Below are 72,089 nucleotides of genomic sequence, written 5' to 3' on the forward strand. Positions count from 1 at the left end.
AATTATTTTTCATCCACACAGTTACACTAATATATGCAGTTGTGGTACATGTATGCTCCCTACAGTGTTTATGCTATTATTAACTGTCACCCAAATGATAAATGAAAAATTGTTAGTAAATGTCTTTAAGGTATTTCTGAATAGCTTAAAGCAGGATTTGCTAGAGAAACCCACAACATAAGATTAATAACTCTGGGTTTAGCATCCCTTGGAGCTGTGTATTTATGTGGACATCTCAATTTTTTCCCAGAGAAAAAAGTTCATAATTTTTTTATCAAATTTTCAATGAACCACTGGATTCATTGTAAGAATATTTTTTATTCTTTGTAAATTTCTGATACTTTTATCTTGCTGAGGAAAAAATATCACATCTCAAATTTTAAAAATCAGTGACAGAATTTTGACCACTAAAGACTTTGAAATTTTTAAAAATAACTGACTGATTTTACCAATATTTAAACCAAGCATCTTTTCCTCTCTTCTCTTTTTTTCTTATTATTTGCCACAGCTTCTCTTCACAACCACATTTGGAGATAATGCTGTTCATGTCATTTTCTTATGATTTGTTTCAAAGATTGTGTAAGTGTTCAGAGTAGACAGTTGCCTGTATGATATGACTTTAGAGTCATCCTGAATTTAGTCATGATGGTAAGTTGATGCAGTAACAATAAATTTCATGTATGAAATGTTTAACATTTCAAACACAAAGTTAATTCTGACTTCTTGAATTTCATGGACCGTCCACCTTCTTATATGCCTTGTGATCTCTGGTGACAGGAAAAAAGACATCAAATGGATCAAACACTGTGCTTTAGTTCTATCCTGATGCTTAGCATGTGCCTCTTCCTATCTGTAACAAATGTTGGGGACTTTCAGAGAAGCCAATGTAATACTTCAAAATAATTGCTGCTTTGAGAATTCTAGTTTAGAAGACCTCTCCCACCTGGAAACTTTACCGCCTGACTCTTCCTTTCTGTTTCCCTAAGTAGTTTTGTAAATCATCATCATCATCATCATCATCATCATCATCATCATCATCATCATCACCATCATCATCATCATCTTGTTGATCATCAAATTTCTCAAGCGGTCTCAGTAACGTCTCCCTTTGTCCTAGCCCTGAGATTTTAGAAGCCTCTCTTTACATGTCCTTTCCAATGGTGCCACATTGAAGGCTCTTTCAGGGTCAGAGGAGTGAGACCCATCATGGTTACTGGTTTTGGCATATGAATACGACATGGGGAGTTTGCAAGGCTCTCCCATGTGGGCAAGAAACTCTCACTAGCTTGCCAGGTTCTCCCAGAGAGAGAAGTAGGCATAAGATGTCTTTCAGAAGCTTGGTTTTATAGTCTCTGGATGTTGGCTGTTGGTGGGATTACACGATACTAGGGGAAGTCCCTCGGTGTGACCTCCTAGCTGCTGAAAGATGGGGAATCTGGGCGGAAGAGGACCAGTCCCGATCTGAGCAGGCTTGGAGATTTCAGCCCTGGGTCCCACACACCTGGGTTCCTCTGTGGGTACCTTCAGGCTCCAGAAGTCTTTGGCCACATAAGCTCTACTCGGGGTGGAGAAGGAAACTGAAGCCCACCCCCTCTGAGGGGTCCCAGGGAAGACAGTCAGGTGTGGGGCAAGAGACTGCCTGCCAAAATAATAATCATAAAATAATAATAATTGGCACTTCTGTCACAATCGTCTACCCAACCATTTTCAGGTTATGAATTTGTGAATAGTTAGGCATCATTGAAGACCTAAGAAAATTAGGGTCAGAGAAACTATAATAGTAATTGCTAACTTGGTTGTCCTCTTTAAACACGTTTGGCACTGGAACTTGGCCAATACACTAACATTCCAAGAACTAGAATGAAAGAGACTCTCTTCTTTTAAAGAAAAAATAGAGTAACTCTCACCTACTTAACCTACACAACTCAGCACGTGATCATTTTTATCTTGTTACTCCCTCACCTGGTTGATATCTCATTTGTTAATTGATGCTTCATGCCTCATCATTCCCCGCCTCCATATCTCACTCTTAAGACTGGATCACTCCTCAAAACACATTTTGAATTTCACCTGTGCTCCTTCACTCTTCTCCACTCTCTTCTCTCCACCCTATTCCCCTACCACCCTTCATAAAAATTTTGACTTATTGCTAACCTTGCTGTTCTTCCAACAAATATTAATAGATATCAGAATAAGTTATATGTGCTTGATACTGGGAAATTTGCATGTATTTGTTCCTTTAATCCTCATGAAATAGTATAATAAATTTGAAATCAATTGAGTTCCAGAGAGATTACATAATTTTCTCAATTTTATCCAGAGAATTAATGGAAGATATGGAAATAGAAACTAAGCAATATGACTCTAAAACTTTTACCCACAACCTAAGCAGCTTTTGTTTTGTCTTTTCCTGTATTCCAAGATGACTTACTCAGGAACTCTGTAATATATGATACTGAAATATGAGTCAATGATATACCTGTCCCTGGTTCTAAGGATCTTATTGGCTTAAGAGGGACAAAGGTCAATGGTGGATAAGAAAATGTTCAATATTAAATGATTGCTGCATGCAACGGCACAGAAACATGAGCGCATGTGGCAGGTTAGAGGAGCCTTGAATGTAGGGTATGAGGGAAGGCATGGCAAGATCTATTATCAGAGAGATACAGGGAGTGTTAGGACAAGGTCCTGGATCTCTGACCGCAGACAAGGACCACACAGGAATGCAATTAGCAAGCGGGTAGTTTATTAAGCTGGCTAGCCAGGGTCGTGCACACGCACACAGCGACACACAGGTCCCATGTTGGAGGCAAGGCCCCAACCCAGGGTGCAGGGCTTTACTTATATAGGCCCATGTCGGCCATTATTGCAAAAGCGAGAAAGCCCGGGCATTCCCTAGCCAATAAGTTCATAATTCTACATGCCTCTCCCTCCAATCCCATTAGGCCCATCTGCTTGTCCAGCCTATAGATTTACAGGTCACAATTGCATAAGTGCCTGCACGGGTCCAAGGGCAGAGCCCAGGTGGGAGGTTATCTGTTTAGATTATACCCTTATATGGTCGTAGCTCAGGAGCCCACACATTCCTCTTGGAGCAAGCAGAGAGCAGAGGCCTGAGTGGAAAATATACGGTTTTCATTGTCTTTGGCCCGCCCAGGGCAGTCCTGCGCTAACAGGAGGAGACACAACTTTAAGAGCAGTCCATATGGATGAACCTTTGTGTGTGAGTTATGAAATGGAAAGGACTGTTCTCTTTGGGATTGTCATGCAAATCTCAAATTCTCCCAGAGTAACTCCTATGGGAAAATTGTGTTCACTGTTCCCACTTAGATGAACCAGTACCCTCTATGTTAGTCTTCAGATAGTTTGCTTAGGGAACTCTCTTTCATAATACGTCTCAAACTTCTGGAGAACTCATTAAATTCTCCCACTAAATTGTTGTGATTGAAGGACACAGTCATAATGCCTACCCTTGGATTCCAAACAGGAAAGTCAAAAGAATCATGAAAGCACTTAGCTCTTTATTTTCACTCTCTCTATTCTTGTGAATAACAGGATATTTCCCCAAGTCTCATTTCCTTACTTGAACTATAAAATATTGCTTGATCATAAAAGAGTATCCTTTTTGTTACTAGAATTTGGTATCACAGAAAATATTAATGAATAAAAGTATGAAAGGCTTTCGCTATTCTCTAACCATAAAAAGAAAGTAAGGGAAAATCAAGGTCAAGAAATTAAACATTGCTGAAACACTAATGTCTTTGATTTTAATAAGATTTTAACTTTTCATATGTAAAGAATGAAATATTGTCAAAGTATAAATCAGACAGGTTTTTTAAGAAAACAGAGGTTGTAGGTGCTTCTCTAAAAAGGTTTTCTCCTGGTACATCATTAACTACTTTTTCTCCTACTCCTCATCAATTCCTAAGCTCTCAACCTTATACCAAGTGGGTCTTACGAACACCACCTAGAGGTATTCCAAAGTCTTTCCTGACCGCCTACAGGCAAAATACCTTTTAAGGTGTTTTTTTCTCTTTTCCTCAGTCCAAGAACTCATTAACATCTTAATACTAGTTATTTTTGTATGGACATAGTAAGAGATACATTGAGGCTTGCAGGGCAGCTCTCCTGGGAACATCTTGCAGACTCAGACTACAGAGCTCAAGCCAGATTAATCATTCCTAACCCTAGGAGGGTTGAATCTAGTTATTACTTTTTGGATCATGACAGCATTTGTCCATGACCAAGCTCTTAACTTATGGTTAAGCATTAGGCGCTTTGGCCATACCCATCTCAATGCCAGGGTAGCACATAACTCACCACTTTCCCTGGATCCATCCCGTCCCTCCTCGGAACCTTGTTTTTGGGGGTGCTAGGAAGTAAGGGCAGCTGAGGCTTAGGTTGAGAGAACAGATGCCCAGGAGAAAAATATCACATAGAGTCAAATGACTCCCAGGATAAAAAGCATAGCACTTGCTACAGTCTTCCTGTGCCCATACAAAAGGATATGGCTCTGAATAAACTATGCAAAGGACTCAAGGAGAAGAGACAAACAATAGTTACAAATCAACAGAACACTAAGAAGGAAGTTACAAATAAACACAGAGGAAAGTTCCCAATAAACCTAAACTACCTGAGGCTATGTTATCCTACAACCAAATAATTTCCAGGATAAAAACCAATGTTCCCCCTAGATATCAGTGTCTATTTTATTGGAAAATATCAATGAAATAGCAAATAAACTCAAGGTTGCAATTTGAATTTGATTAACTCATCTTTTGGTCAAAATGAGTGATTACATTTTCAGGTACTATAAATGAATAAAATTTAAAATCATCTGCCTTTCAGGTATAACATTATTTTTTTGTCTAGTATTTTATCAAAGCATAAAAGACCTAAAAATTGTTCTTGCACATCATTTCAGCTTTCCTAACACTTATTCTATAATGCACACTAGGTATTTGAACTTCCCACTCTTCCTGATGCTTTCCTCAATGCCCTGGGTGATAATGTCACAAAGATGAGTCCTCCATCATCCGTAGTCTGTGATGATATTTACTGAACCTCCTGGACTGGTTGACATCTCTGTGGAACAGAAAACTGAAGTGTATTTAGCCTGGTATTTCCTGCTGATTTTCGTGTTGATTTGACATATCCTACCTTTTATTTATTATGCTATTTTCCAGTGCTTCTTTTGAACTGACCATTATGAGGAAAATCTGGTTCCCCTGGTGTTTGGTTTTTTTACTTTTTAATTTTTTCACTCCCATGAACATAACCACAATGTTGGTTCCTTGTATCTCTGGTTTTCACTCTAATATTTCAGACTTACTATTTCTCAATTGTTGAAGATACTCTGATCTTTAAACCTCCCACACCCTCGGGGCTGGAGAGGTAGCATAACTGGTAGGGCATTTGCCTTGCACGTGGCCAACAGGGGTCCGATTCCCAGTATCCCATATGGTCCCCTGAGCACCTCCAAGAGTGATTCCTGAGTGCAGAGCCAGGATTAACCCCTGTGCATTGCCTGGTGTGACCCAAAAAAACAAAATAAAACCCTCCCACACCAAATCTACACCCACCCCATCCATGAAGGGTTGGGGGAAGGTACCAAGAAGGGTCATAGGTAGCAAACTGTCTCAAACTTGGCTTGCCTATCTATTTCTTTGGCTAATAGATGCTCTTAGTGAATCTCAGACTTGCATGGACCAAGAAACATAGAAACAAATCAGTGGCCTTTCACCAGAAAGTGAACAGAAGCCAGGCGAGGCCTAAGCCTTTAGGCACAGTTACCTATTGACCACTGGGCATGATAGGAAGAACCCTATCATCTAAATTATCACAATAGCTCCCTAATAAATCTACCCTTTCACCCTTCACCCTACTGCTAATGAAAGTCAGAATTAATTTAAAACATGAATTTACTCACTGAGTTCTCTCTGCTGACACCTTATTTTCTTGACAGTAAAAGCTGAGGTTTTAATAAACAAGGTTGAGAAGAGTAAGTCCTTCATCCCCCACCTTCCCAGTTGACACTTTCATAATTCTCCATTAAATATATACATCTGTGTGCATATATATGCCACAACAGGCAGTGCTCCAGGATGGGGCCAGTCCCTGCAGAGCTCAGCCCAGCAGCCTCCAGTTCTCTAGCCATACTCCAGGGCCATGCAGTGCCTAGGATTGAACTCGGGACCATTGTCTCACCACTTGAGCTGTCTCCCTGGCTCCTATATTCTCTTTGTTTATGAACTTATTTATTTATTTATTTTAGTTTTGGGTCTGCACCTGGTTGTGCTCAGGGCTTACTCCTGGCTCTGAGCTCAAGTATCACTCAGGTATCACTCCTGATAGTACTTGGGGTTTGGGAGAGGGAGAGAGGGTACCATATTTGCTGTCAGGTGTTGTGTGCAAAGGTTAGAGGACTACCATTTGTATTATGTCTTTGGCCCCACAAACTCCTTTAATGGCATCTTTCTTAGTTGATTCCCATTATCAACTAGCTGGTAGTCAAATAAAATGGCATACTATCCCAAGTGCCATTCTAAAATAAGTCAGAGATGCCATTAGCTGAAGTATATTGATTATCTTTTGTAAACTGCCAAGAATTTTCTTCCTACACAATGTTCCTTCGTCTTTTACCTCTTTCAGGAAGGAAGGCAGGAAGGCAGAAGGAAGGAAGGCAGGAAGCAAGGGAGGGACGAAGGAAGGAATGAAGGAAGGAAGGAAGGAAGGAAGGAAGGAAGGAAGGAAGGAAGGAAGGAAGGAAGGAAGGAAGGAAGGAAGGAAGGAAGGGAGGGAGGGAGGGAGGGAGGGAGGGAGGGAGGGAGGGAGGGAGGGAGGGAGGAAGGAAGGAAGGAAGGAAGGAAGGAAGGAAGGAAGGAAGGAAGGAAGGAAGGAAGGAAGGAAGGAAGGAAGGGAAGAAGGGAGGAAGGGAGGAAGGGAGGGAGGGAGGGAGGAAGGAAGGGAGGAAGGAAGGAAGGAAGGAAGGAAGGAAGGAAGGAAGGAAGGAAGGAAGGAAGGAAGGAAGGAAGGGAGGAAGGAAGGGAGGGAGGGAGGGAGGGAGGGAGGGAGGGAGGGAGGGAGGGAGGAAGGAAGGAAGGAAGGAAGGAAGGAAGGAAGGAAGGAAGGAAGGAAGGGAAGAAGGGAGGAAGGGAGGAAGGGAGGGAGGGAGGGAGGAAGGAAGGGAGGAAGGAAGGAAGGAAGGAAGGAAGGAAGGAAGGAAGGAAGGAAGGAAGGAAGGAAGGGAGGAAGGAAGGGAGGGAGGGAGGGAGGGAGGGAGGGAGGGAGGGAGGGAGGGAGGAAGGAAGGAAGGGAGAGAGGGAGGGAGGAAGGAAGGAAGGAAGGGAGGGAGGGAGGGAGGGAGGGAGGGAGGGAGGAAGGAAGGAAGGAAGGAAGGAAGGAAGGAAGGAAGGAAGGAAGGAAGGAAGGAAGGAAGGAAGGAAGGAAGGAAGGAAGGGAGGGAGGGAGGGAGGGAGGGAGAGGGAGAGAGGGAGGGAGGGAGGAAGGAAGGAAGGAAGGAAGGAAGGAAGGAAGGAAGGAAGGAAGGAAGGAAGGGAAGAAGGGAGGAAGGGAGGAAGGGAGGAAGGGAGGGAGGGAGGGAGGGAGGGAGGGAGGAAGGAAGGAAGGAAGGAAGGAAGGAAGGGAGGGAGGGAGGGACGGAGGGAGGAAGTAAGGAAGGAAGGGAAGGAAGGAAGGAAGGAAGGAAGGAAGGAAGGAAGGAAGGAAGGAAGGAAGGGAGGGAGGGAGGGAGGGAGGGAGGAAGTAAGGAAGGAAGGGAAGGAAGGAAGGAAGGAAGGAAGGAAGGAAGGAAGGAAGGAAGGAAGGAAGGAAGGAAGGAAGGAAGGAAGGGAAGAAGGGAGGAAGGGAGGAAGGGAGGGAGGGAGGGAGGGAGGAAGTAAGGAAGGAAGGAAGGAAGGAAGGAAGGAAGGAAGGAAGGAAGGAAGGAAGGAAGGAAGGAAGGAAGGAAGGAAGGAAGGAAGGAAGGGAAGAAGGGAGGAAGGGAGGAAGGGAGGGAGGGAGGGAGGGAGGAAGGAAGGAAGGAAGGAAGGGAGGGAGGAAGGAAGGAAGGAAGGAAGGGAGGGAGGGAGGGAGGGAGGGAGGAAGGAAGGAAGGAAGGAAGGAAGGAAGGAAGGAAGGAAGGAAGGAAGGAAGGAAGGAAGGAAGGGAAGAAGGGAGGAAGGGAGGAAGGGAGGGAGAGAGGGAGGGAGGAAGGAAGGAAGGAAGGGAGGGAGGGAGGGAGGGGGAGGGAGGGAGGGGGGAAGGAGGGAGGAAGGAAGGAAGAAAGAAGGAAGGAAGGAAGGAAGGAAGGAAGGAAGGAAGGAAGGAAGGAAGGAAGGAAGGAAGGAAGGAAGGAAGGGAAGGAAGGAAGAGAGGGGGGAAGGAGGGAGGAAGGAAGGGAGGGAGGAAGGAAGGAAGGAAGGAAGGAAGGAAGGAAGGAAGGAAGGAAGGAAGGGAGGGAGGGAGGGAGGGAGGGAGGGAGGGAGGGAGGAAAGAAGGAAGGAAGGAAGGAAGGAAGGAAGGAAGGAAGGAAGGAAGGAAGGAAGGAAGGAAGGAAGGAAGGAAGGAAGGAAGGAAGGGAGGGAGGGAGGGAGGGGGAGAGAGGGAGGGAGGGAGGAGGAAGGAAGGAAGGAAGGAAGGAAGGAAGGAAGGAAGGAAGGAAGGAAGGAAGGAAGGAAGGAAGGAAGGAAGGAAGGAAGGAAGGGAGGGAGGGAGGGAGGAGGAAGGAAGGGAGGAGGAAGGCAACACTGCTGTAGATCATATAATAGGCATCTTGAAGGTAAGGATTTCAGTTATTTTAAATGAAATATAAACTAATTTAATTTAAACTATAAGCTAATATTTGAGGAAGTTATTAACATGCATCTTGAAGGTAATGATTTAAGTTATTTTAAATTAATATAAACTAATATAATTTTATATCTAAAAAACCAATACTTGAAGTTATTAGGAAGGCTTTTTAAAGGAGCAAGGAAAGAAAAATCTTTTTGATTCTTGGGCCATATCTGGCAGTATTCAGGGGTTACTCCAGGCTCTATACTCAGGACAGTGGTACTCAGAGCACCATTTTGATGCCAGGGATCAAACTTGGGGTGGTTGGTTGTGTATGGCACGAGGCCTATCCAGTGGACTATCATTCTGGCCCCAAGAACAAGAGAATTTTATCTTTACAGTTCAATGTGATAAAGATCAATAGCATCCATACATATGAACAAGATACAATTGTGACTATTTGACAGCATTAATTGTCACATTATTGCTGAAACCATGGCTCAGTTCAATGAAGTATTTACATGTCTTTACATACCTCACATGCAAAAGACCTGGATTTGAGTCCTAAGACTGCCAAATATAAATAAATAAGTAAATAAAAGAAAATAAATTACTTTTAAAAATAATAAAAATAAATGACAATAAAATAAATTAAATAAGTAGAGTCTCATTGTTTAATATAGAAGAATGAGTATGCATATGTGGGCAGTAATTGAAAATAGTACCTCCGTCAAATGAAACTTTCTGTTTACTTTTATAAATTCTTATCTATTATGCTCTAAGAGCATAAATATATACATATATAATATACATATATATGTATTTTTTTTTGCTCACACCCGGCGATGCACAGTGATTACTCCTGTCTCATGCACTCAGGAATTAACTCCTGGCAGTGCTCAGGGGACCACGTAGGATGCTGGGAATCGAACCAGGGTCGGCCACGTGCAAGGCAAATGCCCTACCCACTGTGCTATCGCTCCAACCCCTAAGAATATATTTTTATTGTAGCCTTCCTATATGTATCTATTTTAATGTAGCACTTTAAAAATAGTGTTTCTCTCCCACCCCTTCCTCAAAATATTATGTTTTAAAAATATCATTGAGGCCAGTAAGACAATTCAGAGATGCTTGTCTTGCAAATGACTAATTGTGGTTTGATCCCTGGCCTGGCATGATCCCCTGAACCCCCACTAAAACAGATCCCTGAACACAGAGCCAGGAATGAATCCTGAGCACCCCCAACCTATAAATTATTCACAAAATACAAAGAATAATCATTTTGTCAACAGAAAGAAAAATTTGGTGATATACCTGTTAGAAGAAAAAAATCAGTTTCTTTCTAGACTGCTGTCTAAGTTGTGACTGCTATCTAGAATAAAGTTATCTGATCTGACCTGAAGATATGATTCGGGATACACAAATGACCTAGCTTGTGACCTCTAAGCATTTCTTTGTCTGAATCCCCCTGAAGTTAATGCTCTTATAATGAAAATGAAAGGCCCTTAATATTTTAGCTCAAAATTTATAACTACTCCCAATCTATGGATCCCATAAGCATTGCTTCAGTGCTTAGCTGGGGATAAAAAATAAATAAAAATAAGGTTTCTCTTTCAGCCCTGTAGCCTTTCTATGGATGGAGGGGCTTGGCACTATGCTTGGTAACTAGATGGCTTTGAAGTAAATTCCCTGACCTGAGGCCATCGTGAGAAAGAAATCTGGAAGTGGCTTTTGAATTCATCTTGGAGAAGGACAGGCACTATTAAATTCCGGAGAAAATAAATAGCACTTGTAGAATGTATGGAAACTCCAGTTTGGATTAGACATGTCAGAAATAACTAAGGTGTTCATTTAAGGGTGACTAAAGGAAAATAAAAGGATGTGAATTGTTTGCCTTAGCTGGAAGCACTTTAAATGGATCAAGGCAACTGCAGTACTTATTTATAAGCTTAGGTAAAGAATAAAATTGAATTTCATTGGGTTCTGTGATAGGTCTTTCCAGAACCTATCACAGAACGGTTGGCCCATATCTCACTGGAGTTTATTCTGAGACCAACTTTTGATCAAATGAGTTTCTAGGTGGTAGAATATTTCAGAGTAGCATCATTCCTACTTTACTCTAAAATAAGTGTTTAGTCTTGTTCACTACAATAATGAATGGATAAATTTTTCACCTACAACTTGGGACCAATAACACACTGCCTAGTTGACTAATAGATGATAGAAGAATAATGAAGATAATTTCATTTATGATTTTTCATGGTTTTTGTACTATAGCTATATCACATGGATTGGAGGTGGGGCTCCCCAAGGATGGTCAGAGGGCCCACAGGCTGCTTCCAGCTATACTCAGTCAACCAGGCTGGAGAGTTTCATGCAGAATCCTGAAGACCCAGCGCTACCTGGTCCAATGCTGCCGGAGGTCGTGCTCAGGGGCCCGCATGGGGCTGCAGATTGGACTCAGAACCTGGAGTATGCAAGTCTAGTGCTCCTGATCCCTGAGCTGACATTTAATCTTCACAGACTTGCCATCAAGAAAACTTGTGAATGGGAACGCTAATGCTTGAGGTCAACATTTTAAAAGAAAAATAGTGTTTCTTTAGAAGACACAAGCCACTAACATATCAATAGGGAAGTTCGCATCAATCCAGCAGAAAAAGACAACCAGATGAGAGAGAGGAAGGAGGGAGGGAAGGAGGGAAATGGACTTGAGTAAATTATATTAATAAGAAATGTAAATTTGGGCTGGAGAGATAACACAATGGTTAAGCTGCTTGTCTTACCTGTCTAGGAACAACCAAAAAATAAAAATTGTTATAAGAATATATAAAATAAATATAAAAATATTTCCCACTCCACCCTACAAAATATACGGTGAGTTCAAACTAAAATTCTGTTAATCCACTGTCAAGAAGACAAAGTTGTAATATAATGATAACACTGAGTTAGCATAAATGTAGTGGCAGAATTTTGAGACATTCAACAATACTATACTAGCAAATATACATAGTGACAGACAGAAATTTGAGATAGAATACAAGTTAAAACAACTTTGTTGGAGCCTTATTTAGAAATGCCTAAAGTTGGAATATGCACACCTTCACTGTCTGGTTAATGCCGTTTCTTCAAATATTTCTATCATTTTAATTGGTATCTGTGAGAAGCGTCACTGACACACGAGTATGCTCTAAAGTCCTATTTGGACTTGAACTGTCTTTCAGTACTTATAAGTTTTGGGTAAATGCTCTCATGATATATTGCATTGATACAAAAATTTAAACTGAGTGAACTCTTTACAAATTGATAGATAATTTGTCTAGTTTTTAAAGAAAAACATGGTTCATTGTTTTGTTAACTTTCCATCACTGCTGCTCTAAGAAGGAACCCAAAGTCAGAAGCTGGAAACAACACTAATTTATTACCTCCCCATTACACAAATTAGAGAATAGCGCAGGTTTTACAGGAAATAAGGCATATTGGGGATCGTTCTCCTCTCCAAAGGCATAGAGAGAGTCTGTTTCTTTGCTCTTTTAAAACTTCTACAAATCACTAGTGTTCTTTGATTTCTGAGTTTGTTTCTTTCTCGTCAAAGTCAACCTCACATCTCTATCTTACTCTCAGTACTTATGGCTCTCTCTATTTTCTTTGAGAAATATTCTCAAATTTTAAATATTGATCAGATTGATACCATCAAAAATAACCTCACCACACACACATTTAGTCCGATCTATAAAGTCCCTTGGTCCACATTAAGCAACATAGTCACAGATTCTAAGGATCTGGGAGGGCAACGGATGGGCATTGTTCCACTGACCCCAATTCACAACCCTGTGAATAGAACACAACGCTGTTTCTTTGAAAGTGAAAGTCAAAATAACCCCAAAAAGGCATGGAGTGTCAGCGTTACATGTAAAATCCTGAATATTGGGGTTGACAGGAGGGAAGAAGGATGACACAGTGGGAGGGAAACTCTGTCTTGTGTTCTCTTTTGTACTTCCTGAATTTTGAATCTTGCAAATTATTATACACAACCTACATGTTTTTTAAAGGTTAAAACTCAAGTTTCTTTGCAAAATATAGACAGATGTAGATTGATTTTTATTCCCTGTGAACCACGGTATTTGATGAATAATAAATAAGGTATTTCGAAATACCTCAGGGGCCTTATGCGGCAGAGTCCAGTGGTGGATGAGCTGAAGGAGGGGAGGAACTGTGGTCCCCAGTACAAAACTGGAAGAGCAGGGCTTCCATCATTGATCTCTTTCTGCTGCTAAGGTCTTCCTGGATTTTCCTGCCCACGATTCCACGGGAAGCTGAAGAGAAACTAGCATGACAATTAGCCACCGAAAAAGAAAAATCACTAGAGGATGAAAATCCTGTGTATTCTATTATTATTCCTTTCAGACTCTGAGTGGATGAAAAGTCTCTGTTATAAAAGGCAAAAGGCAGGCTTAATAAAGCTGGTCCCTCTCTTGTGTTTTTAGTCCTTGAAACTGTGCTCTGGAGGCGTGCATTTTTACATAGAAAGCAAAAATAACCAGTGATTTGAAAACCAGCTTTCTTTGTAGATATTTGCTTCATTAAAATGGAAGATATTTTTAAAGTCAAGAGCATAATCCCTTCGACCCAAGCCTTAAGATAAACACAACTTCAGTCAGAAAGATGATATAGCTGGTAAAGTGCTTACCCTGTACAGAACTGACTGGGGTTTGATCCCCAGCAGCACGTATGGGTCCCCAAGAACCTTCAGTAGTAGAGCACAGAGCAATGAGCTAGCCCTGAGCACACCTGAGTATGGCCCTCCAAAAAACAATAAAAAAATAACAACTTAACTTTTAATAGAGGAATGAATGAATAGCGATGTTTTCATACTCAGGAGTGAAAAAAGCACAATGTGAATAAAAACATTCACAATGCTGTGGGAAAACTATGATCACTGAATGTTCACTTTTTATGAAATAAGTATTGATTAAAAAAAGACAACTAACAGCTAATGGTCTTAAAATTTAGGCTAAGTAGTCAATAATAATAAATGCTATCATGTAATACCTGAATGAGGGGAAAACATAATAAAAATAAGCCACAGAAATAGTAAAATCAAGTGTAAATCAAGTAAATAGAAAAGTACATGCCAATCACAATTTGAAAAAAACGTCATTCTAAAACTCTGATGATGCTGTGTAGGGTTGGATAGTGAGAATTTTCTTGGTTGAGGAGAAGTCTTTTGACCAATCCTATTTGGTTTGGATAGGGAGAAACTGAGAAGTTGGCTGTGCAATTTAACAAAACCAGTAAAGGTGAACACACACGTTAACCATGGCATGGGGCAGCATCGCCGTGAAACTACCCACATGGCTCCAGTTCCATTGCTGTTCAAGCACCATCAATCCATATTCACAGTTGCAGGTTGAGAAAGAGCCTTATTAGCCAGAGTTGGCTGGCCGAAGGAGCACAGAATCAAGATGACCTCAAAGTGAAGGTCTTATCTGCAGGGTCACAAGAAATTTATTTTTTTGTATTGCAGAGAAAGAAATAAGGGAAATTTTTAAAGGAGGATGGCAGACCAGTGGACTCAGAATGAACAGTAAAATCACTCTGAGGCATATTCCATCTGTATTTTGTCTTCCTAAAAGAAAAGTGAGGGTTAAGCTTTGAGAAGGACAAAAATGAGGAAGACCATCCTTGTCTTTAAGTTTATGAAGGGAAGATTAGGGCAAGACACATGTTCTTGTCTAGAGGAGTTTGCTATTTCTAATTCCCGGCACCAAAAATCCCCAAAACTATCATTTGTCCATAAAATGATGTACAAGATTATTCATAGCAGCAATCCTGTGAAAATAATCGAAGTAGTGCAAAAACTATTAGTGTCAAAATAAACGAATGAGCATCCCAGATAAGATCCGGAGCTGTCGCACTCGTGAAACGAACCCTCTGCTCCTAAAGACTATGATCCCAGAGGTCTTCTAACCCATTTTGGCACCCAACGTGGCGTCTTACAGAAATGCATCTAGACTATGAACTGAGCTAAAATATCGGAAATCCAAAACTGCGTGGCCACGATAGCTCATAGAGTCTTCATTCTTAGCAATGAAAAGAAATTATTAAATGATGCCTTTTCAGCAGGCCTGATTGTTGAGGGAAAATTCCAAACAATAATAGTGCGTTCTCTATAGAAATATTGAATGTATTCAAATTATAGAGAGAATAAAGTGAAGATCATTAGTTACTTAGGTGGGGGCTGGGTGGGAGGGGGGTATATTGGGGTACTTGGTGGTGGAACATGTGCACTGGTGAAAGGATGGGGGTTTAAACATATGACTGAGACTTAAACCTAAAAGCTTTGTATTTTTTTCACGGTGATTCGATAAAATAAAAACTCTAAAAAAAAAGAAAAGAAATTAATGATAATTTAGTTCTTTAATGGAGCACTGTTGTTATAGTGATAATGAATGAATCAGAAAAAAGAACATCAATCTGTATTATTAATCTCAGTGATGATTAGATGGAAAGCAACTTGCAGACGCCTACATACAGCCTGGAATCTTTGTCTATTCGGGCTATTAACATAAAACATAATAGACGTCATGATTTAAAGAGCAGACATTTATTTTGTGAGTTTTGGAGACTGAGTTATTCAAGGTCAGTGTACTGGTGGATCCAGTTTCTTCTCAACCTATAGACCATGTCTTCTTCTGTGTCCTTACTCCTTTGGAGCTTGAACTTTGAAGGACACTAATCCCATTGTGAGAAACCCATCCTTGTGACCTCATCTAAATGTAATTACCTCTAATGTCTCAGCCCTACATTAGGGATTTGGGCTTAAACACATGAAATTGGGGCAAAAGGGCACAAATGCAAACGATAGCAGTGCCCAATATTTTAAATTCAAAATCTAAAAAAGGAATCTATAGAAAAATCATTGTAGGAAAAAGATGAACAGACCCATGAAAATGATGAGTGCCATAACACAAATAGTAATTTTCTTTGAAGGTTGAAGTTTTGCCGATGAGAGAGAAAGAGAATAGCAAATTATAGCACAAATTATAGCACTGTAGCACTGTCATTGCACTGTCATCCCCGTTGTTCATTGATTTGCTCGAGTGGGCATCAGTAACGTCTCCATTGTGAGACTTGTTACTGTTTTTGGCATATCGAATACACCTCGGGGAGCTTGCCAGGCTCTGCTGTGTGGCAGGATACTCTTAGTAGCTTGCCAGGCTCTCCGAGAGGGATGGAGTAATCAAATCCGGGTCGGCAATGTGCAAGGCAAACACCCTACCCGCTGTGCTATAGCTCCAGTCCAAAATAATAATAATAATGATAATAATGATAATAATAATAATAATAATATAAAGGTGCTTTGAGACCTATTATAAAAAACACTTAGATAAATACAAAATGATGTGGCTGGATAGCATGCTGTGGAGGGTACTTGCCTTGCATGCAGTTCCAACTCAAGTTTGATCCCCAGAGTCCCATATGGTCCCCCAAGCGCTGGCAGGAGTGATTCCTGAGTGCAGAGCCAGGAATAAGCCCTGCACACTGCTGGTGTGCCCACCACCACACCATCCCCCGGGCCTGTCACTGTCACTGTCATCCCATTGCTCATCGATTTGTTCGAGTGGGCACCAGTAATGTATCTCATTGAGATTTATTGTTATTGTTTTTTGGAATATGAAATATGCACAGGTAGCTTGTCAGGCTCTGCCTTGCGGGCTCCATACTCTCAGTAGCTTGCTGGGCTCTCTGAGAGGGGCAGAGGAATCGAACTCGGGTCGGCCGCGTGAAAGGCGAATGCCCAACCACTGTGCTATCCCCAGGGCCAAAAAAGAAAAAAGAAAAAAATATACAACGGAATACTACTAGGCTGTGGAAAAATTTTTTAAATATTTTAAATGTCTTCTCTAAGTTTTCTTGGGTATTTGTCATGTTTGTATTCTTTTTGATATCTAAAATATTTTCAAAGTTTTTAAGGCAAAAATTTCCTTCAGAGGCATCTAACTTTATCTCATGTACCAATTTTAATAAAAATTTATTTAACCAACTAAAACGGTTTCATAACAATAGAAACTAAAATAGTCGAAGAGATAGCACAATGGGGCAAGTCTCTGGTCTTGCATACGGACAACCTCAATTCAATTCCAGGCAATTCACATGCTCCCCTGAGAATCACCAGGAATGATCCCCTGAGCATCACCTGTTTGGCCCATTCCTTCCCCATCCAGAAACTAAAACAAGTATCAAACTCATCTCTCAAGTGATAGAAAAGTCAAAGCAGTGACAAATTAGACCAAAGTACAAATTTATGTTTCTAACATGTTATTAACAGTGAAACTATATTCAAATAAGTAGGATGAGTTTGCAGTTATTATCAGAAAAGATTGAACTGATTTTTTGTTCTGTCATTTTGAAAAATTGACTTCATATTTTTTTAATTTATTATTTTTAATTAGTGAATCACCGTGAGGGTACAGTTACAGATTTATACACTTTTGTGCTTATGCTTCCCTCATACAAAGTTCGGGAACCATTCCCTTCACCAGTGCCCATTCTCCACCACCAGTAAATCCAGCATCCCTCCCACCCTCCCCAATCCCATCTCCCCCCACCCCACTCTGCCACTGTGGCAGGGCATTCCCTTCTGTTCTCTCTCTCTAATTAGCTGTTGTGGTTTGCAATAAAGGTGTTGAGTGGCCACTGTGCTCAGTCTCTAGCCCTCATTCAGCCCGCAACTCCCTTCCCCCACATGGCCTTCGACTACATTATACTTGGTGATCCCTTCTCTGAGTTGCCTTTTTCCCAGAATGTGAGACCAGCCTCCAAGCCATGGAGTCAACCTCCTGGTACTTATTTCTACAATTCTTGGGTGTTAGTCTCCCATTCTGTTATTCTATATACCATAGATGAGTGCAATCTTTCTATGACTCTCTCTCTTTCTGACTCATTTCAGTCAGCATGAAACTTTTCATGCCCATCCACTTAAATACAAAATTCATGACCTCCTTTTTTTCTAACGGCTGCATAGTATTCCGTTGTATATATGTACCAAAGTTTCCTCAACCACTCATTCATTCTAGGGCATTTGGGGTTTTTCCAGATTCTGGCTATTGTAAACAGTGCAGCGATGAACATACATGTGCAGGTGTCGTTTTGATTATACTTTTTTGCCTTTCTGGGATATATTCCCAGCAGTGGTATTTCTGGGTCAAATGGGAGCTCAATATCTAAGTTTTTGAGAATCGTCCAAATTGTTTTCCAGAAGGGCTAAACAAGTCGGCATTCCAACCAGCAGTGTAGAAGGGTCCCTTTCTCCCCACATCCTCTCCAACAGTGGTTGCTTTTGTTCTTTTGGATGTGTGCCAGTCTCTGTGGTGTGAGGTGGTATCTTGTGGTTGTTTTGATCTGCATCTCTCTGATGATTAGTGATGTAGAACACTTTTTCATGTGCCTTTTGGCCATTCGTATTTCTTCCTTGGTAAATTTTCTGTTCATTTCTTTGCCCCATTTTTTTATGGGGTTGGATGTTTTCTTCTTGTAGAGTTCAAACAGTGCTTTATATACAATTGATATCAACCCCTTATCTGATGGGTATTGTGTAAATATCCTTTCCCATTCTGTGGCTAGTCTTTGTATTCTGGTCACTATCTTTTGCAGTGCAGAAGCTTTTTAATTTAATGTAGTCCCATTTGTTGATCTCTGTTTTTACTAGATTGCTTAGTTCCGTGTCACCTTTGAAGATACCTTTATCTTCAATATCGTGGAGGGTTTTGCCGACCTTGTCTTCAACGTACCTTATGGTTTGTGGTCTAATGTTGAGGTCTTTAATCCATTTTGATTTGACTTTTGTGCATGGTGTCAGGTCAAGGTCTAAGCCCATTTTTTTGCATATGGTTGTCCAGTTGTGCCAACACCATTTGTTAAAGAGACTTTCCTTGCTCCACTTCACATCTCTTGCTCCCTTATCAAAGATTAGATGATCATACATTTGGGGTTGTGTGTAGGGATATTCCACCCTATTCCATTGGTCTATGGCTCTGCCTTTGTTCCAGTACCATGCTGTTTTAATGGTTACTGCTTTGTAGTAAAGTTTGAGGTTGGGGAGGGTGATGCCTCCCATCGTCTTTTTGCCAAGAATTGTTTTAGCTATCCTTGGTCGTTTGTTGTTCCATATTAAATTTAGGATTGCTTGATCCATTTCTTTGAAGAATGTCATGGGTATCCTTATAGGGATCGCGTTGAATCTGTGTAATGGTTTGGGGAGTATTGCCATTTTGACAACATTGATTCTCCCTATCCACGAGCAGGGTATATGTTTCCATTTCCTCATGTCCTCTTTGATTTCATGGAGTAGCGTTCTGTAGTTTTCTTTGTAGAGATCTTTTACTTCTTTAGTTAAGCTGATTCCGAGGTACTTGATTTTCTGGGGCACGATTGTGAATGGGATTGCTTTTTTCATGTCCCTTTCCTCTGCCTCATTGTTTGTATATATGAAGGCCATGGACTTTTGGGTATTGATTTTGTAGCCTGCAACTTTACTGTATAAATCTATTGTTTCTAAGAGTTTCTTAGTAGAGGCTGTAGGCTTCTCTAGATACAGTATCATATCATCTGCAAATAGTGAGAGTTTGATTTCTTCCTTTCCTATCTGGATGCCCTTAATCTCTTTTTCTTGTCTAATAGCTATCGCAAGTACTTTCAGTACAATATTGAAGAGGAGTAGTGAGAGTGGGCATCCTTGTCTTGTGCCTGATCTCAGAGGAAAGGCCCTCAGTTTTTCCCCGTTGAGGATAATGCTTGCCGTAGGCTTGTGATAGATGGCTTCGACTATCTTGAGGAAAGTTACTCCAAACCCCATTTTGGCGAGGGTTTTCATCATGAAAGGATGTTGGATCTTGTCAAATGCTTTCTCTGCATCTATTGATATGATCATATGGTTTTTATCTTTACTTTTGTTGATATGGTGGATTATGTTGATTGATTTCCAAATGTTAAACCATCCTTGCATCCCCGGGATGAATCCCACTTGGTTGTGATGTATGATCTTTTTGATGAGTTGTTGGATCCTATTTGCTAGTATTTTCTTGAGGATCTTCACATCGGTGTTCATCAAGGATATTGGTCTGTAATTTTATTTCTTAGTGGTGTCTTTGTTTGCTTTTGGTATTAGGGAGATGTGTGCTTCATAGAAACTGTTTGGGAGAGTTCTTGTTTTTTCAATTTCCTGGAAAAGTTTGAGGAAAACAGGCAACAGGTCTTCTTAAAATGTTTGGAAGAATTCGCCAGTGAAACCATCTGGGCCTGGGCTTTTGTTTTTGGGGAGGTTTTTGATTACAGTTTCAATTTCCTTAACATTGATGGGTCTATTCAGGTATTCCAAGTCTTCTTTGTTCAGTCTTGGGAGATTGTAGGAATCGAGGAATCCATTCATTTCTTTTAGGTTCTCCTGTTTTGTGGCATATAGACTTTCGAAGTAGTCTCTAATGATCTTTTGAATCTCGCTGGTTTCTGTTATGATGTCCCCTTTATATTTCTGATTCGATTTATTAGGGTTCTCTCTCTTTCTTTCTTTGTGAGTCTTGCTAGCGGTTTATTAATCTTATTTATTTTCTCGAAGAACCAGCTCTTTGTTTCATTGATTTTTTCGGATTGTCTTTTTGGTTTCCATGTCATTAATTTCTGCTCTAATTTTTATTATTTCTTTCCTTCGATCTGGTTTGGGTTCCTTTTTCTGGTCCTTTTCTAAGGTCTTCAGTTGTGAAGTCAAGCTGTCTATGTGGGCCCTTTCTTCCTTCCTGAGAAATGCTTGTAGAGCTATAAATTTTCCCCTTATCACGGCTTTAGCTGCGTCCCATAGGTTTTGGCAGCTCGTGTCTTCATTCTCATTTGTTTCTAAGTACTTTTTGATTTCTTCCTTGATTTCTTTCCTGACCCACTCGTTGTTCAACATTGAATTGTTTAATTTCCAAGTGTTTGATTTGATTCTCCGTGTCGGTGAGTGGTTAGTTTCTATCTTCAGCGCATCATGGTCTGAAAAGATAGTTGATACAATTTCTATTTTTCCGATTCTATTGAGGTATGTTCTGGGGCCCAGTACATGGTCTATTTTAGGAAATGTTCCATGTGCACTGGAAAAGAATGTGTATTCTTTCTTTTTGGGGTGTAAGGCCCTGTATAGGTCTATTAGGCCTCTCTCTTCAATCTCTTCTTTCAGAGTCAGTGTTTCCTTGTTGAGTTTTGTTCTTGTCGATCTATCTAGAGGCGATAAGGCCGTATTGAAGTCTCCGACTACAATTGTGCTATTAGTGATGTCCTCTTTGAAGTCTGTTAGGAGTTGTTTTAAATATTCGTTAGGAGCGTATACGTTTAAGAGTGTGATTTCTTCCTGTTGTACATATCCCTTGATAAATAGAAAATGACCTTTGTTGTCCCTTTTAATCTTTTTCATCCTGAAGTCTATGTTGTCGGATACCAGGATGGCCACTCCAGCTTTTTTAAGGGAGATGTTTGTTTGCAGGATTGTTTTCCATCCTTTGATTTTGAGTCTATGTTTACTCTGTTTGTTCAGGTGTGTTTCTTGCAGGCAGCAGAATTGGGTTTAATTTCCGGTTCCATTTTGCCACTCTGTGTCTCTTGATGGGTGCATTTAGGCCGTTGACATTGAGAGAGATTATTGTGATAGGGTTTTGTGTCATGTTTCTGTGGTATTTGTTGTTTTTATGGGGCTCCTCCTTGTCTTACAGTAGCCCCTTTAGACCTTCTTTCAAGTTTGGTTTTGAGTCTATGAAGTTCCTGAGCTGTTGTTTATCCGAGAAATAGTATATGGTTCCTTCGAGTTTGAGTGAGAGTTTGAGTGAGAGTTTGAGTGAGAGTTTAGCCAGATAAGGTATTCTTGGTGAGGCATTCATTTCACTGAGTTTTTTCACTATGTCCCACCATTGTCTTTGGGCTCGGAGGGTTTCCTCTGACAGGTCTGCTGTAAACCTGAGGGGTGCTCCTTTGTATGTGATTTCCTTCTTTGACCTCGCTGCTTGCAGAATTGTGTCTCTATCCATAGCGTCCGTCATTCTGACTATGATATGCCTTGGAGTCTTTTTATTCGGGTCTCTTTTTGCTGGCACTCTTCGGACTCCTTGTATCTGGATGCCTGCCTTCTCCAGCTCTGGGAATTTCTTAGCAATGATGTCTTTGACTGTGTTTTTTTCATTGGGGTTACTTTCCTGTGGTTCTGGTACTCCAATGATTCTTATGTTGTTCCTCTTGAAGTCATCCCCCAGGGCTCTGATTGAGGTTTTTGGCAATGATTTGATGTTGTTGTCTATCAGCTTTCTGTAGCTCATCTTCCAGGTCGCTGATTCTGTCTTCAGCTGTAGTCATTCTACTGTTGAGGGCATCTAGTGAGATTTTTAATTCATCTACCGATTCATTTATTTGTGTGACTTCCGTTCGTAGGTTTGAGATTTCTGCTCTCATTTCTTCCTGCATTTTCTTGGTAGACCGTTGCAGTGCTTCATTCATCTCCTCCCTTAATTTATTGGATGTCTGTTCCATGCTTGCTTGGAGTAGGTTGACTCTTCTCCAGATCTCCTCTCTGAATTGTTTGTCTGAGAGGTCGTAGATGTGAGTAGCCCCCGTTGATGTTTCTGGAATCTTTTCTTCTCCCTCTCTTCGTGGAGGGGATTTTCGCTGCTTCTTCATATTGTTACGGAAGTATAGAGTTGGAACTTTGTAGTTATCTATTCTTGTTCCCTCTTGCTGAGGAAAGGAGGGGCTCTGCCTGTGCTAAACTTCCCTTATTCACTGACAGCTTTTATAGTGTCAAACTAAGCTAATGGATATTTTGCATTAGTGTTTGAGATGGCTAAAGTGATTTTCAGAAAAATAGATAGTAACTATTATGCTGAGGTAACAAAGAATAACCGAGGCCGCCCCTCTGACAGGAGGCCACGCCCACTTTGAGACCACGCCCTTAAGATACAGGCCACGCCCCCCGTGTCTTCCTGTTAGAGAGCCAGGCGGGAAGACCCCAGGCCGCAGTTAGAGAGCCGGATCGGGAGACGGGACGCACAGGACACCGGGCGGGGCAGCTGCAGGATGTCGGGGACCCCGTTCAGCGGGAAGCGGGGGACGGTAGGTGACTTCATATTCTTGATCCTACTTGACTAACCCAGCTCAACTATTACAGTATCTCAACCAAGTACTAGAAAGCAAATTAGAAAAAAGTACACCACACTTTCATTTATGCAAATCCAATAAAACCTTTTAATAAATTTTGGCTTGGATGTCAATGGTCAGAACTGTCACAAGATCCCATCTGAGTACAAAGGACGCTGAAAAATGTTTATTTAAGAGAGACATGTTTAAAGGAGAGAGAGAGCAAAAGGGAATACCCTGCCACAGAGGTGGGTGGGGGAAGGGGGAAAGGGGTGGGAATTGTGGGAGGGATGCTGGGACCATTGGAGGTGGAAAATGGGCACTGGTGGAAGGATGGATACTTGACCACTATACGGCTGAAATGCAAGCACGGAAAGTTTGTAAGTTTGTAGCTGTACCTCACAGTGATTCACTAATTAAAAAAAAAATAGACATGTTTATGGTTCTCAATATTTATTGCTGCTTTCGGCATGGATTTTATACTTTATTGTTTTCATTAAGGAGATTTAGACTATTATTGATATCTATTGATTTTGGAACATGATTTTTACATATTCTGTGATACATTGAAAAAACACAACTTAAAGTATATATTGTCATGCATTTAATCTTTAAATCAAATATTTATTGTTTTACTAGATGAAACTTACAAATTATATCTTTCTTCCCAATTGTCCCTGAAATGCCTATATAATTTGTAGAATTTCATATATATTTAAGCTGAATTTTTGCATAATTCATTGTCATAGAGCTCTGTACATACTAATATATAGCAGTATATATAAGAAAAATGCAGTGTTTTGTATAAAAATATTCACTTTCTATTTCAACTTCAGACAAAACATTAAATTTTTCTATGGCCTTATAAATTTTTGTTTAACTTCTGTCAGAGGTAAAATTTATGTAAATATATCCCTCCAACAGTTGTGTTTTTATAAATATCATACTACTGAGGCATATAATTTGATTTTTAGCAGAATGAAACAAAGTTGTCATTCTTAATTCATTTTGCCTTGAATTCAACTTTATTATAAAGCATTATCATTGTTTATGCATTTTATTTATAGTTTCTTATTTAATCTTTGTGTACGCTTAATTTCCAAACTCTAATTTTCATAGATTAATTACTTAGGACCAACCTGCAGTAAGATAGGATTTACAAAATATTGCATTTATGTAAATGTTTCCATAAACTAAGTGATTGGTTGTAATTCTCTCACCTAATTTTATTCGCTATTTCTTTTTTTTTCCTTTTTGTTCTTTTTTGCTACTGAACTAAGTGTTGGGTCCACTGTGATTTGGAATTCATGTAGCTATAATTCTTTCAATGATTTCCCCTTTTTTTGCCAATGTTTTTCAATGTGTACTTCTGAAATTAATCAGTTAATAAATAATCTTTGGCTTATTATTTATAAGTCACTATGCATCTAAAGAATCCTTTCTTTGTATCCATATTTATATGTTCTTTATTTTCTTTCTAATTATTTTTTCTACTTTTTTCCAAATCTTTTTACAATGAAATGATCCTTTCTAATCAATTGTTAATTGTTACATTAAATTAAACTGCACATTTTGTTTTAGATGAAGCATTTTGATTTTAGGTGTTTTTTTTTTGTTTGTTTCTTGGGCCATACCTGGCAGTATCAGGGGATACTCTGTAACTAAGTGCTCAGTGCTCTTTATAATGCCCAGAAAATAAATAGTACCAGGGATCAAGTCTAAGGTTTTTACATGTAAAGAATGTGATCTAACCATTAAGATATCTCTCTGCCCCCTAATTCTATCATTATTAAAGACACTTTCTTATAATAAGCATGTTCTAGTTATTTTAAATTGTTTTATAAACATAATCATTATTATTTTAATATTATTTTTAAAATCAGTTTAAGTATTTTTTTACCTTCTATGTCCCCATATTATATCTACATATAATCTTCGGTGATGTTTTGGTTAGCAGGAGTAAGCTTTTACAAGGTGACTGAAGGCATATATTTCTAAAATATTTTGTCTGAGATTGTCTACTTTTTCTACCTTTCAAGAAAATTATCTTTAAGAATATATCATTCTTTGTCCACCATCTTTTTATATTGAATTTGTACCTACCTATGATTCTAAACCTTCTTTTTGTTTGTTTCAAACATCTCGAAGAATTTATTAAAAAATAAAATTAAGACTACCTAAAAGATCAATGAAATTGCTGCTGAATTTTTATGTAAGTTTCTATAAATCAAAATATATTCTAATTCCACACATTGATCTTCAAACTTAAAATTTCTAGAGAATGCTTCTAAAAGTCTACATGAAACCAATCCCCATGTCCTACCGCAGACATGTTTTCTCTGTCTAAATATGACTTGCAAATATTTTCTGCTTCATCACACAAAAAAATAAGAGTCTCTTGTCCCCGAGCCTAGCTGTCTTCACTGGGGCCCCTAGGAGGGAGTGGGTTTCAGTTTCCTTCCCCACCCCAAGCAGAGCCCCGGCAGCCAAAGACCACCCAAATCCAGCCACAGCCATGTTCAAGGCCCTTCTCCACATGTTCAGATGAGCCTCACGCATGAAGGAACCAGCAGAGGAATCCAGGTGTGTGGGACCTGGGGCTGAGATCTCCAAGGCTACTCAGATTGGGACTGGACTTTTTCTGCCCAGAACCCCCATTTTCCAATAGCTAGGAGGTCACACCCAGGGACTGTCCCCGGCACCCTGTAATCCCACCAACAGCCAACATCCAGAGACTATAAAACCAAGCTCCCGGAAGACATTTTATAGCCTAGTTCTCCCTCTGGGAGAACTTGGCAAGCTACCGAGAGTTTTCTGCCCTCATGGGACAGCCTCACAAACTCCCCATGTTGTATTCATATGCCAAAACCAGTAACAATCCTGGATCTCATTCCCCTGACCCTGAAAGAGCCTCCAACACGGCATCATTGGAAAGGACATGTAAAGAGAGGCTTCTAAAATCTCAGGGCTAGAACAAATGGAGCCGTTATTGGGACCACTCAAGAAATTCAATAATCAACAGGATGATAATCATGATGATCATGATCACAAAACAAAATAGATTTGCATTGTTTAAATTTCATTAGAGTTGTAATTTCATTTAGTTTTATTTCTTTGGCCCCAGGTCCTAGCAGGTAGACCTGTTATTAACTATATAGATGGGTTGCTTGAAAGCAGAGCTGAAGGACTCTAGGACTTTATGCCCAGACTCTAACCTGCTGCTCCATGTTCCTTCCCCTGAACTCCCCGACTCCTGCCGCAGCCTGCACTCTAGACAGTGTCCCCGCTCCAGTTTCTCTCTAAATTCAGAGAGCCACCATCTTCCTTTGTTTTAGGCTTAAAATGGTTGCTCTGGTGTTACCAGTCAATTTTCCTGTTCTTCCAGTTTTCTGCTACTGTGTCTGTTCTCTTTTAGACACAAGTTATACTTAATGCATTTTCTTTATTTGTTTTTTAACTTCTTGCCTCCCTTTCTCTCTCCACTTATTCTATACAGGAGGGCTCAAGTTGACAGTGAACATCCAGCACGAAACAAACACCTTTCCCAGCTCTCCTACAAACAACTAAGGAGAAAGGCAGCAGTAATGCATCTGGTCTCGAGAAACCGAGAAACCAGGGGAGTGAAGTCACAGGAACAGAGTGAATGAAGCATTGGTCAAGGAACCCCTCGGAGAGAGCCTGATACAAGACACAAGTAGCAGATAACTATAAAATAAAATTATTTTTTCTAATATGCCAACTTAATTTACTCTCTTCCAGAACTGATATGAAAATGCCTGTGTTGGGGTTTTGCTGGTGGGTGTCTGTACTGTGTTACTCTGCTCTGAGTCTTCAGTCACCCTCCTGATTCCTGCATGCTCACCTGTAGGATAACATTGGGTCTGTCCTTTCAGCCTTGCCGCAGGGAACTTAGTTTACCTTGAAGCAATGTCCTTTCTGTATGGACACAGGAAGACAGTTCATATTATGCTTTGTAACTTGGGAGCTGATTGACTCCAATCATATTTACTCCTGGGCATCTGCTTTCTTAACTCAGTTGCCCTTAGTTCCTAGCACCCCAAAAGCAAGGTCCCGACAAGGGACAGAATGGACCCAGGGCAAGCTGTGAGCTACTCTTGTATCAAAATGGGCCAGGCCAAAGTGCTACAATACTCAACTATAAGTTGAGAGCATGGTCATAGACAAAAGGTATCATGATCCAAAAGTAATGATGAGACTAGACCCTGATAGGGTTAGGAATACTAACCTGGTCTGATGACTGTGGTCTGGAATATATAGTGAGACCAAACTTTAAGTTTGATGTATCTCTTACTGTGCCCATACAGAATGACATTGCTAGAAATATTAGAAGTAAATTTACTCTAATTATTTAAGTGGATTACTAGCTGAGGGAGGAAGAAAGCAACACACCCTTGTTTGGATCCCACCCTTGAGGGGATCTCCTAGTAATCTGGAGTAATCTCCTTAGTTGAGATTTTGTTAATCTCCTGGAGAAATGCTCTTACCCCTCTTTATTGATTTGTTAATGTTCAACTCACCTTTGTGTCACCACCTTATGTAATTGCTATATAAACTAAGACTATAAGCGGGAGAGGGACAGAGGCAAGACAGAAGAGGCAGACAGAAAGGCAGAGGCAAGACAGAAGGGCAGAGGTAAAACAGAAGCAAGGAGAAGAGACAGAAATGGAGAGAGAAGATACAGAAGCAAGAGTGAAGACACAGAAGCAGAGACAGGGAGAGGTCGGAAGAGACCAGAGGAGAGACTATAGAGACAGAAACAGAGATAGAGAGACAGACAGAAGAGAGCACAGCGACACACAGAGAAGCAGAGCAGAAGGAGGAGCCATCTAGATCCAGCCCATACACAGCGGCTTGAGAGCACCGAACAAGAGCAGCAAGGGAGAGAGCACCGCCCCCGAGAGCCCTCTAACAGCACATCACATCATCACATCCCCCTCCCCTGCATGCGCCATTTGTATTTTTTACACTCACCCACATACACATGAACATGTAGATCCCCCACTCCCCACCAAACAGAACATTGTTCATTCTTAATTGACTTTTTGTGTCCTAAAAGTCACAACATTTTATTTAATAGGCTCTTTAATATTTCAGGGAATATAATGTCTGCAGTGGTTGTGGAAAATTGTGGAGCTTATTCATTGGCTTAAGATGGAAGAATAGCTTTTGAAAGTATTTGTGACTTTGTTTGCTTCTTGATAGTTTTACAATAGATACTTTTTTTTCCAGTTATAACTTCATCATTGCTTCCATTCAAAGTATTTGGGAAGGAAAGGTGTATTTATTCTTACTTTTACTCTCTGCTGTAAATTAAAACCTGTCTTGTCATCATTTTCTTCTCTCCACTCTTTAATTTCTGTATGGGATAAGAGCAATTGCTTATAGCTTCCAATAAGAATTTCAATTCTGGGCCGCCAAGATGTGATCCCAGAGGCCGCACATGTGTGCGGCCTCTCCGCAGCTGCACGAGCGTGACTCCAGACACCAGCTAAATTTTTCAGCATGGGCAGCTCCTCGCAGAATGTCTCCAGCCTGAGAACTAAGCCGCGGCCCCATGCTCACCCAGGAGGGGAAAGGTATTTCTCTCTCTCACCTCTTCCTTGCCGGGGGTGAAGGGCACGGTGACCACCATATTATGACAACCACAGATGGGGTTTACAAGCTTGCAATGATCCAATACCTGGAAGAAATCTCCCTGGACTTAGTTGCTAAAGTACAGAAATCCAAAACGGCACAGCCTCACATCTCTTCACAACAGGTCTGACTCTAGTGGGGTACTCCTAACAATAATAGTGAGATTTGTGTTGAAATATTGAATGTAACCAAAGTAAAGAGAAAGTAAAGTGAAATTTATCAGTTACAAGGCGGGGGGGAGGGCGTGGGAGGGGGGGCGGGATGGGAGGTGTACTGTGTGTGTGTTTTTTTTTTGGTGGTGGGATATGGGCACTGGTGAAGGGATGGTTGTTTCAGCATTGTATAACTGAGACTTAAGCCTGAAAGCATTGTAATTTTCCACATGGTGATTCAATAAAAAAAATAAAATTAAAAAAAAAAGAATTTCAATTCTGTAATATTTTAAAATACAGTTTTTCAAAGATTTTTTTCCTGCTCCAACTTCCGCTTTATCTTTGTTAACTTTTTGCAGTTAATGCTTTCAAAAATTTCTTCTAATCATTGATTTACTCTTGATTATTAAAATTATAATATTCCCCTCTAAAATGTGTTTCTCTAAAAAAAAATCACATTTTATTTGTTTGTTTGTGTATTTTTCTTTAAAAGAGACATTGTTTAGCTATACCTTAGAATTTCCAGCCAGGAAAACTTTGGATTGACTGTCTCTACTCATTTTTCATATGGGTGCTGGTCAAATCTTACACTTTAGTCCTCACACTTGGATTATTTTCTTAGTTCAATTTAAAATGTTGTCAGCTTTTTTTTTTTTGGGGGGGGGAGTCACACTGGTGATGCACAGAGGTTACTCCTGGCTCTGAATCTCAGGAATTACTCCTGGTGGTGCCCAGGAAACCATATGGGATGCTGGGAATTGAACTCGGGTCAGCTTCGTGCAAGGCTACCCGCTCTACTATCTCTCCATCCCCAATGCCAGTTTTTGGTCTCCTAATTGATCTCCTGGACCACACTGAGACTTTGAGAATCAATATCCTTCAGCATAATGCAGACATTCTTCTTCATCTAAGTAACTTTTCACTTTGGTTGCAAAACTTACTAATTTATTCCAGGCTTATTAATCTGAGCTGTGCCTTAAGATAAAATGACAATGACATAAAAATAGGAAGAAAAATGACAACACTGAGATATTGCCTCATGTAATAGAGGATGACCACACGACCATCCACATTGACACAAATAAGTTTCTGTGAATTATTGGACTGTAAGTGGGAGAAGTTGGAATAGTTTCTTTCTGTATTCCTGATGAATAAGTGGTTTGCTTCTTTGAAGAAAATGAAAAAAATGAAGACTAGATAGGTGAGTTATTTTTTTCAACAAATTTTAATGTGTCAGCTATCAAAATTCCTCTGAGATTTTGGTATTTGATTGATTTCCTTAATTGATAATGATTTTTAATTATTTCTCCTACTAAGATTTCAGTTAAAGTTTTGAATAATAAAATTTTGTTTTCATTTTCTAATGAAATGAACAGTAAAAAGAACTATTCACTAGACATAACTTTCAAAGGAATTGAATGGAAATCCTTAAAGAAAAATTAAATGCTTTCATGGCAGACAAGAAACAATATGTACTTCTACCAGTCACGTTTATTCAAATTGCATTTCATTCCTAAAACTGTAAGAGTAGACTTTGCATAAGACATAGAACTTGTTAAGAAATTGGAAAATCTAGCGAATTTTAGAGTGCAGTGGCATAAATATAGACATAGTCATTAAAGTTGCTGCTATATAGAAGTAAGTTTTATACATAAAGATGATTTGAACAAAAGTAGTAAAAGCTGCATGAGATTTGTACTGAAGATCTGAAGACAAATGTTTTCATTATGTTTTTATTGGCAAATAACTGTGTAAACTTAGAAAGACTATTTCATCTATAGATTTCTCAATTTATCCTCTCTGAAAAGTAAGAATGTTTTCCTAAATTATTTTTCTGGGTTATGATCACACACAACATAGAGCAGTAGGGTGGTCACCAAGCTAGGAGTATTCACTCCTTTGTTTTAGACATCTCTAAGTAGCATTATGTATTAGTCCAATCCCAAGAGGTCACATAGGTTTTTCTCAGTGTGCCCCGAATAGACCTTTCTGAACAAGTGTCATTTTTTGGAACTTATTTGTTTATGAAATTAAGGTTAGCTGATGCCCTGTATGCCTCAGAAAGTCTGCTACCATACTTAAACAGTCCAGATTCACTTAAGAACACTGATGGCCCAAGAGAATGAAAAGAAGCTATATACTTAGTTCTGTCATGTCCCTTTGCTTCTTGAAGTCCGAATTCCCCATTTTTCTTACTTTGAAGAATTTAGTTTGGGGAATATCATGTGCCTGGAAACATATCAGTAACCATCCAGTCCTCAACTGAGAAACATTTAACTCTAGTTTCAAAAAACATGCCGGTTTCCTATTATCTATATTGTGTCAACCTCTTGATAAAGAACGTCCCTCAGCATAGAATATATGTCACTCGGTTCACACCACTTTACTGTAGAACTTTCAGTTATGTAAGTTTTTCATAAAGCTATTATAAATTAATTTTTCCTTGACAAACTCATCTCATACTATTCTTACCCAGTCCAAGAAGAACCCAGAGGGATATTAATTTTTCCTTCTGCCAAGACAGTAGCAATAGGGAGTCTCTAAGATCTGTGAAGACGGTCTGATAACATTTTGGTGTTTTCTGTAAGCACAACACCTAAGGATAATTCCTGCGCTCTAGAGGAGATAACTGAGTGATCATTAAATAAATGTATTACATAGCAGTATCATAAAGATGGACTGGAGAGATAGCACAGAGGGTAGGTCATTTGCTTTGCACGCAGCTGACCCAGGTTCAATTCCTCCATCCCTCTCTTAGAGCCCAGCAAACTACCTAGAGTATCCCGCCCGCATGGCAGAGCCTGGCAAGCTACCTATGGGTATGCAATATGCCAAAAACAGTAACAACAGGTCTCACAATGGAGACATTCCTGGTGCCCACTCAAGCAAATCAATGAACAATGGGACGACAATGCTACAGTGCTACATCATAAAGATAGTTGACAGCTTGACTTTCTGGATCTCACATTAGCTTTAATTCGCAAAATAAAAGTTTACAATTTTTTGAGTAACCGTCTAAATGAAAATCCATAAAAGTAGAGTAAAATGTGCTTATAATGAACATTCAAGGTGCAGACAGATGACTTGAGTATTATATGATCATGCCTTGTCTGTGAGTGGACACTAGTAGATTTCTAATATTGCAAACCACCCTCCCTTTCTTGGGTCCCCTGAGGACTGTTTGAAAGTCCTCCCCAACCTAAAACAAATCTTATTATGAGACATAACATTTTCAAGTCACTTTAAAGAACAATTTATTTTACGTTCAGTTTCTTAAAAAGCTTCTACTTAACTATGTCTTATTTAAAAAGAATGCATTATCTGGTTCTTGCAAAATTTATTTACCTTATATACTAAGCTACTTAAATCTCAATATGCATGATTATTTTATGGTAAAAATTCAAGAAATGCATAAAGATGAATATCAAAGTAACTCTTGAAACTTTGAGTGAATATTTGGAAGAATGTTTTTGATCAAAATCTTGCTCTCTCCTTACATGTAAAGTGCTCAGAATTATTAAGTTGCAGAATTTAATACTGTCCTTTATCCTCCCCCTGAATCCATGACTTGCTGCGGATTTATAGGTTTAGTAGTTTTACATGGAAGCTCTTTTGCAATTATGCATTTGTTTATTATTAGGTCTTTGGGTCACATTTGGCAGTGCTCAGGTCTTACTCCTGGCTCTATACTCAGGAATTCCTATTGTCAGGCTTGGTAGACCATATGCTATGCCGGGTATCAAACCCGGGTTGGCCACATGCAACATTAGTGCCCTAAATCACTCAAAGCCCTCCATTAAAAATATATATATTTTCTAATAATTAAATAAAAATAATGTATATGACAAATAATGTAGACTGTTATGCTCTGGGCAGAGATTAATGGTCCTCCAAGTCATGGCCATTATCTCAGTTACATTTAGTCTGTAAATCTCAATTTCCTTAGATGTTATTTTGTAATAATATTAATACTTTAAGTTTTTGAGTATTATTACAAAGTAAAGAAAATTAGGTAAAGTACTATATCTCAGACTAGTACCATTTCTTTTATAACATTTTTGAGTGTTTAATACCATCAGACAGACATTCTCCTGTGAGCCTATGTAATCCTCATAACAACCCCTTTAAGTAGGAACCATTCCTATAATCTCCAGATACACCCTAAGAATATTGTTCCAGCACATGGGCTGATCCAAGTTCTATCCCTAGGACCCCATATGGCCCCCCAAGACCCACTAGGAGTGATCCCTAGTGCAGAGCCAAGAGTAAACCCTGATCATTGCAGGGTGTGGCCTCAAAAGCGAACAAACAATAAATAAATATTAAAAACTAAAGCACAAAAGTTACAATGTGTATTCACGAGCAAACATTGAGGTTAAGAAGTGGACATCTTTAGGGTAACATTCTCTGTTACACATACTGATGATAAAATGCAAAGTACTTGATACAAAAGTACTTGATACAAAATACTTGCAAGCAAAATGCTAGGAAAAGGAATCAAGGATGATTCCTAGGTTTCTAGTAGGTAAAAAAAAGATAAGTAGGTTATTATAAGAGTCTAAAATGTGATGCAAAGAACTTTAAGCAAAGGACTGTGATATCACAGAGTAAGAAGCAGCCAACTGCATGTGAAAATTGCAGATTTCCCAGAGGGAACAGGAATTGCCTTGGGCCATGAAGTTACTAGGCTTACTAGGCAGAGAAGTGTGGGAAGAGTACATTTGAAACCAACTGGGTAATGCCATTGAAAATACTACAAGAAACAATTCCCTATGCAATTGTAATTTTCTATTTAATCTAGTTATTTGTGAACTGTGTTAACATGGAGTTTAGCTAGATCTTGAATTCAAACCTGAAGCAAATAACGAGCTATTCCAGGGACACCAAGACCAACATTACACATTCCATATGCTCCATTTCACTACAAATGAGCAACTTTATGACCTGGCTCCCATGAGAGTCTTCAAATAGAGATTTAATTAGAAAGCATTAGAGAAACTCATTATAAAATAACAAAGGCAGTAGTAGCCATAGGAATATATTACCCTAGTGAGAGCTTGGTGCATTCACTTCAGATATCATTAAGAAAATCGACAAATGTAAAGATTATCTCTGATTCTACTAATCTTGCAATATCGTGAGTTATTGAAATATGTAAGCATCTTAGGATTATAATTTATTTAAATATGATTCATTCATTAAAACTTAATATTGATTCCTGACTTATCTATAAAAACATCTGAAGTTGATTGTAGGAGATGCTTTAGTGGAGAGAACTCTCAGAAAATTATCATTGTTTTTTTATAATTGAGGTTTATCATTTAAAATTTGCATTTCATTAGATTTCCCCTGTTTACTATATATTTATAATATATAATTTTATTGATTAAATGCACAGGGCTAGAGCGATAGCACAGTGGGTAGGGCATTTGCCTTGCATGTGGCCAACCTGGGTTCAATTACTTCGCCCCTTTCGGATTGCTCGGCAAGCTACTCAGAGTATCTCCCCAGCATGGCCGAGCCTGGCAAACTACCCAAGGTGTCACAGTCTGTATGCCAAAAACAGTAACAACAAGTCTTACAATGAGATGTTACTGGTGCCCGCTAGAGCAAATGGATGAGCAACAAGATGACAGTGACAGTGATGACAGTGATTGATAAATGACTGATATAACTATTGATGGTTGATTTTTATTTTAATAATAGCTATATAATTTTCTAAGTTTGATCTCTTGAGAGTCAGATATTTATCATGCAAAAGTGTTAAAATACACATATTAAGAATTACCGTTTTACAGAATTACAGTTATCCATTTCAAAATTATATATGAACTCTTTTGGAAAAAATTAAATTTTTCTAGTAAAGATATAAATATTAAGACTTAAGATATAGATATTCTCTTAAATCACTTATCCTTTTTTATATGTTGAAATTTCCTATAAACCATGTCATGTTATAGTTCTTGTTCTAAATACCTGTTACCGAGAGTTTATAATTCCAAAATGTATTCTTGTATCTGAGATTGATGAAGTTGGTATCTGAAGTAAAAGTGTTTCTCCTCTATGAATCATCGAGGAAAATTTGGGCTTGATAAGAAAGGAAGTAAAGTGCATGGTAAAATATAGTTTAGGAGAAAATCCTTAATGTGAATGATCATACAAAAAAGGAAAAGGAAAAAGAAAAAAAGATAAAGCAATGCAGATAAAAGAAAAAAGAGTACGATAAACACAGAAACACATACATACACATAAGACCTATTAGTCAGTTGGAGACATAAATGACTAAACAAGTACTAGACAAATATCTGAGCGTCTACTACTTATCAGGCGTTGAGGATCCAGCAGTGAGTACATCGCCCTGCATTCATAGTGTTTATCACTCTGGCAAGAGGAGGCAGAATTCTACTGAGGAGGAAATCAGAACTAGCTCATAAATAAAGCTAGAGAAGGACCACAGAGAAGCAAGAAGAGAGCAACATTGGTTCTGGCAGCCTTCCTTTACCACCATACAAGGTGAAATAAGACATGAAATAGTAAGAGCACCTTGGAGAATACTTAGTGAAAGGTAGCACTGTAGCACTGTTGTCCAGTCCCATTGTTCATGGATTTGCTTGAGAGGGCACCAGTAATGTTCCATTGTGAGACTTGTTTTTAACTGTTTTTGGCATATTGAATATGCCACGGGGAGCTTGCCGGCTCTGTCGTGCGGGTGAGATACTCTCTGTAGCTTGTCAGGCTCTTCGGAGAGGGACGGAGGAATCAAACCCAGGTCGTACACATGCAGGCAAACTCCCTATCCATTGTGCTATTGCTCCAGTCCGTAGAAGTAAAAGTGAAAAACAGTCACTACAAAGCTATTCAGTTAGCTGCAGTTCCCACTGAAAGTTAGATAGATAGAATACTAGAGCAGACTGAGAAAGAATAGTGAGGAAAGGGGCTACATGACTGATGGGAAGCTGGATCATCAGGAGAAGTGTTGGCCAGCCATAGAGAGTATTGCAGTCGCTCACCAAATACAGCTAGTGATCACTGGAAATGCAGCTGGTGTGACAGAAGTCTCACTTAATTTAATTTTAATTTAATTTTAATTAAAATGTTAAAGCTGACACTTGACTCAGTTACTAAGAAATGCGTTAACAACTTGAGTATGTGAATATGCTTTTAAAATTGTAAACAAAATTAAATCTAAACATGAATAAAGTATTTACAATTGAAATTCAGTGCCTAAATTAATATGTAGTGTTCAGAAAATGTACACACTAATTTCAAAGATTTAATAGAGCTGGTGAACTGTGCTCTAAAGAAATGAACACTACAGTGGTGGACATTTGTAAGCATATTATCCCACAGCACTTATAAATAAATATGTACACTTTTATAAACCAATGCTACTTAATAAAAATAAAATAAAATTACAATAACAATAAAATGTAATCTGGTAAAAATAGAGAATATATTTTCTCAATTTTTTTTCTAAAAGCTCTGTAAAACAGGTCAATGAAAACACTATATTTATATCTTTTAATGTATTGTATTGTATTGCAATGACCTATTGTATTGTAATGTACTTAAATGACCTATAATATAAAATCATAAGAAATGATATTTAACCATATTATATATAAAAGTATATATAATTAGACAATATTATATATAGACAGATTACAAGCCATCCTAATAAAGGTATATTACTATTTGAGAAAACAACCTTGAGATACCTATATTGGGAGTATATATTAGAACACTTTCTATAAAATATTTTTAAGAATATATAATAAAACAGTAAGTATGGGCTTACTTTAATATTGAGACGTTTTGCATGTAGAAATTTACAAAAAAATGTTTCACCAAGAGGGCTGGAGCAATAGTACAGCGGGTAGGGCGTTTGCCTTGCATGTGGCCGACCCAGGTTCAATTCTCACCATCCCATATGGTCCCTTAAGCACTGCCAGGGGTAATTCCTGAGTGCAGAGCCAGGAGTAACCCCTGTGCAAAGCCGGGTGTGATCCAAAAAGCGAAAAAAAAAAATGTTTCACCAAAAGTAAACTATAAGCTTGATCCTTGCAAACTTCACCCAATAGAGGACATATCCAATTACTCATAGTAAATTTAGGAATGAAATACTAGGTATTCCTTTCAGTTATAAATATATTATATCATTAAGAGTGCTTAAAATTAAGTGTAGAAGGTAAGTAGAAAATATAAATAACACCATTTAAAATTTATCAACTATGAAATTATATATGTAATATCACATATCATATTTTATTAAGGTTTATATTTCTTAAACATACACAACAAAACTTTAAGTATTGCTTACTATACTAATAAAATCCTTTTATTTTCTGCACTTTTTGGATGTGTTCTTAATATACATATGTTCAGATTATAATGATAATAATGTGAAAATTAAGTATTGACTTTTTTGCTGAAGGATATGCAGAATAAAGTTTTCCAAAGTGCATGTATGCTTTTAAATTATAGATCATTGTTGAAGTTTAATAACCTCCTTTTATTCATGGAGATAAAATGTTAATAGGTGTCATCAATGGTAATGTTCCCATTGTTTACAGTTCAATGAGTTTCAAAATACATTTTATAAAATAACTTTTTTCTTGTATGTCAATGGCATACTAAGGAAACACCTTTCAACATTAATATATGATTACGTAAAAATGTAATAGAGGTTTTACTAGAAAAAAATCTGAATAATAGGATTTAAAAAATCACAATTATTTTAGGTTAAAATAATTCCACAGTGACCGAACTTGACCTTAAATACATGTAAGTTGTACCAGGTTTAAATAGACTCTGCTTTATTTATGGCCCATTTTGTTGGTGGCTATTACAGTCTATGTTAACTCCAGTTTTTAGATGGGTAAAATAGGATGACTTTTCATAGTGGTAAAGAAAAGGGAAGATTCATTTAAACACAGAAAATATTAACATTACAAGAGGTGGTGCTTTCCAGATTACATCCATGAAAAGGATGTTAGTAAGACGTGCTATCTGCTTAGAATAAGAGAAAAGTCATTCTAGGTAGCACTGTAGCACTGTCATCCCATTGTTCGTCAATTTGCTCAAGTGGGCACCAGTAACATCTCCATTGTGAGACTTGTTGTTACTGTTTTTGGCATATTGAATGCACCACGGGGAGCTTGCCAGGCTCTGCCATGCAGGCGGGATACTCTCGGTAGCTTGCTGTTCTCTCCAAGAGGGATGGAGGAACTGAACCTGGGTTGGCTGCGTGCAAGGCAAACACCCTACCCACTGTGCTATTGCTCCAGTCTGGAAGGTAGTTTCCAAAAATATAGCTAGTCAAAGTTAACCCTGGGAAGGTTTTGAAAACTAGATGGATTCCCAGGTCCCACTCCATACCCAGATTCAGAATCTCAGATGCTATTTAAGCTTCCCACTGTTGACCAACCATGCACCCAACTCGTGTGTCAGATCTTCATGATGACTAGGTATGTAATTATTTTTCAGATAACGAGAACTTGAGAGCAGATGTGACTTGGAAAGGGCCACGTAACTTAAGACTGGCGTTCTCTAATGTTTGTGAAGGCCCACAGGGAACAAGTGTTCTAGTGCATGTGGCATGAGGGTGACGAAGAAGCGCTTTACTCTCAGAGATTTCCTAAACGTGAGAGACACATGAGTACTCCAGAAAAAGCAGCATTCAAAATCCTAGGGAAGCAAATATTCCAGCCTCATTATTCTCTGCCATATCCTCACACTTTGCGGGGGCTTTCAGGGGGTTTTGTTTGTTTGCTTTTTGCAAATGGTGGGGGGGTGTATCAGCCACACTCCAGGATACTTAGGTGTCATTCTTGACTCTGTGTTCAGGACAATTCCCGGCACTGCTTGGGTCAGTGGGATGCAGAACATGCACTTTAACCCCTCTCTCTGTGGCAGTCATATTAAGTTTGTTTTTTTTTAAAAAAAAGCTATTTTTGAACTCACTAAATGACTATTATGTAATGGTGGAGACCTTTGGCTCCAGGCAATGGCGCTAGAGAAATTTTATGTCTGAACTTGCATTCCCTTTGGCTTTTCAGGTTCCCCAAAGTGCACTCTCAGGAAACCACTGCCTTCTGGGCACGATCTCAAGTCAGAAACACAGAGCAAGGCAGAGTCCAATAGATGCATGGATAAGAAAAACAATACTTACTCTAGTGAGCCACTGTCCATTAGGATGGTGGGTGAGTCGTTATTGTAATAAAAGCAAATAAAAGGGGACTTTTGAAAGATGGTAAGGACACTCTGGAAAAAAAACTCAAAGGGATATATATAAACTCAAGATATTTAGGCAACACTGAAAACTACAAAGCAAACTACTCTTGTTCTCTGGAGTAAACCCACCATGCCCTTAAACAAGGAGAACCTAAGACATAGTTTACAGGAAGCAGGAGAGCTAAAACAGGCACATGACTAACATGCTTCTGCTGCAGACCACCAGTGACTCACACCTGAATGTGGCTTAGCACAAACTGCAGCACCAACATGCTGAAGCTACAGCCTTCATCTGTCATTCAGAGTGCCCCAACCTCGAACAGATCGGCCCTTCCTAAGTCAGTTCCTGGCATTTCCTGGCAAAACCTTGTCCCTTCTCTACATCGGTACATTCTAAATTTCTAATGTGTGTGAGCTGTACTCTCAAGAGACAAATTTCTTAGCGCTCAATACACACGTAACCACAATAATATCAAAACTAGTGGGAAAAAAAAAGCAAGTCCGGACCTAACAATGAAAACTGAGATATAGCATTCTATCCATGTGCCAATTCTAGGAAGATGCAATTGTAAGACACAATCAAGTCACTGCAAAATAGTTTTTCAGTGGGAAAATAAAAGTATGTTAAATGTGCATATTGTTCTTGTGGTTTCCCCAGTGGTATTAGGTGTAGCACTGTCATGCCTTGTTCATCGAATTGCTCGAGCGGGCACCAGTAACATCTCCATTGTGAGAATTGTTGTTAATGTTTTTGGCGTATAGAATATGCCATGGGTAGCTTTCCAGGCTCTGTGGTGCTGTCTAAGGCCATACCACCCTGAACGTGCCCGATCTCATTCTAGGTAATGAGTAGAAAAACTGATTAAGATTCATGAACACCCATCACTGAGGTACCTGAAAATGATGAGACTAGTAAGACTGTTTTTTTAAAACCTGTGAGCAGATCAAAAGAATGTTGACTGTCCCATTGAGAGTCCTTGGAAATTGAAGTGAACACAAACTGAGTCATTGAAATTAGTATGTAGCCCTCTTCTTAGATTAGAAGTATATTTTCCTGAAGTATATTTTCTTAAGTGAGCAAAGGAAAGCATCCTTCAATTACACCCAAAGTTACTTACTACCATCACCATCACCACTACCTATCATCCTGGCATGCCCCATGGATCAGTATTGCCCACTTTGGAAACTGCTGTTTTAACTCATGGAATCTATTTCCTTATATATGAATATATGTGCACATACTCATGTTCTTCCAACTTCCCACATCCAACTATTTTGCAGATCAATAAACTGGGGGTTAAATGCTATGTTATTTTAATTTGCAATAAGCCCTCTTGCTGTCTGGTGGTACATGTCAAGGATCATAAATGCAATGATAGGCCTCCTATAACAGATATGTGTATTTTGTATACAAAAAGCTTATGTAGCTGACTTTATGCTTAACCCAAACAGTAGAGCAGTGAGATTGTTTATGTTAGACTACATCTTCTGATTTTCCTTATGTAAACACTGAGGTCTATCTTCAAGAAAAATCCCTCAGATTTTCACTGAAGTCATCTTGATCTCCTTTATCTTAGTGATATTTCTAAGAAAAGTCATTGAACAATTCTCTGATTCTATAGATTACATTACTACGAATGATCAAGATACAAAATATGCAGGTGACATTAGCTATTAATTACATGTTAATCTTTTGATTTAGTAAATTATTTTGAAAGGAAATAAATATGGTAACAGATTTTAGCCAAATAAAAATATTTAATCAGTATAACCAGACTTTAAATTTTAGTCTTGTTGGGGCTGGAGAAATAGCACAGCAAGTAAGGTGTTTGCCTTGCACGCAGCCAACCTGGAATCGATTCCCAGCATCCCATATGATTCCCTGAGCACTGCCAGAGGGTAATTCCTGAGTGCAGAGCCAGGAGTAACCCCTGTGCATCGCCAGGTGTAACCCAAAAGTAAATTTTGTTCTTGTTTTTGTTTTTGAAACGAAACCTGCCTTTTCTAAAAAGGAGAGAAGAAGAGATTATTGGATCTTTCAATTTTGAATGCCAAGAGAATGTGATTTTTTGTGTGAATGTGATTTTTTAAAGTAAAAAATTATTTGCTGTAGCTGCTATTACCTGATGGGGCTCAAAACAAGATTGCTTAAAATCTGAATCAAACAGAGCACATTGAAATGTCTCACTCATGAAAATACAGTAAAAGAAAATTAAATCAAAGATATCAAACACCAAAGATCATGAAAATGATCTTTATCCTTTCAAGACCCAATGATTTGTGAATCCAGTTTTTTTTTCTTTTTTTTTTTTGGCATTATCACTTATTAGCTACTTAAAAGAGTCAGGTCAGAATTCTCACCAAAACCACCATTTCTTTGCCATAACCATGACAACTTAGTGCTGGGTAAAAGGGCTCTAAAGTCCAGTTAGCAGAAATGAAGGTAATGAGTTCTTCATTTTCCATGTTGAAATGCTTCCTAATCAATTCTCTCAGCTATGACTACTCAATCATAATATAGTTTTAAATAGATTGGCTGTCTTGCCCAGTGGCAAATGGGAGTTCAAATGAGCTCTATTCCTGTTTGGACCATTAATAACAATAAAGACTCGGCAATATCAGATACTTTATATAGATCCTTATTGTGGAGAAGCATAATGCATTTCAAAACAATAGACCTAGAACAGGTAAAAGCCCATATCATCAACACTGTTGAACATAATTATTTTATTATGCAACTTTCTAGCTATCCCATCCAGTTTACTGTTTGAATGTCTCCATTTGTCAAATATGTTCTCAGTGTTTATATTACTTCACTTTTTTATTGCATGAAATATTACTTAACATTAATTATAAATGCATAATGGTTGTGCGGTCTCTCTTCTCCCAGATAGAAGACTATTCCTCCTGTATAATAATGAATGATAAGTGTAATCTAGAGAAACGGAACTGGTGTGAGTAGAGAGTAGAATAGTTGCTAAAGGCTAAAAGTTTGTGGGATTAGGGAGATGTTTGCCAAAAATACAAACTTCCAGTTAGAAACACTGTACTACTGTATCACTGTCATCCTGTTGCTCATAGATTTGCTCCAGCGGGCACCAGTAATGTCTCCATTGTGAGACATGTTGTTACTGTTTTTTGCATATTGAATATGCTATAGGTAGCTTGCCTGGCTCTGCCGTGCAGGCAAGATACTCACGGAAGCTTGCTGGGCTCTCCAAGAGGAGCAGAGGAATCGAACCCGGGTTGGCTGCATGCAAGGTAAATGCCCTACCCGCTGTGCTATTGCTCCAGCCCTTCCAGCTGGAAAAGGAAACAAATTCTGGGGATCAAATGCACATGAAGCATGATGATCACTTGTATCACTTGTCATCCTGTTGATCTTCAATTTGCTTGAGCGGGTGCCAGTACTGTCTCTATTTGTCCCTGTTGCATGCTAGTGTAGTCCAATGATATCTGCTCACTCCATAAACAGGAAGAGCCTCAGGGTTCAGAGTTTTTATGAAGAAGTCTGACCATCTCATTGATGGGTGGACACGCGGTCTTTTGACATCCCGTGGAATCCAGTCAGTAACAGTTCTAGTCAAGCGGTCGTCTCTGAATCGAATTAAATGACCTGCCCATCTAATTTTTGATGCCTTGGCAAACTAGACAGCGTTTGATAATGAGAATAATGTCATCAGCGAAGCGGAGGTGGTCTAGTTGCCGACTGTCTGTCTATCTTCACTCCCATTCCTTCCCATTCCAGTTGTTGCATGACGTTCTCAAGGGTGGCACTGAAGAGTTTCGGTGAAATGGTATCACCATGCCGAACCCCTCTCTTTACATCAATGATCAGTTCCTTGTAGAATGGTGAGATCCAGGTGGTGAATCTGTAATACAGCTCACAAAGGATCTTGATGTACTGAGTTTGAACACCCTATTTGGCTAGGGCTTCGATGACCACTTCAGTCTCAACAGAATAATCGAAGGCCTTCTTTAAGTCGATGAACGTTCGACAGAGTGGCATCTTGAACTCTCGTGAAACTTCAATGATCTTGGTCACTGTGTGGATATGGTCAGTTGTGCTGAATCCTTTTTGGAACCTAGCTTGCTTGCATGGTTGTCCTTCATCTAATGTTCTGCCTATTCTAATCAGGATGACATGAGTGAACAACTTGTAGATGACGGACACAAGGCAGATTGGGCGATAGTTGCCAGTGTCGTGGATGTCTCCCTTCTTGTACAACAGAACAGTCCTGCTGGTTTTCCACTGGGACGGAAACTTGCATTCAGACAGGTAGCGTGTGATGAGCCGAGCCAGTGTATTGATGAGTACTGGCTGCAGATTCTTCAGGTGTTCAGGTCTGGACTTGTCTGGACCGGGTGCTGTACTCATCTTTACCAACAAAATGGCATGTCGGATTTTGGAAGGGAGGACGTTAGGAACAACATATCCATCCGTCGGAATTTGGTATGTGGGCAGGTGGACATGGCTGTCAAAGAGATGCAAGTAGAAGTCATAAATAATTCTCTCCATTGCCTTTCTGGAAGATGTGATAGATCCATTGGGACGTCAGAGAGCAGTCATCTTGGTCTTGTAGTTGGCGAAGGACAGGCAAGCATTGTGAATACTTTTCCCAGCTTCTGCCAATCAGCCAACATGCTGCTCTTCTCTCTTTGAGGTCTTCCTTTATCGCTTCTTTGCACAGCTTTTCGAGCTCTGATGTTAGCTTGTGGTTGCCTGAGGCTTGCGACAAACCACGTTGACGAATGAGCTCGAGAGTTTCCGAACACAGGCATCCGTTTGTGGCTTTCTCACTCTGGGCATTCTTTGTGCAGTCATGGAGGTGCTGAGCCAGTCGATCGTATTCCTCGTCGATGTTGTCAAGGACGGCATCTTCCCACATTGGCGTAATAGTGCCAAAGAGCTCCCAGTTGGTGGTCATTCTTGGAGTTCCCGTCTTAAACTTGAACTTTGCAGATCCTTCTCCCTGCTCTGTGAGATGGAATTTTGCACGAAGGATATGGTGGTCCGATCTCGTTTGGAATTTTGGGACAACAGTGACATCGGTCAGGCAAAACCTTCAATTGGATATAATGTGGTCAATTTCATTGTGGAACTTCCACCGGGAGACTCCCATGTCCAGCGTTTAGATTCGGCCTTCCAGAACTGTGAGTTACCATGGATGGTCTTGGTCGACATGATGAACTCAGACAGTCTCTCACCCTGATCATTCCATTCTAGGCCATGGGCCCAATGTGGAGTTCTTCCGGAGACCTTCTCGGTCCTATCTTGGCATTAATATGATTATAGTTAAAAAGCATGATGATAGTTAAGTGTTATGTTACACAATTGAAATTTTCTGAGACTAAGTCCTAAATTTCTGAGACCAAATTTTTTGGCCGGACAAAAAAAAACATGGAAATTTTATGATGTGATGGGAATATTAGTATATGTGTCTGTGTGTGTATGTGTGTCTATGTGCGCGTATTCGTGTGTGTCCATTGCAGTGTATGAGTATATCAAATAAGCATTCTGTATACCTCAAACTTACATGATGTTTCATGACAAATTTTATTTCACTAAAAATGCAGAAGAAAATTATATTGCATCACTTTTACATATCATCTCTATACTTTGCCTTAACAGAATTGTTGCCAAAGCAATAATCTCTATATTTCCCTGTTTTGTGTTCCCTCCCACTAGAGTTAGTAATATTCCCATTTACTTCACTGAAAGTTTCGACTCAAAGAATAACCCTAAACCTATACTCAACCTCCCCCCTCCCCCACCCAGTGTGTTCTATTAGCATTTACTCTAAATCTGCTCTGATACTGCCTGGACACACAACCTTATGTGCCCTTAAGGTTGGACTAGCATACAAGCCCATCTAGAATATCTGATTGGCTCTTGATCCTTTCAGCAGTTTTATACTTGAAATCTCACTTTCATAGCAATAGTTTCTCTGAATAGAGTTGTAGGTGCAGATTCCCAAGAAATAATAACATAAAACATCCAAATTGTTTCACTGGTTTATAGATGATTGACAATGTAATATAACCTCCCAATTTCAGGGAAATTATGTGCTCACTTTGAAATACAACTTCCAAAGACTATTTTCTATCTCTCTATCTAAACATGAGTCTAGAAATTTATCTGTCAATATATAATCCCTTTTATAGCTATTTATTCTTTGACATAAACTGGGAGTACATAGGACTAAAAATGTCAAATCTATTTAAAGACAAATAGTCTGCTAAACCAACAATATTGAATTTGAGGCTAAACAATATGTTTGCTTATTTAAAAATAAATCAATAAATGCAAACATAGATATACTTGAATATAAATGATAGATTATCCAGGTACCTCTCTTGAGTATTTAAGCATTTGAAAAATGTTTTATTTTTATCAAGGGAACTTTAGTATTCTCATCCATTCCCTAATTTCTAAGAATAGCAATTATTTGCATCCATAAGCTTCTCACAGATATGTGAGTTAGATGGTATGTGTAATGGAAGCAGGGAAAGGTCTTCAAAAATAGTAATTTCTTTCTTATAAAAATCAAAGGAATTATTTTTGTCCTATAACAGTTTTGAGAATAATGCTAGCTTAGTGTGTCTATTTAATAAAACATTTATACTTGGTATCTTTATACATACTTAAAGATGTTGATAAAGACAAAACAATACCTAAGAATAATTCAGCCGTCTGATGAAATGTGAAAATTATTGCATTGCCATATTTCACAAATTGTTTTTTTTTCCATCCTTGCTGGCCAACCAGTATCTATCTGTCTCTTCACTTATCTCCTCCTTCATAAATACTCTCAATGCATACAAGATCGTAGATTATACAAATATTTACTTATTAAACTATAAGTTGGGAGTCAGAGAGCTAGCTCAACAAGCTGGATGTATTCTTTCTACACAGATGGATGAGGTTTGAACCCAGCACCGCATGGCATCCTGAGACCTCCCAGGGGAAAACCTGAATAATGAGGGATAGATTAGAGGGGGTGGGAGTAAAAAGGGGAAAGGACAGTACTAGAGTTTGTAAAGTTTTAAATACTTTTTTTAAAAATTGAATTACAAAATGTATGCTTTAGTGAGACAGATTTCACAGGAGGTGCATGAGGATCTCTTAGAGAACAAATAGGCTGACAATTAGGCCAAGGCAGAGTGTTCAATGCTATGATCTGCCAGGATAGCAGTGGGGCTAGTAGGATCACCCTAGCAGTATTTTATTAGAACACCTTTAGGACTATACCTCTAATGATCCATAGCACTGAGCTGTGTGACCCAAACATAGAAAAAAAAAAAAAGCTTTTCTTACTATAAGCGTATTCTCACAAAGTAGACACAAGACCAAAGTAAATTGAAATGGCTGGAGCAATAGCACAGCAGGTAGTGCATTTGCCTTGCACACCCTGGTTAGATTCCTCTGTCACTCTCAGAGAGCCGGGCAAGCTACCAAGAGTATCCCGCCAGCACGGCAGAGCCTGGCAAGCTACTCATGGCATACTCAATATGCCAAAAACAGTAACAACAAGTCTCACAATGGAGATGTTACTGGTGCCCGCTTGAACAAATCGATGAACAACGGGATGACAGTGCTGACAGTGCTGACAGAATTAAAAAGATAGGGGCTGGAACAATACTGCAGCAGGTAGGGCAATTGCCTTGCACACGGCCAACCCAGGTTCGATTCCCAGCATCCCATATTGTCCACTGAGCAACGCCAGTAATAATTCCTGAGTGCAAAGCCAGGAGGTAACCCTTGTGCAATGCTGGGTGTGACCCAAAAAGCAAAAAATAAAATAAAATAAAAAATATATATATATGGCAAGACTAAAGAAGTAAAGGAAACTTTTTGTGCTTCTTTACAATATAATATATAACATTTTATCTGTATCTCTTCAGTCATTCCAGAGTGCTTTCACTAGCATAGAAAAGAATTTCAGAGTAAATTCTATAGTCATTTAAAATAATTAAATAAATAAAGTCCATACATAGAATCCTAAAATTTAAAAAAAAAATAGAGGTTCAGAAAAAAGAAATGGATCCTAAGAAATTTTAAATATTTTAAAATCAGAAAAAAAAATCTGGAAACATTGCCTATAAAGTGGCCTGGTAAGAGCATTTGTTTTGTTTTATTTTAAATTTTTTATTTATTTAGTCTTTTGAAAATAGAAAGGAACAGAAAAATAAAAGGAAAAGAAACTCTTCACTGGGGGAGAAACTTAGTAGAGGACTCTTTCATTTTAATATGGAAGAAAGTTGTAAACCATATTCTATTCTACTAAAAAGTCAAGATAAAGTTTGTAAACTCCAAATAACCTTTGGAATTTGTTGTTTTGCAGTCATTAAATGGCTTATTGAAAGCAATTTCTATAGATGAGAGAAATCTGGTTGAAGAAAGATGAGAACAAAAAAAATGAATTCAAAAGAAAACTATTCTTAGAAACTTTAAAATAATAGTAGAATTCTTATTTGAGGAAAGGATTTTCACTATCCATACCACAAAAATAGTTGCAAAGTGAAGACATTATAATATGGCCCTAGAGCTCTAACAAAGAACTAAGAACATGAGGCTCTTTGAATAGCAGAAATTGTACCAGAAAATAAAACACATCATAGTCATGTTTCAATCTGGCATGATACGCATGTAAATTCTCATAAGTAGAATCGACTTAAAATATGTCTTTTATGTCTATCTTGTTCTGAACAAAGCACTTGGGGAAATGCTAATAAAAGAAAAGCATAAAACCGCAGAAATGCATTCTCTCATAGTTCTGAAGGTCAGAAGTCTGAAATGAGTTCCTGGGCCAAAATCAATGTGTCCATAGCAAAGCTATATTCCATTTACAGGCTCAAGGAGAAAACTTGCTTCTTCTCTTCGAACTTCTCTCATCCTTTGGTTTGTGATCAAATCACTCACAGAATCTCAATAGCTTCTCCTACTATGTGCTCGTGTCTGAGTATATGTGCGAATAAGTAATTTCTCTGACTCACTCTAGCAGGATTTTAGTATGTAGAGCAGTTGGATCCTACCGCAATAATATAGGAACATGTTTCCCCATCTGAAGATTTGCAATCATAGCCAAGATACCCTCCTTTGACATAAAAGAATATGTCTGAGAGCAGGGTTCATGTTCTGCTCACAAAAACTATCTGTCTCTCTGTCTCTATCTATCTATCTATCTATCTATCTATCTATCTATCTATCTATCTATCTATCTATCTATCTATCTTTTTCTCATCCCTTATTTGCCTCTCCTCTGTCCATTTAGTTTTGTGAAGTTCCTCAGCTTCATGTAGAACTATCACCCCTAGTTTCCTTAAAAGAATCTCAGTTGTTTATGGCTCTAATTTTCCCCACTCTCCTCAGCAGGCAATTTTACATCCTCTGGTATGAAGAGGGAATTTTATATCCGCTGGTATGAAAAGGGAAGGACAAAGTTTCCACTAAAGCCTGCACTTCTACGTAGAAGAAAATAAGATAGAAAGTCACTTCCCTGACATGCTTCTCTCTCTTTCCTAAGAACTCTAACTTTGGCTCCACACCTGGCCCCGACACGGGGACAGAGAAATCTGATTTGTGGGAGTCAGCCCCAGCGCTGCTCTCCTCACAATTCTACACTTCACGCAGGGTCAGTTGATGAGTCCTGTGCTGCAAGACTGTTGCAGTCACTGTAGGAAGCAGTTGTTCTTTCCTAACAAGTTCAGCCACAGAGGAAGGAAAAAAAAAAGAGTAGCATCTGAAATAATTTTGAATGAAATGTATACGGGGAAAAGCATTTGAAGTCTGTGGATTAGGGGTGCATGAACAAGTGGCAGCTAATACATTTTCTTTCACTGTTTTTCTGATTAATATTGTTTTATTAGAGAGCTGAAGCAGTAATACAGTCAGTAGGGCACTCTCTTTGCATACAGCCAACCAGATTCAACCCCTGGCATCTCATATGGTCCAGCAGGTTGACCTGGAGCCACAGGGTGAGTGCATCAGCAGACTGATGTTGCCCTCAGGCTTCCTGATTCCCCCCAATTAACGCTGTGCTTTTGGCTGCCCCCCCTCAACAACTCAGGACCAAGTTTTCTGAGAAATTAAACCACCAAAAGTTAGGTACGTGGACACCAACCCACAGACCACCTCTGGCTCAGCCATACAAGCTCATTTATTGGTCTTACTTCAGAGACTTATAAATAAATCTCAAAGGAGATCAGAAGCCACAATTAATCTTGGACCTATGCAAGGCTGTACAAACAGGGTACATTGGAAGGAGACAGGTGTGCTAGTACCCACTCAAGCAGAGCCCCCAGCATCCATTTGCTTCCACAATCCAAAATTGCCCCATGCCCCTGGCTACACTCCACCGTCTTGGGACAGATGGTGAGCCAAGATATTAATCTGAAAATCCGGGGTATGCAGTTTTTGTGACTAAAAATCTCCAAAGGTCTTTTAGGGGTCGGAATGGGCTACCTTCCCCCAATCTTTCTGTACCTCCAGAAGCCCTGGCAGTCAATGCACAACCCAAAGCCACCATCCAGTTGCATATAGAGACAGAGACAGAGAGAGACAGAGAGAGAGACAGAGCAAGAAGAAAGGCACCTGCCACAGAGGCAGATTGGGGTGGGGTTGAGGGTTGGTGGGTGGGGGTGTGTGAGAAAATTTGGGGACAATAGTGGTGGAAATATACACTGGTGGAGGGATGGGTTTTGGAATGGTGTATGACTGAAGTCCAATCATGAATAGCTTTGTGATGGCCTATCTCATGGTGATTCAATAATAAAAATTAATAACAATGAAAAGAAACCCAACACAAAAGCAAAGTTCTGTCTCTAGACTTCAAATATTTCTTCATGGGGGAACAAATAAAACCAGAAATTAACTTTTTCTTCTTTATCAGACTCATCCACATACAAAAGAAAAGAACAAAAGGTTCTGCTATGATTACATCTTTCTTGTTTTCTTAAATACTCTACCCTGCCTAAAAGAGGGAAAGCCTTTCTCCTCAAGTCCCAAATTCTTAAAATATTGTTGTTTATATAAACTTATTTGTCTTTCAGACTGACAACTCTGAAAGCCAATCCCCATTTCCTGGGTCCCATTAATACTAAGTTAGCATGAGATTTTACTACCTTACATAGGCAAGGTCTGTACTGCATTGTCAACATAAAAACAATTACACACTTTTGCCCAGGTATCCCTTAAAGAATTGTGGGGTGTAATATTTAGGGGGGAAATGTTACAGGCTTTTGGGATACAACAAAACTTAAGAATAAATTGACCAGCACTGATGTAAAAACACAAAGACGTGTGTCAGGGTCCTGGCCAGTCGACCCTGGCAAACTGGGGTAAGATCCCTCAGCCACAGGACTTACTCCCTCTAGGAGAGGGAGTGGGAGAGGGAGAAGCCTCTGCCCTGCCCCTCAGTGCACCGCGGCCACCCGCACCGCCAACACCGAGAAAGAACCACGCAGAGAGGGGAGAGTTGGAGGTCAAACAACTCTCAGTTTTATTGAGCTCACATACCAATATTTAAAAAAGAAATTTTAGGGAGGAGTGGGCAGGATGGACACCTGGTTATCAGCTCTGAAGTAAACATTTTGCTAGGCCCTTTACAGATGTTAATTAATGATTTATGTTCCCTCCTCCCAAGGCCGGGTATGCTTAGCTCAGACAAGTGGTGACTTTCAAGTTTCATCCCACTATCTCCTGGACCAGGGAGCCCTTCTGGGTGGAGCGCTGGCACAGGGCCTTAGGGCCCTGTTTCTGTCTCTAAGGGCAGGGGATTTGGCCAGGGTCTCAGGCTAGCTGCTAAGACCCCAACAGATGTGAACATCATATCCCTCTGAGATGCAAACCATGAACTCTGGAGATGGAGAAACTGAAGCACCACCCAGAGTGGACCCCTCAGAATAAAAGAAGCTAGAAGAGAATCAAAAGGTGGTGACAAGAACATGAAAGAAATTTGAGTCCAAGGCTTTTCTTGTGACAGCACCTAGGTGAGATTTTATATATGCAGAAAACTCCAGGGCAAGACAATTATATATGTGTGTATATATATTCACACATATATGTATACACACATATACATATTTATATACATTCATAAAGGAGCTATTAGGATCCTAATCCTCTATGAATTTTCCACTCTGGAGAAGCCCATGTTCTATCTCTCTCTCTCTCTCTGCCTCTCTCTCTCTCTGTGTGTCTCTGTCTCTCTCTCCCCTTTTCTCTCTCTGCCCCTCTGTCTTTCATTATCTTTCTTTCTTTATCTCTCTCTCAACTCTCTTTCTCCATCACGTCATTTTAAACGTCTTTAAATAAAACTACGGTGCTTCACTAATGTTGCCAATGGCTCAAGAAAAGTGGGGAACAAGGGAGGTAAACTGGAGAAAAGAGTTCTTCCACCATTCTACTCAACCCATCTGGCCCCCAGCATTCAAAAACTGCCTAGTGTGGGTCATGACTGGTAAAATTTGCTGTATGGATGCTCAAGCCACATTTCACGAAGCAGCATCAAGCTGCATTTGCAGTCCACTGTTCCTGATGTGAATGATGATCTTTGCCACCCAATTCCTCTGGGAGCTGTGGAATCATGATGGCTGTTTCTCAAAAAATTAAGAATTGAGCATCCAAGAAAATAAGCTCTTCCCTTTCTCAGCATCTGCCCCAAGGGCCCAAAACACTATTTGGAAAAGACACTTGTGCCCTGACATTCATTTTAACATGAGGCACAATCGCCTTGATTTTATATATTGTTATCTGCAGCTTATATTGAGGGTAAAAAAAATTCTATGTGGTCTTATAAAATCTCAAATCAGAAACATGATTTTGTGAATACATAATTGCAATATAAATTAAGAGACTTGATTTTTGAGGCTCAAGGAGTTTCTAAAATATTATATCTTTTTAAAAAACAAAAATGAGCTAAAATTGAAATACAACTAAACATAAAGCTAAATTTCAGCATAATGATATAATGTTTGGGTATTCATAAAAATATTTGTCTAGATTATTATTTTTCCGGAATAATGTCAGCAATAGTGAAAGAAAAGATAAGAACAAAGTTAAACATACTAGCAGTTTAAAAACAACTTAAATCATGCATACATATTCTCTCTTCATACTATCCTCAAAATACTGTACAAAAATTTGAATCAGAGAGGTTGGATTGCAAAAATTCCAATTATTTTGCATTATTTGTCATAGGATAGTGAAAGCTTATTAGTGATTTAGACAGCAGCTGTTGAGTTATGTTCCAGGTTTGTATAATAGTGAATAATTATGTCTGATTGAGCTTCTGTTTCCGTGTCTTTTTCCTTTGAGACAATAGATATCTCTGAGAACTGTCCCTAACGGCAAAAAACATTATGTTGCTGATACACAAACCTGAAATGACTGGGGAAGTCCAGAAATTGCAAGTGAAATGGAAAAGAATTTTGCGTTTACTGTGATATTTGGTTGATATATCAAATCACATTTAATGCTGACAACTGTTAAGCATAATGATAAATGGAGATAAAAACAATCAGGTAAATAAAGCAAACATACCAGACTCTCCAAGGTGACAAAATTTCTTCTTTAAAAATAAGCTCCAATATGCCAACTGGTTCAAACCTTTTGGAAAACAATATGGACGCTTCTCAAAAAATTAGAAATTGAGCTCCCATTTGACCCAGCAATACCACTGCTGGGAATATATTCCAGAGAAGCAAAAAAGTATAGTCGAAATGACATATGCACTTATATGTTCATCGCAGCACTGTTTACAATAGCCAGAATCTGGAAAAAACCCGAGTTCCCGAAAACAGATGACTGGTTAAAGAAACTTTGGTGCACCTATACAATGGAATACTATGTAGCTGTTAGAAAAGATGAAGTCATAAACTTTGCATATAAGTGGATCAACATGGAAAGTATCATGCTAAGTGAAATGAGCCAGAAAGAGAGGGACAGGCATAGAAAGATTGCATTCATCTGTGGAATATAAAATAACAGTAGGAGACTACCACCCAAGAATAGTGGTATAAAATAACAGGAGGTTGCCTCCATGGCTTGGAAGCTGGCCTCATATGCTGGAGGAAAAAGGTAGCTCAGATAGAGAAGGGAACGCCAAGTAAAATGTAGTTGGAGATCCCACTCGGGAAGGGAGACTCGTGCTGAAAGTAGACTAGAAACTGAACAGGATGGCTACTCAATACCCCTATTGCAAACCACAACATCCAAAAGTAGAGAGAGAACAAAAGGGAATACTCTGCCACAGAGGTGGGATGGGGTGGGGGGAATAGGATTGGGTGGTGGGAGGGATACTGGGTTCATTGGTGGTAGAGAATGGACACTGATGGAGGGATGGGTTCTAGAACATTGTATGAGGAAAACACAAGCACAAAAGTGTGTAAATCTGTAGCTGTACTCTCATGGTGATTCACTAATTAAAAAATAAATAAATAAATAAAACCCTCCAATATGAGCTGACAGCCTTTGTAAAGTAAGAAATAGGGGTAGATAGGATGTTAAGAAGAGGAAACTAATTTACCAGTGGCATGAGCTTGAATTGTGAGTGTGCATATTGTTTCCACATTAATATTTTGCCTATAAACGTCTTTAAGTCATGGCTAAAGTGGTATTAAGATCTAAATCATATTTTTTTAGATAAAGTAAGGGTTAGAATTTATAAATTGGGAATTGAAAACTAGTCTGAAAGGGAAATTGTCCAGTCATATTTTTAAAACACATTGTATTAGCACAAGTTCAAAAATAATTAGCAAACATTAGTCTGGTTTTTCACAGTATCCTGGAAGTGCCTAGTATTCAGAAAATACCAAAGTTAGAAATTAGACAACACAGGTGTTGAGATCAGCATTCGAAGCCTGATTCCAATTGAGAGGATTACCATACCTGGCCTGATACTCATATACATGACAAAAGAAAAGATATTGGGGGAAGAAAATGAGTGGTTTTATATGTAAATTCTCTACCACAATAGGAATTCATGCTAAGCTTTTTTAATGCTTTCTAAGCAGGCTATGTTTCCAGAAGAATCTGTCAGATAAGATGTACATGGGCAGAATAAACATTCTAATTATATCTATTAAAATAATAGCGTCATTGAGAATGACTGTATATTTCTCCCCTGTAAGATGAAATGGCTGTGAAGTGTCTAAAAAAATTACTTTTCTCTTTCATTTTTATTTTATCAATATTAAGGACTATATGCCATGAATTTCTCTATGCTGCTTCCTCCAGCCAAGAACTTCTTTAACCATCAATCCTAAGTAGCCCTTAAAATATTATTTTCGGGAGCCGGAGTGATAATACAGTGGGTAGGGCACTTGCCTTGCAGTGCGCCAACCCAGGTTCAGTACCCACCATCCCATATGGTCTCTAATGCACCACCACCAGTAATTTCTAAATGGAGAGCCAGGAGTAACCCTTGAGCATCACCGGATGTGGCCCAAATAACAACACAACAACAACAACAAAAAGAATATTAGTTTTTGTGTTGGTGCCCAACCAGAACTGTTAGGATGAGCCCGTGGAGACTGACCCGCAAGCGGGCAGGAACAGGGGCCCCATGAAAATGGGTAAGCCATGACTCGTGTGTCTGGACAGGACAGGGTTAACATCTCTTCCTTTGGCTGCCTTTTAGCTCTTCTATTACATAGAAGCAGTCTTCCTTTCCTCATAGATCCCTAACCGTAATCCCAAGGCTCAGCTTTGGGAAGTAGACATTCTCTCACATCCCCTTATCACTCCAGGTGCCAGGGGCTGTAACTCATGGTGCCAGACTGCTTGGCCTTGCATCCTTCTCTGGAGGCTGTGGCCATTGGGCTTGCAGACATCACAGAACAATGTATTCTTTGATGTCTTGATGTCCCTCCTGTAACCTCTTTTTCCCCCATTCATGATTTCTTTGTACTGAGTGCATTAGATGTCTGTACGTAGGATAGTGAATAGAAGAGGACTAGGGATGCTTCTTCACCGCTTCTCTGCCAGAGCGCGCAAGGAGCCTCTCCAGCAAATCTCGTTTTTTCTTGCATCTCTTATCTCGGTGCCCCCAGCCAAAAGAATATTCATGCAACATTTTCATATATGGCATGGTGTGAAACTTAGAAAAACATAATCTAATGTGCATTTCAAAGTGGATCTCTTTTCAACAAAATATTATGTAGGAAGTTCAAAAATAGGTTAAGAATGTAAATTTTGACGTTGCTAATAGGTATTGATATCTATTTCATGTATTTTGATTTTATCCATTGATTTTTTACAGTCTACTATCTTACCAAACAAGTTCATTCTAATCATTTCTTACAATTGACAATTTTTCTTCCATGAAAATAATTATTTCAGATGTAATAGTGTCAACTTTCAATCATGCTTTTTCTTTAATAACCAAATATTTTTCTGCTTGCTTAATTTAAATAGCTAGCAATGCCTCCAGCAAAATATGAAATACATGTGGTGTTAGTTGCTATCTTAACTTATTGAATGAGAACTTTCAGTAGAAAACAAGGTTAATGTAGAACATTAGTACAGCACTAAGTAAGTTATAGAGTTTCCTTTATCCCTCTGTTACTGATAATTTTTCATGAATTAGACTGAAATTTATCAAAATTTTATCATTTGAGGTAATGTTATTTTACTTTCTCTGTTACCATAACATGCATCTGACTTATAGATGTTTTTTTTAAATCCACTCTATCTACCATATTTTGTTTTGTGTAAGTTCCTAGATCTTTTATTTTCATATTTTTCTAAGGATTTTGATAATTGCTTGATAAATAAATGCATTGATTTGTATGTACTTTATGTTTTGGGCTGGAGCAATAGCACAGCAGGTAGGGCATTCACCTTGTATGCGGCCCGACCGGCGTTCAATTCCTCCGCCCCTCTCAGAGAGCCCGGCAAGCTTTTGAGAGTATCTTGCCCGCACAGCAGAGCCTGGCAAGCTACCCATGGCGTATTCAATATGCCAAAAACAGTAACAACATGTTTCACGATGGAGACATTACTGGTGCCCGCTCAAGCAAATCGATGAGCAACGGGATGACAGTGACAGTACTTTATGTTTTAATCATTATGTGTGTTTATATTCATTATGCCTGTTTATATTCATTATAATCATTATGCCTGTTTAAATGACTCTAAAATAAGCCAGCTCACAAAGGGAATCAGAAATGTTTTGTTTTCTATGCTGTGCTAATATCTATATGATGACTAAAACTTTAACTTCCTTAGTTTGCTTTTTTGGCCATATATGTGCTCACTTTTAATGTGCTCAAGAAACACATAAGCATTTAATTGTTGGGAGCATGATTCCATAAGGTTACTAATTATCTTGTTCAGACATTCAATTATTTATGAATTTGGGTTGTTTTTAAGCATAACGATTCTTGGCATAACTTAGATAATGATTGCACCATTGCCTTAAGATTTTTATCAATATTATACTTGCATATTTCAATTATTAGATGTGTTCATACTTAGGACTTTGGGATTTTCCTGGTTACTGGGCTATTTTGTCATTGCACTGCTTATTTCTTACTCATGGTAATTCTGTCATAAAATAAATGCACCTGTGTGAGCAATGACTTGGCAATTACATAACTACATTCATAACTACAGAATGATGGACACATTCTTTCAGTATATGATTTTATTTTCATTTCTTAAGGAGTAGAAAAGAGGGAAAGAGAAGCCTCATGAGTGTCCGCTTTAGAGCATCTGTTGCCGTTCTGCTTTTATTCCATTGTTCAGAACAAATTCTGGTGACTGCACATCACAGGGTCACTGCTCCATCCCATTCTCTGTGGAAGTGGCAGAACGTAAGCCCATCTCTGACTTTATTTGATTTTTAAAATATTTTATTTTGTATTGAGGTCACAGTTTACAAGACTACATATGTTTTCAGGAGAGTACAATTTCACACCTTTTCAAACATCTATTACCGCACCACCACCAGAAGACACAAGGTCCTTCCATCTCAGTCTAGTGGACTCGTCCATCTCCCGCAGACCCCTGCCTGCTCCCCCTCTGTAATCTCAGTGTGCAGAGTCGGGGGCTTCTCTTCATTTTTTTTTGTCTGGTCCCTTGTTTTGCTTCTCTATATCCCACATGTGAGCAAGATCATCTGATATTGGTCTTTCTCTTTCTGTCTTGTGTCCACTAACTATGATCCCCTCCAATTCTATGCGCATTGTTGCATAAGGCAAAAGTTCATTTCTTTCTTATACTAACTCTTGTTCTGTTATGCATTTAAACCACATTTAAAAAAAAATCCACACTTATCTGTTGTTCGGTACTTGAGTTGTTTCCTTATCTTTGTTATTATAAACAGCACTGCAATGAACATGGATGCGTATATATCTCTTAGAATTAATATTTTAGATTGACACCAAGGAGTCACATTGTTGGGTCAGATGGTAAACCCATTTGTTAATTTTGAGAAATTTCCATACTTTTTTCCATAGAGGTCAAACCATGATTTTTGTTTGTTCTGTGTTTGGGGTCACACCTGGCGGTGCTCAGGGTTTTCCCCTGGCTCTGTACACAGGGATCACTCCTGGCAGGCTGGGGGAACCGTATGGGATGATGGGATTCCAAACAGGGCCGACTGCGTCCAAGGCAAAAGCCCTAGTGCTGTACTAGTTCTCTGGCCTCCAACTATAGTTTTTACAGCCTGAAAAGAAATAGCAGAAAATTACTTACTGAATTTTATAGTTTTCTCCTAACGGAAACACATTATTTCTATTGACACCATATTAGTCACAGGAAGTAACATGGTAATTCCCATCTTCATAGGAGGGTGAGGGCTTATATACTAGATATAGCCTAAGTAGCTCGTGAAAGAGAGTAAACATAACTACTTATTAGCATGTTAATTGAGAAAGAATTATATAAACTAAGAAAGTGGCAGAGATGGACATAAATGAACTCATTTTCATATATTTGCATAGAAAAGCAACAGAATTTGCTGAGTGATTGGTTAATGAAGTAAGTGATTTTTCCAGCCTGCCAGCTCAGTGGGTGACATGTCAATTCAAGTAATGAGGGAAAATAGGGAGAAACAGGTTTTGTTTCATTGAGGCATGGAAGACAGTCAACTTTATCTTTAATTATAGAGAGTAGACTTAAATAACGTGGTATATAATCTTGTATCTATTTTTTGTTCTCATTGAGCAAAAGGAGATCATATTCATCTTTAATTATAGAAAGTAAAACTGAAATAAGGGGCTGTATACTTCAATACATGTTTTTATTTCATTGCATCTTCTTTTAGTAGTTTGGATTCTTAAAGATCTCTAGGAAGCTGTAAATTAGAGAAAAACCTCTAGTTCCTTAAAAAGATTTATAAGAATGGAAGTGTGCAAAAAAAGAAAAACTTGCCCCATTATGCCTAAGGCCACACCAATTCTATTTAGTTGCACTGCTAGTTCAAAGTCTCTCTTTCCTATGACTCTTTTAAAAGGCTCTTGTCATTTAAATTTCTAAGCTGTCAAGTACAGGGGTGATGTGTATTGGCTGTGTGAAGTACATCACTTCATTCCTCTTTGCAATGAAAAAAATTTCAGCTGGAAAGACATGTTTTGGGGAAGATTTCAAATCAACTGAAAATTCAGGCTTACCTTTTAAAAAAAGATTCGAATAAAGTTTGACATGAAGTATACCATTCTGGACTATTCGGATTTCAATTAACTTTGATGATGTTCAATTAATAATATACTTTTTATGGTGACTCTGTTGCATAGTAAATTTCAGGGTGCTAACAATCAGAATTTAGCTCTCTTATTTCTAACTGCGGATGTATATAATTTGATATTTGTCATTTAAAAAGATAATTTCTCACATAACAAATTAAAAATGATCACAATGCTTAAAAAAATCATTTAAAAATTAAGTCATACACTGTTCAAATCTTAAATTCTACTCTTGTTTGTTCCTTAAGCACAGGAAGACACATACCAATATATATTTTCTTAATTTGAATTTGATTTGAATCATGCCAGTAAATTCAGACCATTCCAAAGCTCTAGTTCTATTACTCTATCCTCATTTTTTGGAAGGATGTTAATTCTATCCTTTATATTCTTATATTCTTATATATCCTTATATTCCTCTCTAAGGCCCTATTGCCATGCTATCTCCATTCATGGTGGTTGCAACATACTGTTCAGAAGAGAAATGGCTCTTATAGGAGCACCTACTCTGAACATACAAAGCTCATAGAAATAAACTTTCAAAAAAGATCTTCATTCTTTTTTAGCAAAACTGGGTATCATATTTTTATGTGAAGTCTTTCTTTGTGGTTATGCAGGTTTGTTTGGCTTTTCCAAATAAAACCACTGTTAGAAACATAGAGTGGGGTAAAATCAAATATTGCTCAAGTTATGACTTGAGCTAAGAAACATGAGTTCCAACAATGGTAAAGGAAGTACATATTAATTATCTTTGCCTATCATTATCTAGTGCTTTATAGATGTCTAACAAAATGGGAAGGGTTTGAAGAGATCACTTTGGCCCTTTCCTTTTTATATCTATTTTACTTCATAAACAATGTCTTAAATTGTGTAAATGAAAAAATAGTTATAAAAACAATAACTAGGGGCCAGAGAGATAGTGCAATGGGTAGGGCATTTGCCATGGATGTGACTAGTCCAGGTTGGATTCCCGGCACCCCAGCACCTCATAAAGTCCCCAAAGCCAGCCAGGAGTAACTCATGAGCGCAGAACCAGGAATAACCATTGAGCACCACCCCGTGTGGCCAAAAAATAAAACAAAACCCAATAATATTTTAAAGTCTATTTACAATAAAAACTTTTCTTTATCGTAATTTTCTTTTTTCTGTTTTGTTTTCTTTTCTCTATGTCTCTGTCTTCTGTCTCTCTGTCTCTGTCTCTCTCTCTGTCTCTCTCTCTCTCATATTGAGATGCTTTAGGTTTACTCCTGGCTCTGTGCTCAGGAGTCACTCCTGGCAGTTCTCGGGGATGAGAGCCAAGTCAGCTGCATGCAGAACAAATCTCACTTTATATACTATCTCTCCAGCCCCTACCATACTTTGCTTTTCTTCTTTAATGTCCTATGTCCTTATTTTGCTAGCCAGTACTTTTGCCACAGAAGAATTCTGTTTCCTTTTTATTAGCATTGAAAAGCTGCTTCTAGCTACAAGGTTACTGTTGGCTTAGAAGGTTAAAATGAGCCATGAATTAGAAACATTCCATCTTATCCAGGGGAATCCAGCCACATGCACTTGAGAAAGCTTGTAAAATATATGGCTCAGTAACTAAAGCTTATGTCAGATTTAAGTTCTCTCCACCTGTCTCCCGTGTCCCTTGTGCTATGATCATTCTACACTATCATCATGTATAGGAAAAGTAACCAGTTTCAACCTCTTTAGATTTGCATCTGTACAGCAGGTGAGGTCAAAATACGTATACAGGTACATAAGCAAACATGCTTCCTATATATAATTACATTGCATAAAATGTAAGAACTATATATATGTACACATGTAATGTATACATTATATCAGTTAGAGTATAAATAGTATATTATTTACATTATGTACATTATTAGCATGTTGTACATAATATATAGTAATATTAGTTGACTACATATTAGTGGACTGGAGTGATAACACAGTGGATAGGGCATTTTTCTTACATGTGGCTGACCAGGGTTCGATTCCTCTGTCCCTCTCAGAGATCCCGGCAAGCTATGGAGAGTATCCTGCCCACACAGCAGAGCCTGGCAAGCTACCCATGGCATATTCGATATGCCAAAAACAGTAACAGTAAATCTCACAATGGTGATGTTACTGGTGCCTGCTTGAGTAAATCGATGAGCAACGGGATGACAGTGATACAGTAATAATAGTTAGGCTAAAGAAGACATAAAAGTGAACCAAATCTCTTTGGTATATGTATTCCCAATTGGTAAGCTAGTCAATATAATTTTTATTGGAAACTTTTTAATCTCTCATCTAATTGACTGTGATTCTTTTATAAAATTTGAGTGTAAATATGTCTATTTCTGAATTCTTTTATTTTGTTGTTCTATTTATTTTTACACTAAGACATAGAATAAACTCTGAAATGATCTGTTTTTAAGCTAAAATTTTTTCTCTTTTATATATATTCGCTGTTAAATACTTCATGTTTCCTTATAAGTTTTAGAATTAAAATTACCAATCCTCTCCTATTCAAACATAGCTTGTTAGGATTGCAATGAAAATAAAGTGCAATTCTGGAAGAAAAAACACCTTAACAATAAACATGATATTGCTTTCCATTTATGCACTTTTAAAAATCATTTCATCATGTCATTCATCTTTTCGTGCCTTTTAGTTTGAGGCCTTTATATGTCTCATTGATTTCTCTTACTTTAAGCTTTTGATAACATTGCAAAGTATATTTATACTTTTTAATTACTAATTCCCTATTGCTAATTTATAAAGATTAGCTTAGCTTTTCTATAATTATCTTATTTCCAATATAAAACTCAGATTGTTTTATGTGTAGTTTGTAGTCTCTATCCAATGGTGCTCAGAACTTACTTTTTGTTCTGCCCTCAGGGATCACATCTGGCAGGCAGGTTCAGGGGAACATATGGGATCCAAACCAGGTCAGCTGTGTGCAAGGCAAGCACCTTACCCATTATACTAATTTCTGACCCCCAAACCTAGAAATTCTACTACACAATCTTATTGTATGTGAAGAGGTATTTTACTTATTTTCCATCTATTGCACATATGTATGGCAGTATATAATTATATATGTGATACATGCAATATAATGTAAATCAACAATGTTTCATACATAGCTTATAATATATATGATATTATAAACTAGTATATACTAATAAACTAATATATTCTAATATGTAGCACTGTGCACTGTCATCCAGTTGTTCATCTATTTGCTCGAGTGGGCACCAGTAATGTCTCCATTGTGAGATTTGTTGTTACTGTTTTTGGCATATCGAATACACCACGGGTAGCTTCTCAGGCTCTGCCATGTGGGCAAGATACTCTTGGTAGCTTGCTGGGCTCTCTGAGAGGGGCAGAGGAATCAAACCCGAGTCGGCCAGCATGCAAGTCAAATGCCCTACCCGCTGTGCTATTGCTCCAGCCCCTAACTATTATATCTAGAATTTTTTGCTTTTTGGGTTACACCCAGCAATGCACAGGGGTTACTCCTGGCTCTGCACTCAGGAATTAACCCTGGCGGTGCTCAGGGGGCCATTATGCTGGGAATCAAACCCAGGTCAGTCTCGTGCAAGGCAAATGCCTTACCCGCTGTGCTATCACTCCACCCCCTGAAATTTTTTAACTATATTGAATAACAGTAGTGAGGGTGAACATTACTGACGTATTCCTTGATTTAGTTGAAATGTTTTTAGTTAAATCTGTCTTTGTTGTAAATGGCCTTTAATATGTTCAGGTACATCTCTTATATTCCTATTTTTCGAGAATTTTTTTTATCAGATACTAGTACTGAAGCATAAAAATTAGTCCTGAATCTTTTAATAAGATTCGTATCTTTCCTTTGGTTTATGTGATACATCACATTAATTCACTTACTTACATTAAATATGCTCCCTGTTTCATAGGGCCTCAGAGGCCTGAGCCCTATGAAAACAGGATGAGAAAGCTATTCGGATACCCGAATAGAGAAATCAAAAGAGCTATGCTTAAAATATCACATTTGACTCAAGTGAGAGAACTCAAGTTCCAACCTCCGTCAATGATCAAGAATCAGGGATGCCAAGGTGTTGAAAATAAGATGGGCTGGACAAGTAATACGATTTAGAGATGACCGCTGGAGTAGAGCTGTTACTGACTGATTCCATGGGCTGTCAGAAGAATGCCTGGCTGCCAACCTATGAGATGGTCAGATTTCTTCATCAAGACTCTAAATGAATGGTTTGAGGCTCTTCATGATTCTGGAGTGAACAGACTCCATTGGGCTACACTAGATGTGACAGGGATGAATGGAGATGTTACTGGCGCCCGCTGAAGCAAATCGATGAGCAATGGGACGACAAGTGATACAAGTGATGCTCCCTGTTCATGATGCATGGTCCTTTTAATATATATTCTTGAACAATTTTACATATATGTTCATCATGTTGGGTTGGAGCGATAGCACAGCAGGTAGGGCATTCACCTTGCATGCAGTTGACCTGCATTCGATTCCTTCACCCCTTTACAGATCTTCAAGCAATGTTTCCTATGCATCTTTAAATAGTATTTTCTGATTAAAGACAATTTTTAGCTTAAGATCATATTTGAGCTTATATTAAGATCCCAGTGAGCTATCTCACCAAGTCTCAATTAATATTTAATATTGAAGGTAACATATTTAAGAAAGGTACTTGCCACTTTCAGAAAATAAATAGAAATTCATATTATAAATAGTTCAATAATGCGAATGTTTTGAACAACCTTCTTATTAGATCAACCTTAATTGAATAATTCAAATGGCCACATTTATAGTTAATGAACAGTTTGATAACATTGCAAATAGAAAGTCAATATACAAAATCCTATTGCATATCCATAGAGTTTGCCAGGGAACAACTGAAGAAGAGAAACTAAGAAATTATAGGAATATAAAAAATAATTGAAATAGAAATAAATATGACCTAGAAAATGTGAAGCTTTGCTCACTGGCAACTAAAAATAGTGTTTAAAACTTAAATTCTTAATAAAATATGAAGATATTATGTTTTTAGACTAGAAACTAAATATTAAATTGGTACTTTCACTGAATTGAATTGATCTATATAGATTCAATGCCATTTCTTTCAAACTTTGAGTAGTCATAGTCTATCTATAGACCAGAAGATAGTATAAAATTATGTAGAAATTTAGAAACCCTGAATAACTATTATTTTCATTATTACCGTCCCGTCACCTTACCCAGCACCCTCCATTTATCATTTCCTCAATGACTTGGGTTGCACCAGAGGGACATCTGACTTTTTAATATGCACATTTTAGCTATGATACTCACCCACAGTTGCCCTTTGGGCTGCAGTGCTCACACATGCATTCACAGTGCTCACAGAGATTTCTTTGTTTTGGGCCACACATGACGGTGCTCAGAGATTATTCCTAGCTCTGTGCTGAGGAATCATGCCTGTCAGGGGCTGGGAGATGCTATGTGCTACCTGTGATAAAGCCCTGGTTAGCCACCTACAAGGCAAGTGCCTGAACTACTGTACCGTCATTCAGATCCGGTCTTACACTTCTTAACCGTGGTGCTTGCACATAAGCCTTGTTAACGCCCATAGTTTATAGCTGTGGTGTTTGCTAGACCTCACTGTCGTGCTCACTCATGTGCCTGTACTTACTCTAAGCAGCAACACAAACCAAGGGCCAGACCACTTTTGTTGTGCTCAGAAACACTTGGCTTTTGTGTAGTTGCAAATTGCATGCAATGCCAAGAATTGAAGATAGATTGCACAGCTGTCAGACTCGAGCAATGTAACACACGCCTAGTGCATATATGACACTTGGGACTGGAACTCATAATCAGATGCTTAGACACACTCTAAGCACCTCTGCTCTTCTTCCGGTCTCCACTTCTTGAGAGAAGCAACATTCGAGGACTCTTGATTTTTAATTTCACTACAAAGCCACGGTAATTAAGGGCCAGGGAGATAATACTGCAGGGAAGGTGCTTGTCTAGTGCGTGGTCCACCTGAGTTCAGTCCCTGGCACGTCATATGTTCCCTGAGCACAGACAGAACAGATCCTTGACTGCAGAGCATGAGTAAGGTCTGATCACAGCCAGGTGTCCCCCCTCAACCCCAAAAGCTATAGTAATCACAATGGCTCAGTCCAAGATCAAATGAACAGACTACTTGAATATAAATAAAATGGCACAAATAGAACTAGGCATTTATCTTTAATAATAATGGATATTTGATATTACCTTGCATAATAAATAACATTTAATCTTTTAAAAATAGGCGTATAATATACATAATTTTGTAATATATAATTTTACTTGTATTATAATAGTTTATAATCTAATCATTTTATTTATATTATATAATTTATTTTATAATCATTTAAAAACATAGTATTAAACATTTTTGATCTTACATTGGGCAGCCATTTCTTAAATGTGACACCAAACCCACACAACAACTAAAGAAAATGCATAGAATCTTAAATAGTATTTATCAATTGTGAACCTTAGAAAAACCAAGTATACAAAGCATGCAAAGAATTTGTACAGGTCATCAATAAAAATAGAAATCACTCCATTTCTAATGGGATGAATAATTTTTTAATTGAAAATAATTTGATAAACCTTTCTCCAAATAAAATAAATATGACTAATAAGCATGTTAGAAGGTGCTATAGAAGAAACAAAAAGTATCAAGTATTGACGGATCTATGGGGATATAACAGCTACACAGGATTGTAATATGATCCAGCAATACCACTCCTCAAATATATCAGAGAAAATTTAAAGCATATGTTACACAAAATTTTGTGCATTTTTAGCAGCTTTAGTCATAACAGCCAGAAAATAAAATAATTTAAATGTCTACCAACCAATGACTATATTAACAAAATGTTGCGGGTCTTAACAATGTACTATTATTCAGCCATAAAAAGGAATGAAAAAGCCAGACACACTTTCACAGTACAATGTTGAGTGCATAAATTAGACACAAATGATCACATATGATATTATTCTGATTCTATGAAATGTCCAGAATATACGTATAAATCCAAAGAGACCGCATAAGTTAGTGGTTTTCCAAGAAGTGTTAATGAGGTTTTGAAGGGGCCTTAAGGGGTGTTGGAACATTCTGGAATCAGATATTGGTGATGGCTTAACACCATGAATAAAATTAAAATCACTGAATGGTTTACTAAAAACAGCTACAAAAATAAAATAATAATTCTCATCATTATAATTCCACATCTGCTGAAATAAGTTTTTACAGTCTCACCTTTAAAAGGTATCCCTGACCATAAGGATCCTATTTTAGTGAAATATTCCCCTATGTGCACTGAGCCATTAAGTCCCACCAATTCAAATATAATTAATCAATTGCCCAGACCAGAATAAAACAACTCCACAACAGCAGCTATGAGAGTAGAGGAATGACAATGCGGTCAGCTCACAGACACATAATCATTTAACCTTTGCACAAGGAAAACATAAAGCAAATACAAAGTGCTGCAGAAAGGCAGCTTTATAACAGAAGCCACACTTTAAAAAGAACCTTGAGACTAAAGTGAAATGTAATTGTGAATTGTGAAATAAGGAAAGAATACTGAATTGGAAACAACAGCTTTAACAAACATGAAATAATGAAACAGTGTAGCCAAAGAAGATGATGATGTAAAGAGCAAATTCTTAGATGTAGAATAGTTGCACTTCTCAAAACGGACTGTGAATTTATGAGAACATAATAAATTCAAAGCAAACATTTAGATTGCATTCATCATTACTATTTACCACTACTCCGGCTATTACTATTATTGATACTATTTTAAGCAAAAAAGACAGTTGTTTTGCAATAGCTCCTATTCCTTTAAAGAAAAATGGTTCTTGTTTCTGGTATATCATGGAGATTTATAATCTGCTGCCATTGATTATCACAAGAAAAATAAGAAATTTTTAGAACTTAGTTTCTTACATTTTTTGCTCTAACATTATACTTCTATAATTTGGTTTTTCATCAGTTTTCAGAAAAACGCCATATTCAATCATTTTATGCTTTCATTAGAAAAAATTACAGACAGCTGGCTTTCTTACCTTATGCTCAATTCAACATCAACAAAATCATATTCTATTTTAGGGAAAAAGCAATTTCAGACCCTGATATTCCTTGTTTCCTTTCTCCCTTTCCCAGCTTTCCAACTTTCCAGAAAATTATTTACCTTCATAATCAGAATGAAACCAAATGAAACCTTGAAAGCTACTCTAGAAAGTTACTCTTACGTAATGATATTCAAGAAAATTAAAAAGGAAGGGAGTGATTATAAATGTGCACATGGGTGATGAGAGTAATTCAAAAATGTGAACGATTAGATTACAAGACAACATAGGACATGAATAGAAATCTATGTGCACATTGATGAGGGTATGAACTAAAAGATTGGCAGTATAAACGGAAGGGAAATAATGAAAGAATGAGACACAGTACAGACTTGGTGAAAGACAGACTGCAGGAGTCTAGAAAGAGAGAATAGGGGTTGAAGTGTTGGCGTCGCATGCAGCTGTCCCTATTCAAACCCTGGAACCTCAAAAGTGTCCTGAGAACCATTCCAGGTCACTCCTGAGCACAGAGCCATAGATAGCCCCTCCCCAAAGAGACTGAGGACAAGGACGTTAAGTTTATTAACCTATAAAATAGGGCTGGAGCGCTAGCACAGCAGTTGGGCTCTCACCTTTCACTCGGCCGACCCGTGTTGGATTCCTCCACCCCTCTCGGAGAGCTCGGCAAGCTACTGAGCGTATGGAGCCCGCCCGGCAGACCCTGGCAAGCTACTCGTGCATATTGGATGTGCCAAAACAGCAACAATAAGTCTCTCAATGAGAGACATTACTGGTGCCCGATTAGCAAATCGATGAGCAATGAGATGACAGTGACTATATGATAAAAGAGGAAAAACCCATGGGAGAAGCAATGAATATTTCTGGAGAATAATAATTTTGATTATAAGCCTTTTCAGTGTGAATTACTAATGGTCTTTTCATTGATAGGTACTCAGTAATATGCCTATTATTAATTGGAGTCTATTACTCAGAAAATAAACTTTAAAGGGCAGTTTTTAATTAGAGATATATCTGTTTAGAAACAATATTAAAATATATAATACTAAATACGGTAATTGAAGGAGATATTAGTATGAAATGTATCTTCTTGACTATTTCTAAATCACCTTCTATTATTATGTACCCCAAAGCTGCTAAACAATGAAAATTTAGAATTGCAAGCAGAAATCTAGCCTCTATTATACTGAAACTTTCTTACTCTCATTCCCAGTGTACTTTTTCTGTATCATTGCCAACTTTGGCTTGGTCTGCCTTTCTTGTTCTGCTGGACAGGTGATGGAATTGGATCCCAATTTCCTTCAAGTACTTAGCTCTGAATTTCCCAAGCTGCAATTTTTTTCTACAATAAATATCTGTGGACACATTTTTCCTTTTTTCTTTACTACTCCACTTCTTAAAAGAGACAGACACACACACACACACATACACACACACAGCAAAACCCCTGAAAATGTCTTTTTAAATTATATATATATATATATATATATATGTAATCTCTGATCTCAAGTCCATACCAAGTAAATTTTTTCCCCAACATTTAATAAAAACTATTCAAGTTCATAGCTGAGTGTATGTACATTGTCAAACCTGAAGATAAAATTGTTATCTTTCCTGCCCTTCTCAAAATAGTTTATGGAGTTCACTCTTGCAAAATTTTCTTTATTTGGCCTATGGGAGACACTTCATTGTTCTCCTGCTCTCTTTGTTCTCAGTTTTTCAAAATACTTCACTGGACTCCACTTTTCTCTCCAGTCCATACTCAAAACACGAAGCCTCTTCTGCCCTATTTGCTTCTTTTTTCCCCATCTACAGTCAACTCTGGTTATGACATACAGATTAATCCCCCTAATATTTGGAAACTAATGACTCTCCTTTAAAAAAAATCCAATACTTATTTTATAGCTCTATTCTTATGCCTAAAGTAAACTGAAGCCAAATTCTTGGCTGGGGTTGGGGAGGGGTGGGTGGGTGGGGGGGGGGAGATTGCCTGGAGTCTAGACCTGGGCTGGAGGCAGGAATGAGGAAAGGCATTTTTTGATCAAATGGGAAAAAGCAGGCAGGAAGGTGACTCAAAGACTGGAGTACACACTGTACGTAGGAGCCCCAGGTTCTACCCCAGCATGGCTCAGGGGACCCGGAGCACCATCAGAAACACCATCAGAACCCCCTGATCCCCCTGGATATGGCACTCAAGCAACATAACCCCCAGATGCATATTTTAACCACATAATCACTGTGTTCTATTTCCGTATTCAAGATTAAAAGCCATTCTACTTTATCAACTCACCATGTGATACAGCAAGTGCATGATACCATATAAGAACTACAATTACACATGAGGCAATTTTTGTCTGTAATCCCTGGCTCTCCGCAGGGTTCACTCCTAGCTCTGAGCCAGCAGTGCTCTGGGGACCATATGGGTGTCAGATATCAAACTTGGTTGGTTGAATTCAAGGGAAGCACTTTATTTGCTTTACTATTGCTCCAGTCCTGTGGGAACATTTTAAAATTTTTCACTTTTGAAAAATTTAGCAAGTATTTTCTTTAGCAAGACAAAATGTTTTCAGTTTAGGATGGGAGAGTGTTTAGCGGATGAGACTCATAAGGTTGAGTGTGTTTAATCCCTGGCACCACATACGGTTCACCGAGCACCATCAAGAGTAGTTCATGGGTACTGAGCCAGGAACAAGCCCTAAGCACAGCACTGAGGCCCCCAAACCTAAAACCAACCAACACCAGCAATGAAAGAAAAATCCAAAATACCAGTTTATAAAACTGCAGGAAGGAAATTAGACTGTCATTACCAATTTAATTTTTAATCAAGTTCCTGAAGATGTGTTCATTTTGGTAAAGTGTCTTTCAAGCACCCTATCTACTGTGGTATCTCTTCTATCCTCCCCCAACTGTCCCCCCACCACACACACACACACACACACACACACACACACACACACACACACACTTTATTCTCTTTTTTTTAATCAGGAAATTTAAATCATTAATTTTTACCCCTTGAATTTCAATATCTAATCAAGAGATACTTCTGATTAAATTGACAAAATAAGATAAAGTCTATTTCCTCATTTTATAAAGGAAAAAAATATTTAAATAATTATTTGTATGTGTGTACCAGGGATCAAATACAGGGCATCACCCTTACAAAGCATATATTCTTTTCTCTTTTTTTTTGCAATTTTTATACATTTTATTTTCATTAAGTAGTTCATAATAGTTCATTACAGATAATTTTCAAACACCTACCCAACCAGCAAGCATCTTCAGACCACAATAAGAAGGAAGTGGGTAAAGGTTGTTCATTTCCTTCTGGGGTCCTTTAAGCCTGTATATAAGACACTACAAGCAAGTATGTTAAAACCAAACACATGTGTGCTGCTTTAGGTACATCAGTAGGCTAGAGTATAAGAGGTCACATGGCTGTGAATGCAGCCACTCGCTTCAGGGAAAACTGTTGCTATCTTCCAGGAGCTTTGTTTTATAATCTCTGGATCTTGGTCATTGATGAGATTACATGGCACTGGGGGCAGTTTGTGGGTGTGACTGTCAAGCTATTTGGAAAAATGGGCATCTGGTTGGAGGAGGCCCAGTCCCGATGTGAGCAGACTTGGAGAGCTCAGCCACAGGTCCCACATACCTGGGCTCCTCTGCCAGTTCCTTCATGTGTGAGGGTTGTCCGAGCGTGTGGAGTGGGACCTTGAGTATGGCTGCGGCTGAGTTCTGAAGGTTTTCGGCTGCCAGAGCTCTGCTTGGGGCCAGTAGGGAAACTCAACCCATCTCTGATGGTGGGGCCCTGGTGAAGACAGCCTGGCGCAGAGGCAGGAGATTCAGCATTGCTCTCTTCTGGGAGCTTTATTTTATAGTCTCTGGATCTTGGCCGTTGATGAGATTACATGGCGCTGGGGGCAGTTTGTGGGTGTGACTGCCAAGCTACTGGAAAAATGGGGATCTGGGTGGACACTCACTTTATTCTTTTTTTTTATTTTTTTTATTGAATCACCATGTGGAAAGTTACAAAAGTTTCAGGTTTAAGTCTCAGTTATACAATGCTCAAACACCCATCCCTTCACCAGTGCACATATTCCACCACCAAGAATCATGGTATACCTCCCCCCTTCCCCCCACCTCCCCAGCCCCCCACCCCGCATGTGTAACTGGTAAATTTCAATTTACTTTCACTTTACTTTGATTATATTCAATATCTCAACAAAAAATTCACTATCATTGATTTGGAGTTCCTCCCCCCTAAAGTCGACCTGCTGAAAAGAAAGTATTTGGTAATTTGTTTTCCATTGCTGAGAATGAAGAGATATGAGGTCTGGAAGCCGCACTAGCAGCCGCACAGTTTTGGATTTCTGTATTTCAGTATTTTACTAACTAAGTCCAGAGAAATATCTGCCAGAAATCGCAACATTGGACACTCACTTTATTCTTAATAGCTATATTCAACTTTGGCTTTCAGTTTAGACTGATCTTGATTTTTCCTTTTTTCATATTAGTGGTCCAATAAAACTTAAATGAATGGCAAATAGAATCATCAAAAAATAAATCAATAAAAACTTATAAATCAATAAGTCAACTTGTGATAAATAAAATGAAATTAATAAGTCAATTTGTGATGTTTAATTTCTGTTTTTAACATTTCTTAATCTAGTAGAGGACAACCACATGCACCATTAATGAGTGCCATACTCAATGCCACATGAGAGAAGTTTCACCTGTCCTTTAAAAAGAGTTCTTTTACTAGTAGTTATTTACAAGTTTATTAAGTTATTGGTTTAGTTAAATTCAATATTCCAACACCAATCCCACCACTATTGCACCGTCCTGCCACTATTATATACAATTTCCCAATTACCCCTGTAGCCTGCCCCCATAGTAGGCCCTCAACAATTCATCTTACATTGCTTGTTATAAATAATTTGCTAAAAGGATAGTCATAAAATGTTTCCTTAGAAGAAAGTTAGTGTCTCACCATGGAGTATATTAAGCCCTTGTATAAGAGATTACTATGTTACAGGTTAAACCTTCTGTGTTTATAGTTTGTTAATCGAGGTTGGTTGCCTTCTACATTACATTTCATCCAATCTGGTGTGCCATTCCTGGTTTATCAGTGTTGTAGAGTTTGAGATATCATACATAAATGAGTTATTTGAATGCTTCTTACATTTACTGGTTTCCAGGATGTAAATCATAAATGGTTTCAAGGCTATAAATTAACCAAATTATTGTCTATTCATGAAGTTCTGTCCAGTTCCTTCAAATCTGAATGATAATCTAGCTGGATAGAGTGTTTTGGTGAGGTACTC

Source organism: Sorex araneus, chromosome 1 (genome assembly GCF_027595985.1).
Source record: "Sorex araneus isolate mSorAra2 chromosome 1, mSorAra2.pri, whole genome shotgun sequence".
In the NCBI taxonomy this organism is placed as follows: Eukaryota; Metazoa; Chordata; class Mammalia; order Eulipotyphla; family Soricidae; genus Sorex; species Sorex araneus.